We start from the raw sequence: 72089 nt of genomic DNA, 5'->3' as shown, positions 1-72089 counted from the left end.
TTAAACATAGTGTCCGATTTAACTCCAACATTGTTTCACCTACAGGAACAATGAGGAGTGTAGGGTGCAGGGTCAGAAATAAACACCGTCTGGTCAGGACACTGATGCGGAGACTGATGGCTGCCGAGGAGCTGGGAGATGCCCGTCTCAGCTTCCCACGACTAGATGAGGACAGGACAAGAAATTTGGTGACAAAAATAATTACCCTATAAAACTGACAGTGTTTACTGGGGTTAAAGCAGAGATGGAGGTCGTGGTTGCTGAACGCACAGAGACGGAAAGCTCTCGGCTTGCAGACCTGGCTCATCAGATCATGGATGCAGACCTGGACCAGACGAATGACTCAGTGGACACACCTGTAGGTTAGTAAATGAAAACAATATTCCTGTAAAAAAAAGACTGGTGTGAAAGCATAGAGTGAGATCATGGACACTGTGAGTGTGTTGTTCTCTACAATAAGAACAAGAGAATCAGGAGAAAGACAGTAACGTAGTGTCTCACTTCATGACGAAGCAGGTGACGAGCTGCAGGAGAGTTCCACTGACCCTGAGGACACAGAATTCTTACAGACTCTGGCCGGTGACCCTGAACCAGATGGTCAGTCGACTCTTGGTGAGTAGAGGAACTGAACACATTAGAACAAACACCCTGATTGGACAGCTGTTGATATTTACTTATGCTAATACAGAGGAGGAGACCCTAAACGCAGCGCCCTCTGGAGCAGAGGCTGATGCTGCACAAGAGTTCCTGGACTCTGTCCTCCATGAGGTTGCGCTGCTGTTTCAGAGTAAGTAATGAACTGATATCTAGCTCAGGTTTAATCAGGAATTTCTCCTCCTCCAAATGATAACAATAGTGACGATTGCAATAATAATCCTGTAAAACTGATGGTGTTTGTTTTTGTAAAAACAGTAAAGGGGTCAGTGACAGTGTTTCAAGCTGTCCCTCAACACACCAACGCTGACCTGGACCAGACGATTGAAGAGCTGGGTGATCCCACTGGTGAGTGAATGAATACTTTTGAGTCGCCAATCCACCTATCAACTTGTGTGTTTGGACTGTGGGAGGAAACCGGAGCACCCGGAAGAAACCCACGCGGAAGAGGGGAGAACACACCAACTCCTCACAGACTGTCACCCAGAGCGGGAATCGAACCCACAACCTCCAGGCCCCTGGCGCTGTGTGACTGCGACACACCCTGCTGTGCCACCGTGCCGCCCTGACCGCTTTAAATAATATCCTTGAATCCTTAAAAAATGGCCAATATAGTTTGAATGCCATATTTTAAAAAATTCCACCTTTATAAATTGCCATTTCAATTAGACTTCCACCTTAAATAAATGACCACTTCAAATAACCCTTTAAAAGACTGCTAAGATACATTGAACACAACTTAAAAATAATTCCACATTAAATAAATCAGCCATTTTATTTATGCTTCCACCTTAATTAAATGGCCATTTCATAGAAGAGGACATAAAATATACCACCTTAAAAAGTCTCCCATTATATTTTGCTGGCCACCTTTAAAAAAATCCACACTCAAAAAAGTCAGCCTTTTTATTTAGGCTTCCACCGTAAGTGACCACCTCATAGAAACGGTCACATTAAAATAAATACCACATTAAAAAGCCTCCCATTTATATTTAGACTACCTCGTTCAATAAACTGCTGCTGGAATTTCAAGTTCCACGTTAAAAATCTAGCTACATTTATCCAGGGATTCCTTAAATCAGTGCCTTATGTGGTTATTCCTATGCATTAGGCTCTTTAGGCCTATTTAGAAACACACCTGAGTTAAAGTGGATTATGAGAGAGAGAGAGGGAGAGAGAGAAAATGTAATAATTATATCTCCTGGTGTCTTTTATGATGTATCAGCAGGACAGGGCGTGAAGGTGGAGAGTGCTCCCATTGAGACCGACGTCACTGAGGAGCACCTTCACCTCCTTGACACTGATCCTGAGACAGACATAGCTCAACGTCTTGGTGAGTAGAGGAACTGAACACACAGACTAGAACAAACACCCTGCTGGACAGATGTTGATATTTACTTATGTTAATACAGAGGAGGAGACCCTAAACGCAGCGGCCTTTGGAGCAAGGGGTGAATGCTGCTGTAGGGTTTGATCCTTTGGTATTTTGACCAAAGTAGGGTCATGTGTGGAGTGGGGGGTGAGGGGATATGACCTTTTAATTATGAGAGATGAATGAGAGCAGTAGGAGACACAAGCACCTAAGAAGACCCCATGTTCCTTTTTGCGGCTGCACCCACACTCAGTGCTCATCACTTCATCAACAGAAGCAGACCCAGAGCTCCAGGTGGAATCCCTGGGCATTAGAGATGAGATTAGTGCAGCTGATTCCTCTCATTTTGTCTGACAGGTGAAAATGACACAGTGGCTGATGGTCCACCCCCTCATCCTCAGAAGAAGAAAATAACTCGTCGAGGAACAAGAGGAAAGGGGAGGAAAATTCATTATAAGAAACAGCCCCAGGAGCACAAGAGTGACCAAGAGAGAGGACATGGAGAAAGTCCTGCTCGGGTAAAGACAACATGCCCGTGTCATCTTTATTTTCTTGTGAAAATGTCCTCAGAGATGTTAATGTTTGGTTTCTGTCTGTACATTGTGCAGTCTCAGGTCTGCGCAAGCCAGAGTTCAGGATACACGTCCGTGGAGATGGGAACGAGGGAGAAGACCCTAGTGGATGCAGGACTGTGTGTGACACAGAGATGTAGTGTAAATTTATTAGTAAATAAATAACTTGCAGCAATAGTAGAATAGTAAATTGAATTGCAGTCAAAAGTAAGGAGTGATGTCTGACTCCGATGAGTGACCAGTTAACCAGCGCCGGAACGGCAGGAGCCAGCTTTAAAGGAGCAGTAGCTAGTGTTTGTACCTTCACTGAGCTGTAACAGGGAAAACAGAGTCTCTGTCATCGCTACTCCGGGCTCTGCACTGCAGAAACTGCACTATGTAAGCTTTGAGGTAGGGTAGGAATACTGGACAAAGTCTGATTTAAATAATACGGTGAACATCTGCAGGCTTTAAACACCTGGACTTACTGACAGATATCAGCTTTAATACTGGAGCATATTTACAGCACAAGCCTCATCACTGAACTATAAACTTATCACAGCTCATCTGTAACCGCTTATCCAATTTTAGGGTCGCGGGGGGTCCAGAGCCTACCTGGAATCATTGGGCGCAAGGCGGGAATACACCCTGGAGGGGACGCCAGTCCTTCACAGGGCAACACAGACACACACACATTCACACCTACGGACACTTTCGAGTCGCCAATCCACCTGCAACATGTGTTTTTGGACTGCGGGAGGAAACCGGAGCACCCGGAGGAAACCCACGCGGACAACACACCAACTCCTCACAGACAGTCACCCGGAGCGGGAATCGAACCCACAACCTCCAGGCCCCTGGAGCTGTGTGACTGCGACACTACCTGCTGCGCCACCGTGCCGCCCAATCGTGGTAATATGTACAATTAATCGTGATTTTGATTTGCGCTAATATCGCCCGGCACTACTTACATTGCACTCCCACAGACTAACCACTTTAGAAAAACCTACTTACTGGAAACTTCTACGTTGTTTATCCACACACTGACCATATTATTACAAACATGTAATTTTTACTTTAACTCACTGGTCATTATAAATGACTTACATAGTACTTCCTCCTACATGTCACTTTTCTGGAAACATCCATTATATACATCCCCATATATTAGAACCCACCTGCTTCACAATTGTGCTCACCTCAGATCATCTGTCTATAGGTGTTTAACTACAGACCATACACTATCAGCCCCCTCTACCTCATTACTCTTCACTGAGCCAAAAAAGTGGTTCTTCCCCAGCATTGCCCTAAAGAAACCTGTATGGCTGCACTTGGCAGCTTCATTCTGAAGAGTGTTGTTCTGGGTGGTTAGGACGTGCGCAACTTCAGAGCAAAGTGTTCAGAGCTGTTTTTCAAATTTTGGCAGGGCTCTTAAAAATGGTGCCAAAAGTTTTGACACATCTTATTAGTCACTGGTGGAGTAGAGCTAGTCACTGTATATAAGTGTGTACCAGCCCCTACCTCTGCACAACCCAAGTTATGGTCTCAAACACATTAAGAATGGAGCACTTCTACAGATTAATTCTCGATGAGGCCACAGCTGTTCACTGAAAACCGTTCAAGGTGACAACCTCATGAAGCTGACTGGGAGAACGACGAGACTGTGCAAAGCTGTCATCAAAGCAACAGGGGGCTACTGTGAAGAGTCTAAAGTATAAAACATATTCTGGTTTAACACTTTTGTGTTTACTACATAATTCCATATGTTCCTTCATAGTTTTAATGTCTTACACATTCATTTAAATTGTAGAAAAAAATAAAAAACAGGAAAAACATTGAATGAAATATGTCCAAACTTATGTCCAGACTGGTGCTGTACATTCACAATAGGTGGAAAAGGCCAATTGGAAAAGGAAAAGTGGGTGTATGCAGACACTTGACTGGTACTACCCTGGGTATTTTTGAGAAGATCCATTGTGTACCTTGTATGTATTGTGTTCAATGTACTCAGTATGTGATTAGAATCTCTGTGCTGCTGCTTTTAACTGAGCAATTATTTCAGTGCAGAAATTCACAGCTTTTATGTGACAACTCATGCTAAAAATGCACAAAATTCAGAATCACCTGTTCTTATTTCACAGGAAATAATAATATATACTAAATTCAAAAACCTGCAAAATAGCAGGGTCAAACACAAAACAGATTCACACAGAAACAAACAGCTCCTGCTTTTGACCCCCTATGTATCTGCACAGCAACCTCAGCAAATGGGATCAAGGCCATTGGCATCAGCATCACAGCCTCAAACACTCTCAGATAAATGCTACGTTCCATACTGGAGAATGAAGGAAAATAAAATACGTTACTGGGGCCCTACAACATAAAACAATCATAACCATACTATAAACATATCATGGAAGCAATCATATGCTGTCTTCAGCTGCCATGACAGATTTGGTTCAATGATAATAACATGCTACCATCATCACTAACCGCTGGGTAGAATCAGTAGTCTTGTCACTACCAAATGCTCTCATAAAGAGGAACATTTATCATGTTACCATGGAAGGCAGACAAAACGACAAGAACATTTCCCAAGGACTCATTTTTTGCATAATGTATTGCTCCTGTCCTAGTTAAGAGGAAAACCCTGGCCTGCTTTCTGGAGGACAGTCAGTGTACAAACCGGATTCCAAAAAAGTTGGGACACTAAACAAATTGTGAATAAAAACTAAATGCAATAATGTGGAGATGGCAAATGTCAATATTTTATTCGTAATAGTACATAGATGACAGATCAAAAGTTTAATCTGAGTAAATGTAACATTTTAAAAGGAAACATATGTTGATTTCATGGCATCAACAAATCCCAAAAAAGTAGCAATAAGTGGCTGGAAAAAGGAAATTGAGCATATAACGAACAGATGGAAGACCAATTAACACTAATTAGGTCAATTGACAACATGATTGGGTATAAAAAGAGCTTCTCAGAGTGTCAGTGTCTCTCTGAAGCCAAGATGGTAAGAGGATCACCAATTCCACCATTGTTGTGCAGAAAGATGGTACAGCAATACCAGAATGGTGTTACCCAGCGTAAAATAGCAAAGACTTTTAAGTTATCATTATCAACCGTGCATAACTTCATCAAAAGATTTAGAGAATTTGGAACAATTGCTGTGTGTAAGGGTCAAGGCCGTAAAACTCTACTGGATGCTCTTGATCTCCGGGCCCTTAAATGTCACTGCACCTCAAACAGGAATGCCTCTGTCAAGGAAATAAAAGAATGGGCTCAGGAATACTTCCGGAAAGCATTGTCAGTGAACACAATCCACTGTGCCATCCACCATTGCCACCTGAAACTCTACAGTGCAAAGAGGAAGCCATTTCTAAGCAAGTTCCACAAGCTCAGACGTTTGCACTGGGCCAGGGGTCTTTTAAAATGGAGTGTGGCAAAATGGAAGACTGTTCTGTGGTCAGATGAGTCACGATTTGAAGTTCTTTATGGAACACTGGGACGCCATGTCATCCGGACCAGAGAGGACAAGGATAACCCAAGTTGTTATCAACGCTCCGTTCAGAAGCCTGCATCACTGATGGTATGGGGTTGCATGAGTGCTTGTGGCATGGGCAGCTTGCATGTCTGGAAAGACACCATTAATGCAGAGAACTATGTTCAGGTTCTTAAACAACATATGCTCCCATCTAGACGTCATCTCTTTCAGGGAAGACCCTGCATTTTTCAACAAGATAATGCCAGACCACATTCTGCAGCAATCACAACATCATGGCTACGTAGGGGAAGGATCCGGGTACTGAAATGGCTAGCCTGCAGTCCAGATCTTTCACCTATAGAGAACATTTGGCGCATCATGAAGAGGAAGGTGCGACAAAGAAGGCCCAAGACGTTTGAACAGTTAGAGGCCTGTATTAGACATGAATGGGAGAGCATTCTGTGATGAGGTCAGTGAATTGGACCCATCACCAAGACTGGAATATACATTAAGGAATGTATATTGGTATTATTACTTACCTTGTGTTTCAGTTCCTGTTCCTAGGGGAATGGCAGCGAATATCCTGTCTCTCTTTGTGCTAGCCGAAGGGCCCACGGTGAGGTATAGAGAGGGGGAGGGAAGAGCTGGATTTGGGAACCTGTGAAAGGGAAAAAGCAAATAAGTAAAACTATTAACAAACTATGTACATAGATAAACACTTACCAGTGAAGCTGGAATGAGATGTGCTGGGGATATCTGTTATTGATTATATTGAAGGGAATAAATATCTTCCTGTGAGTAACTTTCTTACCCCTTTGCCAGAGTTGGGTTAGTCCAATTAAGAGAGGGGTGGGGCTAAGTTCCTAAAAGGAGGGGGATTTGGCTGCAGTAGCCAGGTGAAGGTAGAGGGAACTGCAGTACGGACAAACTATGTGTGTTTAGTTCTAACACGCTCTTTTTAATTTATTTTATTTTCATTTCTTTATGGGTAACTCTCTTATTGTGACGTCATCACGTGTGCTACGTTTGAATTAATTCTCACGGAAAGAGTTATTTTGAGTCCTGCCTGCTCCTTGCTGAGTGAACCCACATTTCTTCAGTTGTCTCCTCATGTCCCCAGATGTCTGTTGAGTGTTGTAAGAAGGGGGTAACACAGTGGTAAAAAATGGCCTTGTCCCAACTTTTTGGGGATTTGTTGACGCCATGAAATTTTGAAACAATATATTGCTTTCTATGCCTAAGACTAGGGTTGTTTTCCCTGCTCAGATAAACAAGACCCCTAACAAAACATTCACCAGAACCTATAGCATGATTAGAACATACTGCAACTGCAAAATGTTGAGTGTTTCTATGTCACAGTTATGTTTGACTCTACAATGAATTCATCTGGTTTAAAAAAAAAATTGTATTTGTTTTTTCAGAAAATTGATTGATTCAGATTCAGAAACTTGATCATATTAATATTATATAATAGCTGTAAAATAAAATGAATACTGATGAATTCATTGGTCAAAGGAAAATATTGCTGGGCTACACCCTCTGTGAAACACATCAAAACTGTATTTGAACTGAGTTTCAGACCAAAGCACGATACGTGCAGATGAGGCTAAAATGGGTTTATTACAAAACACATAGTCCAAAGCAGTGGCGGATGCTGGTCTTTCAAGGAGGGGAAGCTCAATTTCGGCCTACATCATAAAATGTGTCAGTTTATTTATAAGAAAATGATCTGTGACCCTGTCGTACCAACAAGGCGTTTTTTCCAGGGACTTGACTAGTGTCCTCTCAATGGCCAGCAGAGCTAGGCTGCTTAAACGGCCTTGGCCCGTGTGAAGTGTGTCCGCCTGTGCTGCCACGGATCTTTACACCAAAGGATCGCTGATTCGCTCACTTCGCTGTCAATTAAAAAGGGATTCAGCCTCAGAAAAATCATCATGCAGAAGCTGAGTGTCCGGGCCAGCCGAGGCCAGCCCACTGCCCCATAGACCCCAGAGACGCTGAGCGTCCGATGGGCGGGACAAAGCCCAGCATTTATCCAATGACTCGTCTCATTTCGCTGCACTTCGCTGCTTCGCTACTGAACTCTGTGGACGCTCAGCGTCCTCACTCTTTAAATCACTGTGAGAATGATTGAGAGGAAAGCCGCGTCTTTACCAGTGATAAGAAGCTGATTCTGAACAAAAGTTGAGCGCGTTGTAGTGTATATTTATTCAGTGACATGTACACACAACAGTATATATTTGATCACTTATTTTTTTACATTTTAGGGGAAGCTGAGCTTCCCTTGCAGTCTTAGAGGAATCGCCACTGGTCCAAAGGCATAGTCGGAAAACAAGCCGAAGGTCGAAAACTAGTCAAACATGCACAAAAAGGGGAATCCAAAGACAAAGCTGAAAAGAATGGCAAAAGTCAAAAACCTGAAAAGACAAGAAGAGATACTAATGAGTGGTATGCACTGAAATACAGAAGTGTCATTAAAAGAGAATGATTCAAATTGGACTTTGACATTTTCACATTCTTTTACTAAAATATATCATTTGTATGTATACCCCTCAGCATTAAGGATATTTTAACTATCAGAAAAACATATTTTACCATCTCAGGCATTAGCTCTCTATTATTATTAGTCAGCATTTCAAGATCTGGGCAATGTTATTCTTCAACCCCATTATGTACAAAATGGAAGCTCTCTGAATAAGATCATGGAACGTATTTCTAAAGAAATCAATATTTTCATATTAATCAGATGTCCCCAAAACTAATTCAATAATTGCAAATAAGAAAATGATATAAAAATCTCACCTTTTTGCTATACTAAAGCATGAAATGTCCCTTTTCTGGAAAGCGCTCGTTTAACTGAAGAATCTTCACCAAAATCAATAAGCTTATGACAGCTCTCAACATTTTAGACAGAAGTCAATAAACATTAAATTACTTTTTAATGAATTTTTAAATAATTATCTATGAAAATGTGGGTGTGTCAGGATCGAGACTAGGGTAACAGGGTAGAAGGGACAAATAGGAGCAGGTAGAAGAAGGGAAGCCTGGAGCAGGTAAAGGAGGGGAGGCAGGAGCAGGTAGAGAAGGAGAAGCTGGATGGAGATGAAGGAGAGGCTGGAAATTCACAGGTGAGGTTAAAGAATGATGGATATGTTAGTCATGAGATTCAGCATTGTGACAAATGTCAGTATGATGATGATCTGAATAACAACGCTTCACCCATGTGGCTTTGGAATCAATGCTTTATATCAAGAGTGGTGTTCTAAGAGGCCTCATGACGTACTACTTGCTTGTTTGTTTGATCAGTTCTACATGACCTGAAATTAGGACTGCAAATGCAAAAGATCATCAACATTCAGGAGAGCTGCCTCGGAGCACTAATGTCCCCACCAATGTCAAAATCAGACCTACTCACTTGAGAAGGACAACAGATATAAATTGCTGTTAAGCTGAGTTTTTTTAACCCAAATTAAAAACAATGGCAAATACATCAAAACATTGTAAACGGAATAGCTCAAATGTTAACATAATGTGGAGTCTGTGTGTGTGTGTCTGTCTGTCCGCCCGTGTGTGCATTTGTGCGAGTGTGCATGGCCTGTGTTTTCAGGCATAAGACCCAAGCCTCATCTGGTCAAATATACTTTTAAAGGACTCATGAAAGGTATACTAAAGGACATATTATGCCTGTTACTGTACATACAATTAAACTCGAGAACTGATCATTATTAATCAAACATTTAATAATTTCAGTGTATATCTGCGTGTGTATGCATGTGCCTCTTGCTTCATGGACTTTAGCCTGTAAGTCGGATCCACACCTCTTTCATTCAGAGATTGTTGGATTAAGAACCCAAAAAGGGTTTTCTGCTTAAAAATCTTCTGTAAATATTTTGCAGTGTGTCCACCAGGAAACTGCATTTTGACCTTGTTCCTTGTGTTTCTTCGGTTCCTGTGGTGATCCTACTGATATCGTCTCTTAGAATGTATTTACTCTTTTCTTTAAGTCATCAGTGAACCTGCTGGTCTTTGAAATGCTTATTTGAAAATCCAAGGGACTCACCAGCAAATGTTTGCAACCTGTATTTTTTTTTCTATAATCCTCCCTGTACTTTGGCAATCAGCTGTCTTTCACCATCATTGGTGGCTTGTTTGTATTTATTACTGATATCTTGAATTAGTGATTGGTGATAAAGCAATGTCCTTCTGATTTGAGGGGTAACAGGGCAATGTGCAGTTAGTTGCTTTACCTTTGACCATGGTGAATCAGAATGTTTCTTTAAATGTTGGCACTTTTTTGTATTTTTCATTCAATTTTCTTTAGTTTTCTTACTTTTCCTTAAGTTCTTCTTTTTGCCTCTTAAGCTTGTTTCTTTCTTTTCTGCCCCTCTTCTGTGCCAAAACAAAACCATGAAATTGATTTAAAAATGGAAAATTAGATTTTTTTTTTTTTTTAGAATTTAGAATACTCAATCATCCCTGTGCTTTTTACAAACAGAAGAATTTGTCCTTTGCATTTCCCCCAATCCGTGCAGTGAAACACACTTTTACACACACTAGTGAACACACATGCCCAGAGCAGTGGGCAGCCATGGCACCTAGAGAGCATTTAGGGGTTTGGTACCTTGCTCAAAGGCATTTCAGTCGTGACCTGTCGGCTCTAGTAATTAAACTGGCAACCTTCCCATCACAAGCCAAGTTCTCTAACCACCAGGCCAAGGCTGCCCCTAGTATTAGGACTATTCCCCCTCCTCCCCTCCCTGTTTCTAAATCAAATTGTGCAAAAATCACTTTCTAACACTGTTAACTGCCCATTGCCCTAACCTTGAAGATCCTGACCGCTCTGGGTGATCTCCCTGATCTGGACTGTGTGGAGGAGTGCTTAAGTTCTTGAACGCTATTCTATTTTCATTTTGTATGCTGCTCTCCACATTTTTCTTTCTGATGCTGTTCTCATTTACTTAGGTCTTTAATTGCTTTCTTTCTCCCTTCCTCTACTTTCCTTCTCCAACTGTCACCTTCACTCTGCAGATATTTCTCCCTTCTAGTGATGGGAATTTCGGCTCTTTTGGCTCGGCTCTTCATGAAGAGCCGGCTTTTTCGGCTCCTAAATGGCTCTTTGTTTTACCACTTAACTTCCACTGGTACAGAACAATATTACCTACATTTTACATGACTATATGGACAAAATATTATTGTTCAATATTAAAAATAATAAATAGTGTTGCAATGGCCAATTGTTTTTATGGCTGTCTTGTAATAACTCATTGATTGCACTCACACATTCAATTGTATAAATAACTGGATTTTTATTTAAACACCTTCATAAAAAAAAAAACACTTGTAAACTCTGAAATATAGCCAATGGAACCCAAAAGGTAGGTATTACAAAATAGCTTATTAAATTAAATAATCATCAATTTCTTTGCAAGACAAACAGACCTGAGGCTTGAAATATCTTATTCTTTCGGTTTTAATTCCCTAGTTCTACATTTTAGCGTATAATGGCTTATATCCTCTTAATCCTGAGAGTCTGCCCGTTCGATTGGTGTATGGCTTGTAAACATTGACTCAAATATGGCGCCGTGAAAAATATGAATGTGTCTAACGCAAAAATATTTTTTCATAACAACAATCCTGGCAAGGTGTATTTCGACCAAAAATACATATTTTTAAAATGGAAATATATATAAACAGGCAGAATCAATAAAAAGCAGAGACTTAAAGCTTTAATTTCATACCTTGAGTGTCTATATTGCTTCTGAGGCTCTGTAGTTATATTTAAGTTTATAAATAACCGTGTTTCCTGGCCCGCCGGCGGGCCATAGCGTTAGAACAGGTGCAGCCTAGCTCTGCTGGCCATTGAGAGGACACTAGTCAAGTCCCTGGAAAAGACGCCTTGTTGGTACGACAGGGTCACAGATCATTTTCTTATGAATAAACTGACACATTTTATGATGTAGGCCGAAATTGAGCTTCCCCTCCTTGAAAGACCAGCATCCGCCACTGCTTTGGACTGTGTGTTTTCTAATAAACCCTTTTTAGCCTCATCTGCACGTATCGTGCTTTGGTCTGAAACTCAGTTCAAATACAGTTTTGATGTGTTTCACAGAGGGTGTAGCCCAGCAATATTTTCATTTGACCAATGAATTCATCAGAATCTGAATCAATCAATTTTCTGAAAAAACAAATACTATTTTTTTTTAAACCAGATGAATTCATTGTAGAGTCATACATAACTGTGACATAGAAACACTCAACATCTTGCAGTTGCAGTATGTTCTAATCATGCTATAGGTTCTGGTGAATGTTTTGTTAGGGGTCTTGTTTATCTGAGCAGGGAAAACAACCCTAGTCTTGGGCATAGAAAGCAGCAGGTTTACCAACTGAAATACACTAAATACTCAAGTATTTCTATTATTTAGGCCATCCCTAATACAATATAAATGATATCTTACCTGTGTTCACTTTCAGGTTCAAATCAATATTCCACAATCTAGATGCTCCACACTTATATGATCCAGAGTCCTGTAAACTCAGTTCTTTGTGGACCACAGTAAGAATATTAGGGGTGCCGACTAAAGCAATTCTTGAGTCTTTGTGACTCACTATGTTGGGAGTTTGATTATGGTTTATAATCACACAGTCCTTTAGAGTGTTTGGATTAATGCCTTTCTTGCAAAAGTATTTCTCATTCTGTCCAAGTTGTTGGTAGTTGCAGAAGATTATGACAGTGCCTGCTGTGTAGCCAGTCACATCAAAGCAGCGCACTAGACCTGCCAATCAAATAGATAAAAAAAACAGTAGACTTTTTAATCTCCCTAAATTATGAAGTAATTTGACCACAAAATTACTGTTTCTACATATGTACAGTTTGAGCACAAATATTTAATTTTAATGTATATTGCACCCAAACTGCCATAAAACAACAACATCGTACTGTGTTTCATGTACAAAAACACACTCATCCCAGGGTCTACCACTAATTGTAAGTAATAGTTATTTAAATTTATTTAAAAAATGTAAAAATATGATTCTGACCTGAGATGAGGTAGGTGTAGATGAAAAGGGTCTTCATCCTGACTAGAATGATGGCTTCCTTTTTGTTCACCCAAACTCCAGCCGGCTGTTGTTTCAATCCTGTAAGCTTTCTCCCCTGAACATTTCAGAGAATGAATCGGTTGCTGTGTCTTCTTCAGTTGGTTCCTCTTTCTTTGTCAAGAGTCAGAGTTGCTCAATACCACAGCTTCTCAAAGCAGCATCAGTATACATCAGGTTGTCATTGACCAAGAGCAAGGGCGTGTGAAAAAAGGAAAACACTGGAGGTGGGAAATGGTACAGTTAAAAGGAACTCGCTCAAAGTGGTCTTTACAGAAGAAGAAGAAGAAATGAAAATAGCTAAAACAAAAGTAATGCAGATGCAACAAATTGCACCCTAACTGCCATAAAACAACATCGTACTGTGTTTCATGTACAAAAACACACTCATCCCAGGGTCTACCACTAATTGTAAGTAATAGTTATTTTAATTCCTCCAGACAACACTATATCATCACAGTCATATGGAAAATCAGTTGGTTCTCTCTATTCAGCTGTTATGTGTTAGAACCAAGTATTTATTAATCATAACATGTCATAACAGATCTAGACACTAGATAACTCTTACCTTAGATCTGTATAGGGCCCTCAAAATAATAAAAGAAAAGCAATTCAATAGGCAATAGTCTATTGTAAATTTTTCATTTTCTACTCAAAGTTTAAGCCAAAAACCTTAATAAATGGCTTGTTTTATCCCATGTATTTTAGCCCATAGTACAAACCGGATTCCAAAAAAGTTGGGACACTAAACAGATTGTGAATAAAAACTGAATGCAATGATGTGGAGGTGCCAACATCTAATATTTTATTCAGAATTGAACACACATCACAGATCAAAAGTTTAAACTGAGAGAATGTATCATTTTAAGGGAAAAATATATTGTTTCAGCCCTGTGAAGGACTGGCGCCCCCTCCAGGGTGTATTCCTGCCTTGTGCCCAATGATTCCAGGTAGGCTCTGGACCCCCGCGACCCTGAATTGGATAAGCGGTTACAGATAATGAATGAATGAATGAATATATTGTTTCAAAATTTCATGGCATCAACAAATCAACAAAAAGTTGGGACAAGGCCATTTTTTACCACTGTGTGGCATTCCCTCTTCTTACAACACTCAACAGACATCTGGGGACAGAGGAGACCAGTTTATCAAGTTTAGAAATAGGAATGCTCTCCCATTCATGTCTAATACAGGCCTCTAACTTCTTTGTCGCACCTTCCTCTTTATGATGCGCCAAATGTTCTCTATAGGTGAAAGATCTGGACTGCAGGCTGGCCATTTCAGTACCCGGATCCTTCCCCTACGTAGCCATGATGTTGTGATTGCTGCAGAATGTGATCTGGCATTATCTTGTTGAAAAATGCAGGGTCTTCCTTGAAAGAGATGACGTCTAGATGGGAGCATATGTTGTTCTAGAACCTAAACATAGTTCTCTGCATTAATGGTGTCTTTCCAGACATGCACGCTGCCCATGCCACAAGCACTCATGCAATCCCATACCATCAGTGATGCAGGCTTCTGAATGGAGCGTTGATAACAACTTGGGTTATCCTTGTCCTCTCTGGTCCGGATGACATGGCGTCCGGATGTAGGGCTCCAGTAACGTGTTTTATTTTCCTTCATTCTCCAGTATGGAACGTAGCATTTATCTGAGACCTTTGGGGGGACATGTGCACAGTCAGCTGAGTGTTTGAGGCTGTGATGCTGATGCCAATGGCCTTGATCCCATTTGCTGAGGTTGCTGTGCAGATACATAGGGGGTCAAAAGCAGGAGCTGTTTGTTTCTGTGTGAATCTGTTTTGTGTTTGACCCTGCTATTTTGCAGGTTTTTGAATTTAGTATATATTATTATTTCCTGTGAAATAAGAACAGGTGATTCTGAATTTTGTGCATTTTTAGCATGAGTTGTCACATAAAAGCTGTGAATTTCTGCACTGAAATAATTGCTCAGTTAAAAGCAGCAGCACAGAGATTCTAATCACATACTGAGTACATTGAACACAATACATACAAGGTACACAATGAATCTTCTCAAAGTACCCAGGGTAGTACCAGTCAAGTGTCTGCATACACCCACTCAGGGAGGATTTCCTTTGTTTTGGGCCTTTTCCACCTATTGTGAACAGCACCAGTCAAAAGTTTGGACATATTTCATTCAATGTTTTTCCTGTTTTTTATTATTTTCTACAATTTAAATGAATGTGTAAGACATTAAAACTATGAAGGAACATATGGAATTATGCAGTAAACACAAAAGTGTTAAACCAGAATATGTTTTATACTTTAGACTCTTCACAGTAGCCCCCTGTTGCTTTGATGACAGCTTTTGTCACGCCTTCGTCTCGTCAAGTCTGTTGTCTCCGGTCATGTGCTCTTTTTAGCACATGGCTATGTTTTGTTTATGTCCTTGTCTCCGCCCTCGTCCCGCCTCCTCGTCCGTGTTAACCCGTCCTCCTTGTTATCTGTATCAGGTGTGTCTCGTCAGTGTCTTGTATTTAAGTCCCCTTCCTGCACTTCCTGGTAGTTGGTCATTGTTCCGTGTACCATGTCAAGTTTGTCGTGTTATTTAGTCTCTTTGTTATTAGTCTCCACGTTGTCGCTGTATTTCCTCTGTCGTTTCGTTCTTTAGTCTGTCTGTCCCGTTAGTCCTGTTTAACTCCCCGTGTCCCGTTTATCCTGCCTGGATCCCCTTTTCTTGTCTTTTGTTAATAGTCTCTTTGTTTTGTTATTATTTGTTATTAAAGAGTATCTGTGCTTTAGCGAATGCGTCCGCTCCTGACAGCTTTGCACAGTCTCGTCGTTCTCTCAGTCAGCTTCATGAGGTTGTCACCTTGAACGGTTTTCAGTGAACAGCTGTGGCCTCATCGAGAATTAATCTGTAGAAGTGCTCCATTCTTAATGTGTTTGAGACCATAACTTGGATTGTGCAGAGGTAGGGGCTGGTACACACTTATATACAGTGACTAGCTCTACTCCACCAGTGACTAATAAGATGTGTCAAAACTTTTGGCACCATTTTTAAGAGCCCTGCCAGAATTTGAAAAACAGCTCTGAACACTTTGCTCTGAAGTTGCGCACGTCCTAACCACCCAGAACAACACTCTTCAGAATGAAGCTGCCAAGTGCAGCCATACAGGTTTCTTTAGGGCAATGCTGGGGAAGAACCACTTTTTTGGCTCAGTGAAGAGTAATGAGGTAGAGGGGGCTGATAGTGTATGGTCTGTAGTTAAACACCTATAGACAGATGATCTGAGGTGAGCCCAATTGTGAAGCAGGTGGGTTCTAATATATGGGGATGTATATCATGGATGTTTCCAGAAAAGTGACATGTAGGAGGAAGTACTATGTAAGTCATTTATAATGACCAGTGAGTTAAAGTACAAATTACATGTTTGTAATAATATGGTCAGTGTGTGGATAAACAACGTAGAAGTTTCCAGTAAGTAGGTTTTTCTAAAGTGGTTAGTCTGCGGGAGTGCAATGTAAGTAGTGCCGGGCGATATTAGCGCAAATCAAAATCACGATTAATTGTACATATTACCACGATTATGATTCATGAACCATTATTTTGTTTTTGTATTTTTTTAAGCTTATAGTTCAGTGATGAGGCTTGTGCTGTAAATATGCTCCAGTATTAAAGCTGATATCTGTCAGTAAGTCCAGGTGTTTAAAGGTGTTTACTAATAAAGGATCAGTGACCACTACATCTCTGTGTCACACACAGTCCTGCATCCACTAGGGTCTTCTCCCTCATTCCAATCTCCACGGACGTGTATCCTGAACTCTGGCTTGCGCAGACCTGAGACTGCTCAATGTACAGACAGAAACCAAACATTAACATCTCTGAGGACATTTTCACAAGAAAATAAAGATGACACGGGCATGTTGTCTTTACCCGAGCAGGACTTTCTCCATGTCCTCTCTCTTGGTCACTCTTGTGCTCCTGGGGCTGTTTCTTATAATGAATTTTCCTCCCCTTTCCTCTTGTTCCTCGACGAGTTATTTTCTTCTTCTGAGGATGAGGGGGTGGACCATCAGCCACTGTGTCATTTTCACCTGTCAGACAAAATGAGAGGAATCAGCTGCACTAATCTCATCTCTAATGCCCAGGGATTCCACCTGGAGCTCTGGGTCTGCTTCTGTTGATGAAGTGATGAGCACTGAGTGTGGGTGCAGCCGCAAAAAGGAACATGGGGTCTTCTTAGGTGCTTGTGTCTCCTACTGCTCTCATTCATCTCTCATAATTAAAAGGTCATATCCCCTCACCCCCCACTCCACACATGATCCTACTTTGGTCAAAATACCAAAGGACCAAACCCTACAGCAGTATTCACCCCTTGTCTAAAGAGCTCTGTTCTTTCAACGCCTGTTCCTTTAAATCATAATAGGTGTCCAGTTTGTTGTCCAGATTTAGAAATTTTAATCTATTACTCACCCAGACCTCGGGTGTTATTGAGGCCAGAGTCACTGAGGGGAGGGAGCTCCTCAGCGAGGCCCAGCTCAGCTGTGTCACTCCTCACCATCGTCACACGTCCTGCTGATACAGAGAGAATCCTCGCTGATACTGTCAAGGCCTTGTGTGTCTTAGAGCACAAGTTTTATACAGCAACAGTGCAAAACTGAGTGTTGCCACAGCATATGTCGTATTACATGTAACAAATCTGAATATCACTAATATCACAATATAGATTTGTTTTATAGTTTTAAAAATTATTTACAATATTATTACGATATTATTACAAATGATATGATATGGCACAGCCCTAACCAACATATAAACTTATTACATTATTATTTTGTCTCTCTGTGAAAGGATGATCTGTTCATTCATTCACTCACCAGTGTGATCACCCAGCTCCTGACTTGTCTGGAATAGGTCAGTGTCAGTAGGTGGAGGGGAGGCTTCAACAGCCGTCTCTGTCACTGACTTCTTCCCTATATTCACACCTATAAACATCATTGGTTTTACAGGATTATTATTTTAATCATCACTAGTATTATTGTTAATATTAGTAACAGTACTATTAGGAATAATCTGGGCTAGATGTCAAAGGTTCTGTAAACAATGTCTCATCGATTCTTGTCTCACCCAGAGACAGCAGGGTCTCTTCCCGTATGAGAGCGTCCAGGAACTCTCGGGTCGAGTCAGCCTCTGCTCCAAAGGCCGCTGCGTTTAGGGTCTCCTCCTCTGTATTAACATAAGTAAATATCAACAGCTGTCCAGCAGGGTGTTTGTTCTAGTCTGTGTGTTCAGTTCCTCTACTCACCAAGACGTTGAGCTATGTCTGTCTCAGGATCAGTGTCAAGGAGGTGAAGGTGCTCCTCAGTGACGTCGGTCTCAATGGGAGCACTCTCCACCTTCACGCCCTGTCCTGCTGATACATCATAAAAGACACCAAGAGATATAATTATTACATTTTCTCTCTCTCCCTCTCTCTCTCTCATAACTCCACTTTAACTCAGGTGTGTTTCTAAATAGGCCTAAAGAGCCTAATGCATAGGAATAACCACATAAGGCACTGATTTAAGGAATCCCTGGATAAATGTAGCTAGATTTTTAACGTGGAACTTGAAATTCCAGCAGCAGTTAATTGAACGAGGTAGTCTAAATATAAATAGGAGGCTTTTTAATGTGGTATTTATTTTAATGTGACCGTTTCTATGAGGTGGTCACTTACGGTGGAAGCCTAAATAAAAAGGCTGAATTTTTTGAGTGTGGATTTTTTTTAAAGGTGGCCTGCAAAATATAATGGGAGACTTTTTAAGGTGGTATATTTTATGTCCTCTTCTATGAAATGGCCATTTAATTAAGGTGGAAGCATAAATAAAATGGCTGATTTATTTAATGGGGAATTATTTTTAAGGTTGTGTTCAATGTATCTTAGCAGTCTTTTAAAGGGTTATTTGACGTGGTCATTTATTTAAGGTGGAAGTCTAATTTAAATGGCAATTTTTAAAGGTGGAATTGTGTCACACAGCGCCAGGGGCCTGGAGGTTGTGGGTTCGATTCCCGCTCTGGGTGACAGTCTGTGAGGAGTTGGTGTGTTCTCCCCTTGTCCGCGTGGGTTTCTTCCGGGTGCTCTGGTTTCCTCCCACAGTCCAAACACACAAGCTGATAGGTGGATTGGCGACTCAAAAGTATTCATTCACTCACCAGTGGGATCACCCAGCTCTTCAATCGTCTGGGCCAGGTCAGCGTTGGTGTGTTGAGGGACAGCTTGAAAAACTGTCACTGACCCCTTCACTGTTTTTACAAAAACAAACACCATCAGTTTTACAGGATTATTATTGTAATCGTCACTATTGTTATCATTTGGAGGAGAAATTCCTGATTAAACCTGAGCTAGATATCAGTTCGTTACTTACTCTGAAACAGCAGCGCAACCTCATGGAGGACAGAGTCCAGGAACTCTTGTGCAGCATCAGCCTCTGCTCCAGAGGGCGCTGCGTTTAGGGTCTCCTCCTCTGTATTAACATAAGTAAATATCAACAGCTGTCCAATCAGGGTGTTTGTTCTAATGTGTTCAGTTCCTCTACTCACCAAGAGTCGGCTGACCATCTGGTTCAGGGTCACCGGCCAGAGTCTGTAAGAATTCTGTGTCCTCAGGGTCAGTGGAACTCTCCTGCAGCTCGTCACCTGCTTCGTCATGAAGTGAGACACTACGTTACTGTCTTTCTCCTGATTCTCTTGTTCTTATTGTAGAGAACAACACACTCACAGTGTCCATGATCTCACTCTATGCTTTCACACCAGTCCTTTTTTTACAGGAATATTGTTTTCATTTACTAACCTACAGGTGTGTCCACTGAGTCATTCGTCTGGTCCAGGTCTGCATCCATGATCTGATGAGCCAGGTCTGCAAGCCGAGAGCTTTCCATCTCTGTGCGTTCAGCAACCACGACCTCCATCTCTGCTTTAACACCAGTAAACACTGTCAGTTTTATAGGGTAATTATTTTTGTCACCAAATTTCTTGTCCTGTCCTCACCTAGTCGTGGGAAGCTGAGACGGGCATCTCCCAGCTCCTCGGCAGCCATCAGTCTCTGCATCAGTGTCCTGACCAGACGGTGTTTATTTCTGACCCTGCACCCTACACTCCTCATTGTTCCTGTAGGTGAAACAATGTTGGAGTTAAATCGGACACTATGTTTAATCACTAACTCCTCCCACAGCTGTCAAGCTACATCCACGACATTTTGCAGAGCCCCCACCCAAATAGTGTGGTTGTAATTTTCTAAGTGATTTGATCAACTGTCCCAGCAGAGACAATTCAAAATTATTTTCTTTTCCATAGTAGCAGACTCTCTAATAAACATGCATTCACAATACATAAACAAGCCCTGTCAGAATTCATACGCTTACAGTTTATGTTCCAATACGTCAAACATTTTTTACCATCCTTCAGTTTGCCATAGGAAGCATCTAGTAACAACACAGAGGCCATTTAACCTGCCTGTGGGCCCAGGGGCTACGTCTGGTTATGCCAAACCCCGCCAAAAAAAAAGTCCCGTCCCCCATTCCTCCCACCCCACATATCATCTTCATAAAATCTGTACCCAACACAGTGCAACACAAGAAAACTGAGTTCCTTCCGAAATAATACAGTAAGGTTATCAATCCTTAAATACAGACCCAGTAAATTAATACATCAGGACGAGCACATAGGTCTAAAGTCTGTGTCATCGTCTCACAAAGCACACTGTAGTGGTCTGAACACTGCAGTTCTAACATGCAACATAAAGAAAAGTCTTTTCTTCTACTTTTCTGGAATGAGGAGTCTCTAATAACGTCCTTAAAATGCAGACTTCTCAAAATATCACTCTCAATAGACATCAAAGCCAAGTGGCTCACTCTTTCTCGGTGCATATAGATCGGTTTATTTTTAACTATTGAGAGACAACTCTCCACTTACATTAGTGACTAGCAGAATCGAGTACGGCGCAGCTTTTTTGGCTTCTTTGTGTTAGCTGCCATTTGACTTAGTGCTGCATCTTGGCTAGTGGGGCTCACACGCCTTTTTTTATTTTTTTTGGGCTTTCCTTTATTTGTGACCCACTCTCATAATTTCTAGCCTCAGACATTTTGATAGCGCCCTAACTCTAACAGTCACGTTGCATAGCATAAAGTCATCAGTCATATTACAGCAGCTCCTTAGAGTTAATCTGGCCAATAAACAGTCAGAAACATGAATGACGTAAAAATGATTTGCAAAATCATTGGTTGGTAAGCCTGAACTTTGCCGTAAAAAAATTAATAAATATATAAATAAATAAATAATAGCAACAACCTTGAAACCACACAGAGATCCATGTTAGCGATTGTGAATATAGTGTATTAATGCTTAATTTTTAAATAAACTGAAAATTGTCATTTTTATGAATACATACCAATTACCATAAAATCACAAAAGTTTGCAATTAAACATTACAATTAAACATTACCAAAAATGACTTAAAATGTATTGTACACCTCATATTACACAGACAATAAACTGTTGTCTTTTGTAACTGTTGTAAATACACAACAATCAAAAGCTGTTTACAGTGATTTTAAATGTTCAAGAATTATTAGATGTCCAGATGTCCAGTTCTTACCTGGAGCTTTGTAGTTGGTGTCCTCCAGCTCCAGGTCAATGTCCATGAGTGCTCTGATGACTGTATGCTCATGGTCAGGTAGAAGAAAGGTCACCTCCAGTGTTTTATGTTCTGTTTAAGACATGAACAAATACACTACATGGACAAATGTTTGTGGACAGAAGAACCAACATTTCCTCTGAAGAGAAGCACATAAATCAGGAGTGTGTTCCTCTCTTCACTGCACTACCAGGTCCTGCTTTTCTGACAGGACTTTACATCTGATATTGAATCTTGAGGCATTTTAAAATTGAGGATTTTAATGGCAGATCCACAGCAATCAACAGTCAAACAGCCATGAAATGCACTGATTCACTCACTCAGGTCCGCTGGGTCGGGCCTTTCTGTCTCCTTCAGGGGAGACACATCCTCAGAGACAACATTTTGATCTATGTTTTCTGGTGTCTCTGAGTGGAGAGACGCTGACCCTATCCCCAGTTCCTCATTCATGGTCTTTGGAGACACACTGGAAACCTTTCCTCCGTCTTTTTCTTCTCCACCACTTCTATTCTCCTTCTTCCACCACACTCTCCTCCTGTTCTTTTTCTTCAATTTTATGTTCAGTTTACTATCCTTGTCAGGACTTTCCGTATCAGAGTAGTCCACTCCACTGCAGCAGCGAAAGAGGAAAGCCATTGTGCTGTTGTTCTTCTCCACTCTGGACACGGAATGATTCAAACAGCAGAGCACCCCGTACTTCACCTGCACATTCACCATTATGACATCACACTGTGGAGTCTTTGATGTTGTGAGGTCATCAGAGATCCACCCATTGAAGACGGTAGCAACCAGAATTCTGCTGTGGTTACTGAGGCAATGCATGGGACAGTGGTGGTAGTAGTAGTCATATTCATGTACAAAAGTTTGTAGATGCCCCCTCCCTTATAATGAGTACACTGTGCCTTTATAAGGGTCATTCCTTTCTGACAAAAATACACACATGCTCAGGGGCACACACTGATTGTGTAATGTTCATAGAAAACCATGAAATGAAGCAGGAAGCTTTAGAGTGGCTGCACATGAGTCTGAGGTCACCATGCCCAAGGCTAGTTGTCGGCTAGAGTGCTCTAAAGCTCCACAGCACTGAAATATAGAGCAGTGTGACTATACCTTTCTACACTGCTGTCACTGTTCACATTTTGCACACAGCAAAATGACTACACTACAGTTTGAACCAGTATGTTGCATGATTAGAAGAAAAAGAAATCAAATTTTCCTTAGCAAATCTTGCTCTAAAACATTCATTTTTCATTCATTCATTATCTGTAACCACTTATCCAGTTCAGGGTTGCGGTGGGTCCAGAGCCTACCTGGAATCATTGGGCGCAAGGCAGGAATACACTCTGGAGGGGGCACCAGTCCTTCACAGGGCAACACAGACACACACACACACACACACACACATTCACTCACACCTACGGACACTTTTGAGTTGCCAATTCACCTACCAACGTGTGTTTTTGGACTGTGGGAGGAAACTGGAGCACCCAGAGGAAACCCACGTGGAGAACACACCAACTCCTCACAGACAGTCACCCGGAGCGGGAAACGAACCCACAACCTCCAGGCCCCTGGAGCTGTGTGACTGCGACACTACCTGCTGCACCACCGTGCCATTCATGTAATACAGTTTCATCAAAACCTTACTTAATCTGTTATCATGCAAACAGGTAAAAAATATAGAGAGCTAGCAATGTGAAATAAAGAACACATAGTATCATTTAAGTTTTGTGACTGAGAAAAGAGTGGTTGCTTGTGATAGAAAGGTCACAAAATATTGTTTGTTTATGTAATATCCAATAAATAACATTACTAAATGTAATGTAGATGTAGCTGGATTTTTACTGTGGATCTTGAAATTCCAGCAGCAGTTTATTGAACGAGGTAGTCTAAATATAAATGGGAGTCTTTTTAATGCGGTAGGGGTTTTTTTTAAGTGTTCATAGGGCCATTAGGAAAAAATTTCCACAGTTAAATTTCTTCATGTTCGGGATATCAGTAGTTTGTTATATTGTGTCTTCAGTGAGCCTTTCAGATTTTTGAGACACTTTGAAAATAAAGACAATATCTGAGGAAGCTAAACGTGTAGTTTTTCCACGGTATGGAAGTTATGTTCGTATTTCGCCATCTAGCGGCGACAGAATGCAACTAGTGCAGCATTTAAGGTGAAAGAGAAAATCCTAATGAATCGAATGCTCATCCTTAGTGTCCCGGATGTGTATCTGAATTTGTTTTTACTCTTATTTTGGCATCTGAATTTGGTCTATCGAATTTGAGCAACTTCGAAATATATTGTTTGAATTTTTTTGAGCTTGAATTTTTTTTTTTATCTGAATTATTAACCTTGAATAATAACAGTGAAAACGTGTTCTTAAAAAATCCATGAGTTCAATTAAAAAGCAATTATATTCAGATGCATAATTGCGAAGCAAAATATTCAGAGGTGGAAATCTGAAGACTTAAATTCAAAAGCAAAAAAAATTCAGATGCATAATTTCAGTGCAAATAAATTCAGTGCTACAAATTCAAAGGTGGTAATATTTCAAAGTCTGATGAGACAGATTTGCTTCCATAAAAAACACATACAAATACTGAAAGCTGTACACATTTATGTGTAGGCAACACACGTTTACAAAGTTCAAAGCTCAAAAGCAAGCTTCTGAAATGTTTATAATGTGTTTTTATCTTTGTATCTGTACCTTTGAAAACAGTCTTTTGGAAAGTGTGTTTAGAGCTGATTTAAAAAAAAAAATAGATGAATGACATTCTTACAGCTCTCACAGTATATTGCTGGGATTTGGTCTGAATATTAGCATATATAGCAAAGGTGGTAAGATTTCGAAGTCTGATGAGACAGATTTGCTTCCATACTTCTGGCCCCTTTCTCGCGTGGGAGGCAGGACATCAGCGGAAAGGATAATGGTCTAATGACTGACAGCATAGCAAAGAAGGCGGAGGAGCTTCCTCACTGTTGACTATGAGAACTATCACTGAACACTCACGTTATATGCAGTATTCAGTGTAAAACATTGACTTAAGTGGCAAAGTCCTTTATAATGAGTTCCTTTAGACAACATTCGGCACCTATCGCAGTAAAAGAGCTATAAACTCTGTCAGAGTGCGTAGTTCCACAGCCACACTTTAGTTTTCCAGCACTTTGTTGGCGATAGCGTCTGCTCCGTCAGGACAGCTGAAGTGATGAATATCCAGTGCTAGCCAGTGCTCTCCTGTTTCTGCTGTTGTTGTTGAATCTGTAGAGAGAAAAGAATATGCAGTGACCGTGCGGGCGTCTGTAGACAGCAACAATTAAATTCAACGGATCAACTCCAGACTGTCAGCAGTCTGTACGTGATCAGTGTTTCTCCACTACAGAAGCATGCAGTTTCCACAACAACACCAGCAGTTTATATAGGATCCTTGTTGCGTATACACCAACTGTCACGTTTACCATTCCGTTAGTATTACACCATGTCTCATCGCCCAAAGCCCAGACACCCCCAATACTGGCCTATTTAGCCATACATCTTTCTGTTATTAACTGCCCTCTTACTTCTTCTTCTTGTCGGTACAACATTTTGCAGGCAGTTAGGTCCAGTCACCCTTTTCTACTCGGCATGTTCATCAATATATGGACTTCTCTAAATCTAGAGACATTGTTTCTCCAATCTAACCACAGAAGTGCACTGCTAAGCACTTTTCATCAACAACAGGCACCCCAGGGTCATGCCCTGAGCAAAGCATATAATAAGCACTGTAAGGTCATAGGTTTCAGGGTTTTATGCTCATGGATACAAAATAATCATCCACCAGATGCTGTGTGACCAAGGCATTTCCCAAATGAAGTCTCACATAAATAAGATATCTAAAACATAAACCTGGTTATAAGCAGCTGAGGGATAAGTAATCCATTCCATCCATTATCTGTAACCGCCTATCCAATTTAGGGTCGCGGGGGGTCCAGAGCCTACCTGGAATCATCGGGCGCAAGGCGGGAATACACCCTGGAGGGGACGCCAGTCCTTCACAGGGCAACACAGACACACACACATTCACGCCTACGGAGACTTTCGAGTCGCCAATCCACCTGCAACGTGTGTTTTTGGACTGTGGGAGGAAACCGGAGCACCCGGAGGAAACCCACGCGGACACGGGGAGAACACACCAATTCCTCACAGACAGTCATCCGGAGCTGGAATCGAACCCACAACCTCCAGGCCCCTGGAGCTGTGTGACTGCGACACTACCTGCTGCGCCACCGTGCCGCCCGGGATAAGTAATGCCCGTGTTAAATAAGAAAACTCTTTGAGAGCAGTCTCCTCACTGGAAAGTTTCTTTCCCAGTATTGAGCGCTGCCTTCGTTAATGAGTTGGGCACCAATTGTATTTCTGCTGGTGAGGCTACATGCTCTAACAAATGACAAGTTGCTTTTGTAAGTCTCTCTGCAAAAGAGTAGGTGCTGAAATTAAAAAAAATGTAAATAATAGAGGGCGAGGTAAAGTAACAGTCTTCTGAATGGGACAAATTACGAAAACCTCACTTGTTCAATGCATTTGCACATTACCTTTAAGACTGGAGCCACTGAAGCGGTTTGTCTTCCTCTTTGCCAGAGAACTGAAAGCAGCTCAGTGCATCTCTAGCTTTGAAGCACTATCCACCACATTGTATGTACAGCATGGCAGAGAAGAGCAGAGTGGAAATGACAGCTTTTGTGCTTCTATGAATTTGGCCGGGGCACGATGGAGTAGCAGGTAGTGTCACAGTCACACAGCTCCGGGCTGACCCAGTGACCACAGGCTTTTAACAGACCCCCACCCCCTTTTCCTCACCCCTCCTCTTCACGCTGTTCTCACACTAGCGCCACCCGACGTCTTATTTTAGAGCATGTGTAGATTATTTTACACATAGATCACTGCGCAAAAGTCAGAGACCAAACAGCATTTATTTACGGTCCTCTAAATACCATTAAGGACAATGTCAACACAACAGTAACCACACATGATACTTGATTAACAATACCTGGAGAATGATTCTTGCTGACTGTAGAGCATAAACTGCAAAAACTCATATCTTTTGTCTATATCTAACATTTCTCTTCATGAATGTTTATGAAGTATTTTTTTTTTCCATTAAGAGAAAGATTAAAAACACACATGCCCAGAGCAGTGGGCAGCTATGGCACCTAGAGAGCATTTAGGGGTTTGGTGCCTTGCTCAAAGGCATTTCAGTCGTGACCTGTCGGCTCTAGTAATTAAACTGGCAACCTTCCCATCACAAGCCAAGTTCTCTAACCACCAGGCCAAGGCTGCCCCTAGTATTAAGACTTTTCCCCCTCCTCCCCTCCCTGTTTCTAAATCAAATTGTGCAAGAATCACTTTCTAACACTGTTAACTGCCCATTGCCCTAACCTTGAAGATCCTGACTGCTCTGGGTGATCTCCCTGATCTGGACTGTGTGGAGGAGTGCTTAAGTTCTTGAACGCTATTCTATTTTCATTTTGTATGCTGCTCTCCACATTTTTCTTTCTGATGCTGTTCTCATTTACTTAGGTCTTTAATTGCTTTCTTTCTCCCTTCCTCTACTTTCCTTCTCCAACTGTCACCTTCACTCTGCAGATATTTCTCCCTTCTAGTGATGGGAATTTCGGCTTTTTCGACTCCTAAATGGCTCTTTGTTTTACCACTTAACTTCCACTGGTACAGAACAATATTACCTACATTTTACATGACTATATGGACAAAATATTATTGTTCAATATTAAAAATAATAAATAGTGTTGCAATGGCCAATTGTTTTATGGCTGTCTTGTAATAACTCACTGATTGCACTCACACATTCAATTGTATAAATAACTGGATTTTTATTTAAACACCTTCATAAAAAATCACTTGTAAACTCTGAAATATAGCCAATGGAACCCAAAAGGTAGGTATTACAAAATAGCTTATTAAATTAAATAATCATCCATTTCTGTGTAATAAAATAAACAAATAGTCTGCAAAGTGCAAAACAGCAGCATTCAACGGTAGTGATTAAAACAACCACAACTGTCAACAAACACTTAACTGATTTAACATTTTCTTCAACTATTGTTTGAAAGGCAGATTGGCATTCGGGAAAACCAAGTGTCTCAGCTTGGAGGGTTGGAGGGCTGGAGCTTGCTTGTTGTTCTCTGATTGGTTGAATGACAAGCCTTTGAAAAAATGGCTCTGTCTTAGACGGGAACCGGCTCTCATCGTTCACTTACAAGAGCCGGCTCTTTGAACCGGTTCGTTCGCGACCAACACATCACTACTCCCTTCTTTCTGGATCATTTTTAAGGTGTGTCCGATACTTCCTCTGCCTTTCTGCTGCTGTTGTTGGTGCCATCTTACTCAGCTTAAACATGGAACATAGATTACATTCAGCATGTGTGTGGTAAAAGAATGTTGATCAAATATAATAATAATTAATTAAAATAATTGGATAACTTAACAACCGAAATCTTAACATCACAACCCTGTGACAATCTCATAGCCCCATTACAATCAAACACATAATGGGGTTGTGATTTTTGCACAAAATGGCCACTGCTCTACATAGTGAATAGAACTACACACTAAAACAACCTTTATTCATAAGTAATAGATTTTTATCTTTTTTTTTCCATGTGAAGGTATTGAGTTATTGTGTTTGATGACCACAATATCACAGGATAAATGACCAAAACTAAGTAAAAGAAGGAAGCCACTTGCCTGCCTTTGGTGTCCTGTTGTCCAAATTCTTGAGTGATGTCACTTCCTGATGTACATGCCCATATGGATCATAACATTGTTTTTATCAGGTGGGGGGGATCATTTGTGTTGAAGGGTTGCTCTGGTACAGAACTAAATAATGTGATTTTAATGAATAATTATCAAATAATTTTGGGGAAAAAAAACATCACCAACAAATAAGCACAGATAGATGTTCATGTTGATATCAAAATGTATGGACTTATTTTTATAGTTGAATTTGGTCTATTCTAAGTATACTTTCATTGAAGGCCATAACGGACATGACAAAATAGGTGGTGTCAACAAAAAAAACTATCATTTGTCATAAAAAAACAAAACAAATAAATAAAAAATACACAGTAATAACGGAGATATTTCAGTGCATGTGTAAAGTTGTTAAAATATCCATTTGTATGGCCCAGTAGATAAAATACACCTAAAGAGCATAGAGGGACTCAAAAGGCACCATTTTCATGAATGACTCAGAAACAATACTTCACTAAGAGCTAATTTAAGCAGAGTTTAAATAGACCATGAAACAGGTGAAAACGATAGTAGATCTGGTGAAGCTGACCTGTGACAGGCTGCTGTATGTATGCTGGAAGTCACATGATCACCCAAGGTATCCTGGGAAATTAAGAACCTGAAGGATGTGTGACAAGAACAAGCAGCATCCGTTCTTTCTACAGCAAAGTACAACGTTCAAGCATCTAGGCTTTAGCCTAAAATTGTTCCAAACTACAGAATATATTTAAGCTGCAATTTTATAATTATTTAATCTGTTAACTCTGAAATCTACATTTTGTTGTTCTTAACTGTGACTTTAAAATTCAAATATTTTTTTTATAATTCTGTAAATGCTGTATGAACCAGCCTCATATGTGTGATGTGCTTATTAGAGTATATTTTGTTTTAAACTCTAATGTGTTTTCAGGCTTGCATGATATATTTTGTATGGTTGACAGATCCATGTTGCACGAGTCCAAGGACTGTAACCGGCTTCCTGGGGGACACTGTAACTATCAGTTGCTCCTATCCAGAGGAGTTCTTGGAACATTTAAAGTATTTCTTCAAAAATAATGGTGAACATTTTACCCAACTCATCAGAACCACAGAGTCTCAGAGATACCGTTTCTCAATCTCGGATGACAGGAGTTCCCTCTATTTTTGTAACTCTAAAATTAAGATAAGTTGAGTCATCAGGACATAATTGATGTTTGCACTTTACATCTGTCCATTGATGAAGCCCAGAGAAGTCGGCAGCGTTTCTGGACTTTGATTTTTGATTTCCACTGTGCATAGTAAAGTCTTAAATTTATTTTGAATGAGCAAAAAGTGTTGTTATTGATGAGATTTGGTAATCCTAAGATTGTGTGGCTATATTCATCACCGAAGCATGTCAAACACATTTTATTGGACATTCCATATACATTTATAAACATAAATATAGTAAAAATCAAAGATTTGTTTAAAAAAAGTTATGGATTTCCACGATATGGATAACTAAACAAAATGTAGGTTCCTTATATTTATTGCTAATCATTCATTGCACACCTGCACACCTTGTTGAATTCAACACTTTTGCACATTGTAGTATGTAATTCTCCACTGTGTACGTGAGCTTAATTGTCTTTACTGCAAAATGTTCCTATATAACAACAATGTATTATGTCACTGCTTTAAATGTTCATCTATTTGCTTCTAGGTGGACAGTAGTGTTGAGGCCATCATTAGTGAAAAGGCAGTGTCAGAGGACATTAAACAAATGGATGAAATCAAAAACATAGTAGAAGGAAATGTTGAAAAGGTTCAGGACTCCACACAGCGGAGGATAAAGTCTGGCACGCCCAAGTCAGACTTTAAAGTGGATGCAGAACAGAAGAAAACAGCAGAGGAAGGGTGGCAAGCTGGAAGCCAACCTCATTGGACCATTTTTGATCACAGACATACAGGGCAAGAGTCCAGACCTGTTTGGGGGAAATGGTGCTGTTTTCCTGAAGGTAAACGTGGATCACCTACAGCTTGCCAAAGACCAGCTGCCACGTATTACACACAAGCTTGCAGCACCAGCCATATCCCCTTCAGTGTCAGCAGCACCACCAGCAGCATGGTCTTCTCCAGCACCACCAGAAGCAGTCTGTGTGTGTGAGATCAATTCTCAGCAATTAGGTGCGACATTTGACCAAGGCTTTTTCACCATATCATCACTATTCAATGAAAAATATTTATCTCCAAAATAGCAACTTTATAGGAAAAAAATCTTACATTAAAAGATGTCATTTTGGAGAATTTCTATTGGTCCATTCATGTGTTCAAATAATGTATTAAAATTAAATTTGCCAAAAATTCAGATACACTTTTCATTGGACAGTGCGGATGTGCTTGCCACAAAGCAGCATGTTAACTGGTGCTATTAGCTTAGCTGTATAATGCAATATGAAAGTGCCTGTATCTATTTTTCCTCCACACATTTATGCAGGTTTCTATTCATCTGTAACTCGTCTGTCTATATGTGTTCTTGTGGAGCCATCTGGTGGAGCTTCTAACAAGAATCTGCCCTGAAGGATGTCATTATTTTAGACTCTTTAAATAACAGACATACACAGATGATTAAGTCAGTTTTGTTTTATTGAGGCTTTTCATATCAAGCCCAGATTTTATAAAGAATTATTTATCATTCATTCAAACCTATATTCCTTATAGATAAGGTATTCCTTTTATAGATGATGTTTAATCCTTTTTTAAATCCCAAAACATTGATTTTTCAGCTCATTCTGCCTTCAATTCAAGCATATACCACAACAAACGGAAGGCTTTTTTGCTTCTGGTTTTATGAGGCAGATTGGCTCTTTTTTCTCCGTATACAGGCGCCATGTTAAGCCGCTCAAACTTTCTCATCCATTCTCCAAATGAAATCAGCCTCCTCTTCATTTATGTAGCTTTAATGTTACAATATATTGGTTTGAATGTTATGATATTTATACCGCATCTCTGTGTGCAAGGTGCAGACTGCTTCAATCTATCCATTTCCGAGAAATGAGGTTGAGTCACAAGGTGCTGCATGCACTTCTTCACTTCACACACACACACACAAACTGGGAAAGGATCTCAAGTCAGATTAATAATAACACTAACACAGCGCCTTACATCTCTCTATTGGAAAACGATGGCTGCACTTCCTTTTATTGCTCACTATGTAATTATACAGTCATTACAGTCAGCAACCCTTCCCCTTGCTCTAAAACCAAATAAGATTCAAGATCCAGTGGTGGTCTCCATGAAATCTATAGAACGTGGGAGTAATGACAGATGTCCTCATACAAAGTATGAGAACAAGTGTTTCTTCGTCTCAGCCGTGGACATGCTGGTGCCTGCTGCAGACCAGTCCCCACGCTGGACTCTCCCAGCTCTGAGTCAAAGGCAGACACTTCAAATCATCCCCTCCTTTACTGACTCTTCCTGAGGAAAACAACAAACAGTATGATTAATATTCTTCATATTCTGAATGTTATATATCTTCTTACATTTTGTATACAAATGAATATAGGTTTATCTTACCTTGTCTGTAATGTTGCCAGTTGTAGGCTACTCCTTCAGCTGGTCTTGGTATTCCAGAGCTTCTGAAGCTGAAGATAGAAAAGTAAATAATCTGAATAGTCAACTGTATCAAGATCCACATAGAGAAAATAAACATGGGGAACATGCAGGCAAAGAGTGTTAAAATACTGCAGGAGTTGTTACCATATCACACAGTGGCGCTCCCTGCTCTCTGTCTCGGTGTGGAGGCTCCTGTCAAACACACATAGAGAAAAATAGAAGGAAGACAATGGTTAACACAGGATCACACATACTTAAAATATCTTTCACATCCATACATATAACACTATATATAAAACAGCAGTCAACTACAGAAAAGTGATTAACTGGAATGTACGTACGGGGAGCTGTGGTGGGGGTGCTGTGGGGCCAGAAGACGGTGGATGACATCACGGGAAAGGTCTCCTCATTTGATCCCCATTTCAGCGACTGGAACCTAAACACAGTGAGCGACATTCCCTGCAGACAGAGAGGAAGAGTCAAAGGCCAGGCTACTCGTTAAGACGTGCTATATATTACTGCCAATATTTACATCACTAAAACACAATCACATATTCAACCCACCTTGCGTCTCACTTGGAACTTGGGTTAGAATTAGCATTAGCATATATATTCAAACTCATTACAAATACTAAAGCAGTGGGTGAAGAACGAGAATGAGATTATAAACAGTTTTACACAGTAAATTCTTAAGTTTCTATCAGTAAAACAACAGTGATGTAAACACAGATTGCAAATGCTTAATTATAGAGAGAGAGAGAGAGAGAGAGAGATGATCGTGGAATGTCTGTGACACCTGTAAGAATAAAACACACATTTTAATAAACATGTAAAATAACAGTTGTGTACAAGTAAAATGACTAAAGCAGAATAAGAACAACTGTCACAAAGTAAACTGTATGCTACACAATACACTAACTAAAAAGTAAGTATAAGGAAAGATGCATTAAAGGATATAGTAAAAATGTGGTTCAGTGGAACCCAGGTGGTGGTCCAAGAGGTCTGGAAGGTAGCTGTGGAACTACTGGAGTCTCAAGGATATGGGTGCTGCTGGACTCCGAAGAACGAAAGCACCCATCCTCGATAGCGACTCCTCTGTACGTCTTGGACACTTTTGTTTGCTGGAAAAACACACAGAAAAACAATGAATAAATACAGGAACTCAGAATATCAAGAGTAATTGCTTATTTAGTGAGAGTACATTATCAGGAAACTCTTACAAGAAACTGTGAGTGGGTCACAGAGGTGATGCTCGACTCTGTGCTGAGGTTGGCGGTCAGCACAGAAATCTGGTGTCCAACGCACTGAAAGAACAGAGGAAGTGTTTTATTACAATTACTCCACAATCATTTTGCCACTGATCACTGTTTGGTGAAAAGCTCCACTATTGAAACTGGTACTAGCTTTACCTTAATGTAGGTCACAGCCTTCACAGTGGCAAAGAACATGGGAGGGAGCTGTGAGTCCTGAAAAAGAGATAGACCTTCTATTTTCACACTGCACAAATAATAGACAGATTTTCCTCAGTGCCGCTGAGGTTGCAGACAGCTAATTTTCCATTCAGATGTTTGATTAGCACAAAGCTAGCACTAGCACACAGACCTGGAAAACAATGCTTTATTTATTATTCTTAAAGCAGATGTAAAGCCATTAAAGAAAGATTATCAAGTCGTGAGTTATTATCTTTAAACTATAAAAGCATTGATAGACTGATGAACACCGTAAAAATACTTTCCGTTCATTTCAATAACATTACCTCTGGAAACAGGTGGTAGAAGTCATTGGTGAGCACCCACCAATGTTCACTTTCCAGGCCTCTATACACAGACTTGTGCTGCATTGTCACCTCCACTTGCTGTGAACATTAAGAGGGAGCTAATGAACAGTAATGACCCATGGAGAAAGAATAATAACATAAAAATGGTATTATCACTCTGTTCTTAGACGTCCACTCTTAATACATAAATAAGTACAAACCTTTTCACCATTAGAAAAACTCTGAGTGATAGTTGTGGCCTGCATCCTGTGGACACGCTGAACATACCCACAGCTCTCCTGTTGGACCAGAACAAAGAAAAATGAAAACTTTATGGACAACCAGAACACTTCTGATTAAAAGCTTGAGAAACTAAAGAATAATAATTTTGTCTAAACAGCAGACAGGCTGTATTTCTCACCTTCAGTGTCAACCGTGGTATGATCCACAGCCGGCTGGAGGGCCCCTGGGCATCTGGTGCAGGGAGATCCTGAATAAGAAAATATATTTGCTGTTAAATATGAAATTCAGACCTAGTAGTATTATGTTGTCTGAAATCTATGGATGGTTTATGATGTGATTTTACCTCATAGCTTTTGTCAGCCACTGGCAAAGTAACATCCAGCTCCTGTAGTTCTGTGGTCAGATTAAAACAACAGAATGAACACATTCATCATTACAACAGATGAACTAGCAACATGTAAATAGTAGCATTTCAGGTTCTGTGTAATGTATATATATAGACAGACAGACAGAGAGAGAGAGAGAGAGAGAGAGAGAGAGAGAGAGAGAGAGAGAGAGAGAAATACTCTACACCATTGTTTTATGTGACGTCAGAGCATTTGAACTGATTCAAAGAATCGACACTGGATATCCGGGTATCGACACGTAACTAAAATGCTAAAACACATAATGTTTTGCCATTTTGAAGCAATAACACACTAAACAAAATATAATAAATCACTTTAGTCCACAGCCGCATCTACTTAAGAGTTTAGAAGTCCAACAAACCCTCAGAAAATTACATTCAAAAGGTTAGCATTGCCGCTAACTGGTCGATGCTCTCACACACTAACGAACACACTAACGCTATCAAAGGGTTAAACAAGTCACAAGCCCACAGGGAGCTGTCATTTTAAAGTATTTCGCTAAGTATAATTACCGAGTGAAGTTTTGGGAGAAAAGATACTTACCCTCCAGAACTACTTCAGCTGACCGCTTCGATTTGAGCCTCCTGTGAAGAAAAGCACAGGCAGTTACAGCTGCAGTGGTAAATCCAGTGAAGTATAGCACTGGACGCAGACTGAGCCCACGAGGAAATAATGGAGAATCCATCATAGAAAGCGCAGAGTCTCAAGAGTAGAGCAGTGTGCGTCTGTCTCTGAGAAAGTCGGTGAACGACTGAAATTTGAATAATAACATTACGTTTTATTACGTACATTCCGTGGTACACACCATGGTTCTACTGCAGCTTCCTTCAGCCTGAGAGATGAAGTCGTGTTTTAGGCCACTGCCTTGATCAAAATAGATTCAGAAATTGAAGCCTAAATACCTCCAAGAATACAGAATAATTCCAGTAGTATATAGTGATCAGTAGCATCCAATAGTGTGTAGCTAAATCCAGTAATGTCCAGTAAAATCCAGCAATGCCCCGTTATCTCAAGTAGTGTTCACTAGTGCCCACTAGTAGTCTGTATGTTCAGCAGGATCTTGTTGTGTCCAGTTATTTGAAGTGTCAAACATTGGATAATACGTGATTCTGTTCATTAGTAGACCACAGTGGCTACTTGTGTTGAGTAGCTCTCACAGACAGGGGGGAAAAGAAAACCCAGAGCAGAAGCACTCCCTACAAGGATGTTTTAGCTGATAAGAGACATATTCTACACCTTTTCTATAAGTTAAAGGAACAGTACGTAATACTTTTACTTTACAATTACAGCTTCAAATTCATTTTGATGCTCCACTGAGCTGTAAAATGGAGAACAGAGCCTCTGTTTTTGCTTTTTTTGTGTTCAGCACTGCAGAGATGTACTATGTACTTACTCCTTCCCCAGTACAGTGCTGGAAAAAAATGACACTAGGGGCAGACTAAGAAGCCAAAAACCCAGATCATACGTATTGTTTCTTTAACACAGTTCTGGGGTCTTAATGAAATGTGTTACATGCTCTTGTCAAAATGCCACAAAGATCTAACAACGCAGAACTTCTTGCAAACTTTATAGATTTTCGCTCTATTTATATCTTATTATAATGTATTTATTTATTTTTTGAGTGTGTTGCAGATATGAAATTTGTCAATGTTTATAAAATACAGTCCAGTTGATATTTGAAAACACAGGAAATCTGTCAGTTAAATAAAAGTTCAAGACAGTGAACAAATCACAGTTTCCTCTTTTGTCTGCACTTCTACATCTAATGTCTTCTACGTGGTCAAAGAAATAAACACAATTTCACCCAACATACAATCCTAAATGACATGTAGTTTGTCTCGCAAAAACTTATGTAATGAATGAAATAAACCTCATTTCCAGAAAAGGTGGTACTTCTTGTAAAATAAATATGTGATTTGTTCATTCTCTTGAGCTGTGTTTAACTAATATAACGTGATCATAACGCTAACAAGTAAAGAGCACACTGGTAAATGAAAGTCAGACAAGACACTGAGTTTATAAAGGTTTTATTTAATACTTTTACCAGGATATTTATTTTTGTTACTGCACATTGGATTATATAAAGAGGATTCATCTACTAACCTAATTAATGAAACTGTTGTTAGAGTTAAACATGTTTTTGAATAATTTATGCATAGTGATATAAAACCTAATAAGTGCTGTAAATTTGCTTGTGATTGTAATGGAATTTTTTATACGTCTCTGTTGAAAGACCCTGTCTGTTTGTTTTGTCTGTATATTCAATTCTAACCGTCAAAAAGTGTATGTCAGGTCAGTTTCGAGGTCAGTGCTTTATCAAAAACAAAACATTTTGTCCTACATCTTGTTTATCAAACTGGGATGTCTCTAAGGAAAATAAGCTTGCAGAAATTTAGAGTGATTATCTTATGCTTATGACGTATAAGCTACCTATATAAACTCTCTGTGAAAACATCTTCTTTGTCCACATTCACATAGTGCTCTGTGCTATTGTGTGTTGACCACCTTAAGGTTAATAAACTACTTTCTGATTGCAAATGCTCTGTTAGACTTGCTTATTTCCTCCAGCACAGTGATACCAAAAGTGCTTAATTAATATTGATTCATTATCTGTAAGTGCTTATCCAGTTCAGGGTCGTGGTGGGTCCAGAGCCTACCTGGAATCATTGGGCGCAAGGTGGGAATACACCCTGGAGGGGGCACCAGTCCTTCACAGGTCAACACACACACTCACACCTACGGACACTTTTGAGTCGCCAATTCACCTACCGACGTGTGTTTTTGGACTGTGGGAGCACCCTGAGGAAACCCACGCGGACACGGAGAGAAGGTCCCTGGAGCTGTGTGACTGCAACACTACCTGCTGCGCCACCGTGCCGCCCACAAAGTGAACATTCAAAGTTAAAATTAATTGAATTATTTACTATACATCATTGTTTAAATAACACACAGACCATCATTAGACACCCGCAAAAAGATTTTTTTCTTTATTCTTGACTGATATGCATTACATTAACTTTATTTTTGATCAACAAGAAAATCCAAAATCCAAAGAATATGCAGCGGGCAACTTCCGGTTTCAAAACAAATCACGTAGCCTGCGCGCTCCCGACAGGGGGATGCCTCTCGCGGCGGGAGCGCGCAGGCTACGTGATTTGTTTTGAAAGCGCGCGCGTATTTAGTCCTAAGGGAGGTTAATCGGCGTTTTATGACAAAGCGGGCAAAATGTCCTATTCATTTCCGTCAAAATAAAAATAAATTGCCTTTTCCCAGAGTAGACACACTCTAGATGTTGAGATGTAAGAAAAGGTCTCTTGTAAATAATAAAATGATATAATCTACGTGCACCGTGGCTTTTTCTGAAGTCAGCTTCGACTTATTCTACAACAACGTGTACGTCCATTTTCTGACCACAATGAAACTCCTACATATCCTGTCGCAATTTTTATAGAATATTTAGATTAAACACTGGAAATAAATAGGAATTTAGGACAAAAGCAGCGAATTGTAAATAAAAATACAACTTCATTATTGTATTTGCTAAAATGTTATTTCCATGAAAATGTACACATGCTGCCACTGCGTGAACATAACTGCAATAGTAATAGTTGAATTAGAAAGAAATGTTCCCAATTTTAGTTCTGGCTACATTACTATTTTAGCCATGAATCTTATACAGTTTTTTTTTATATTGATCCTACATATGTACTGACAGAAACAAACCATATTTGTGTGTACAGAAAGAGTGCTACAGGGGGATGCTCTTTAAGGCAGTCCACCTGCCTGAAAAGGCACCCCCTCTTAATTCTGGCTACATTACTGTTATAACCATGAAACTTATACTGGTATTTTATATAGATCCTACATGTGCTTGGTATGGACCTGATGTTTGGGTTACGTACCAAAAAAGAAATTACTACAAAATTCTCACCTTACTACCTTATGTTTGGAAGGGAGGCTCGCTACCCTTCAGAAGTCCCTGAGCACTACCAGGTTGGTGAATTTGTTTCAATTACATTTTGAGTAATTGAGGGGTATCTCAATTATATATAGCTATATAATATATATAATAATATTATATATATATAATATATAGGTATAGCTTATTTACCCAGGCAGAGAATTTAACCATAGTCTTAGATATTTCAAACATACAGGTTTCCTTACCTCTCAGTTTGTAGAAGATCAGAGCTGATCCTCCAATCAGCAGCAAAGTCATAGTCACAGACACAGGGATGATGACAGAGGAAGCTTGAGCTGAGTGACAAAAAGAACAGACGATAATCAATTATCATGTCTACCTTGAGTTTGAACACAAATAGCAATCCAGCATCCAGAAAAATCCACTGCGTTCTCCAGTATTTTATCTTACTAACAAGTCTTAAACAGATCTCACCTACAGTAACCTGTAGCTCAATCTCTGGAAAGAGGGAATAATAACTGGCAGTTGTTCCCACTATTCCAGCTCCACAGTAATAATAATAATTCCTGCATCTTCTTCTCTCACATCCCTGAGGTTCACAGTGACAGCTTTAGAGCTCCTGTCATCCGAGATTGAGAATCGGTCTCTCTGAGACTCTGTGGGTCTGATGAGTTGGGTAAAATGTTCACCATTCTTTTTGAAGAAATACTTTAAATGTTCCAAGAACTCCTCTGGATAGGAGCAACTGATAGTTACAGTGTCCCCCAGGAAGCCGGTTACAGTCCTTGGACTCATGCAACATGGATCTGTCAACCATACAAAATATATCATGCAAGCCTGAAAACACATTAGAGTTTAAAACAAAATATACTCTAATAAGCACATCACACATATGAGGCTGGTTCATACAGCATTTACAGAATTATAAAAGGCATTTGAATTTTAAAGTCACTGTTAAGAACAACAAAATGTAGATTTCAGAGTTAACAGATTAAATAATTATATATTTTTTTTATAATTGTCGTTTTCACCTGTTTCATGGTCTATTTAAACTCTGCTTAAATTAGCTATTAGTGAAGTATTGTTTCTGAGTCATTCATGAAAATGGTGCCTTTTGAGTCCCTCTATCCTCTTTAGGTGTATTTTATCTACTGAGCCACACAAATGGATATTTTAACAACTTTACACATACGCTGAAATATCTCTGTTATTACTGTGTATTTTTTATTTTTTGTTTATTTTTTCATGAGAAATGATAGTTTTTTTGTTGACACCACCTATTTTGTCATGTCCGTTATGGCCTTCAATGAAAGAATACTTAGAATAGACCAAATGCAACTATAAAAAAAAGTCCATACATTTTGATATCAACATGAACATCTATCTGTGCTTATTTGTTGGTGATGTTTTTTTTTCCAAAATTATTTGATAATTATTCATTAAAATCACATTATTTAGTTCTGTACCTGAGTAACCCTTCAACACAAATGATCCCCCCCCCCCCCCACCTGATAAAAACAATGTTATGATCCATATGGGCATGTACATCAGGAAGTGACATCACTCAAGAATTTGGACAACAGGACACCAAAGACAGGCAAGTGGCTTCCTTCTTTTACTTAGTTTTGGTCATTTATCCTGTGATATTGTGGTCATCAAACACAATAACTCAATACCTTCACATGGAAAAAAAATGATAAAAATCTATTACTTATGAATAAAGGTTGTTTTAGTGTGTAGTTCTATTCACTATGTAGAGCAGTGGCCATTTTGTGCAAAAATCACAACCCCATTATGTGTTTGATTGTAATGGGGTTATGAGATTGTCACAGGGTTGTGATGTTAAGATTTCGGTTGTTAAGTTATCCAATTATTTGAATTAATTATTATTATATTTGATCAACATTCTTTTACCACACACATGCTGAATGTAATCTATGTTCCATGTTTAAGCTGAGTAAGATGGCACCAACAACAGCAGCAGAAAGGCAGAGGAAGTATCGGACACACCTTAAAAATGATCCAGAAAGAAGGGAGTAGTGATGCGTTGGTCGCGGCTCTTGTAAGTGAACGATGAGAGCTGGTTCCCGTCTAAGACAGAGCCATTTTTTTCTAAGGCTTGTCATTCAACCAATCAGAGAACAACAAGCAAGCTCCAGCCCTCCAACCCTCCAAGCTGAGACACTTGGTTTTCCCGAATGCCAATCTGCCTTCCAAAAAATAGTTGAAGAAAATGTTAAATCAGTTAATGTTTGTCGACAGTTGTGGTTGTTTTAATCACTACCGTTGAATGCTGCTGTTTTGCACTTTGCAGACTATTTGTTTATTTTATTACCCAGAAATGGATGATTATTTAATTTAATAAGCTATTTTGTAATACCTACCTTTTGGGTTCCATTGGCTATATTTCAGAGTTTACAAGTGATTTTTTTATGAAGGTGTTTAAATAAAAATCCAGTTATTTATACAATTGAATGTGTGAGTGTAATCAGTGAGTTATTACAAGACAGCCATAAAACAATTGGCCATTGCAACACTATTATTTTTAATATTGAACAATAATATTTTGTCCATATAGTCATGTAAAATGTAGGTAATATTGTTCTGTACCAGTGGAAGCAAGGCACCAAACCCCTAAATGCTCTCTAGGTGCCATGGCTGCCCACTGCTCTGGGCATGTGTGTTCACTAGTGTGTGTAAATGTGTGTTTCACTGCACGGATTGTGGGAAATGCAAAGGACAAATTCTTCTGTTTGTAAAAAGCACAGGGATGATTGAGTATTCTAAATTCTAAAAAAAAAAAAAATAAAACATATAATTTTCCATTTTTAAATCAATTTCATGGTTTTGTTTTGGCACAGAAGAGGGGCAGAAAAGAAAGAAACAAGCTTAAGAGGCAAAAAGAAGAACTTAAGGAAAAGTAAGAAAACTAAAGAAAATTGAATGAAAAATACAAAAAAGTGCCAACATTTAAAGAAACATTCTGATTCACCATGGTCAGAGGTAAAGCAACTAACTGCACATTGCCCTGTTAACCCTCAAATCAGAAGGACATTGCTTTATCACCAATCACTAATTCAAGATATCAGTAATAAATACAAACAAGCCACCAATGATGGTGAAAGACAGCTGATTGCCAAAGTACAGGGAGGATTATAGAAAAAAAAATACAGGTTGCTAACATTTGCTGGTGAGTCCCTTGGATTTTCAAATAAGCATTTCAAAGACCAGCAGGTTCACTGATGACTTAAAGAAAAGAGTAAATACATTCTAAGAGACGATATCAGTAGGATCACCACAGGAACCGAAGAAACACAAGGAACAAGGTCAAAATGCAGTTTCCTGGTGGACACACTGCAAAATATTTACAGAAGATTTTTAAGGAGAAAACACTTTTTGGGTTCTTAATCCAACAATCTCTGAATGAGACACATGCATGTGTAAATTGCATGAAAATCTGAGCTTTGTGTCTGTGAAGCTCAGCCAGCTGAACCTTACTGAGACTGGTAGTCTGGAACAGTTGGTAGAGATAGTGTGCTGCAACTCGTCCAACAAAAGCTACATGTACGGAGAGTGTGTTCACTGCAGGGACAACAGTGTCCCCATCTCAAGCGCGTATAATAGTATTTCAAATTTATCTTTTACCCAGTGGGTAACAGAAGAGAAGGATAAAAAGAAAAAAGTAGAAAAGGCAACTGTCAATGTGACGTTTAAGAAATCTGTGGAGGGCACACAAGATGACCTCATGGAGCTCTTCCACAGCCACATAAACCGTATCACTTTAACATTAAGTGGCAGTATGCCATCTGCCGTGAACTGAACAAGAACATGTCAAGGGAAGCTGTTTTGATACATACTGACTTTTAAGAAAATTACAGCTGTAAATACAGCTCCCTAGTTGGGAAAGGAGCACCAGATGGTGTTGTGAGAGTCTTAAAAAGAGCAGCTGATATGATGGTGGCAAAGGGCTGTGACATCCCAGATACAGCAGAGTTGTCCAAGGCCTTGACTGAGACAAACGCAACAGTGAAAACGTTTTTTTGTGAAAAGTCAAGATGTTGAGGAAGCAACAGAGAAAAGACCAAAGCTGGTACCAGCTGTTCCTGGCACCATGAGAATTCACCAGGTCATTACTCTGGCTCCAGGAGAACTGATATCTCATGATGTAAGCTGCATGTGCACAAAATGAAAGCAGTTTAACTGCAGTGTTTCAGTTTTGGCCAGAAGATAACAATTGCTATGCCACAGACAGCCAGTGGAGGGAATTCAGAAAAGGAAATCCAGTGGGATAGTCCAGAGCTGATTGGGAAATGGTGTATTTCAAATCCATTCTTCTAGCCACATCAGGATGATACCCTCTGGTACCTGTTTGATGATGTCCTTGAAGTCATTCCAACACCGCAGCCTGTGACAAAGCACCATGTGAAGGTCTTGAAAGAGGTGTGGATCCGACTTACAGGCTGAAGTCCATGAAGCAAGAGGCACATGCATACACACGCAGATATACACTGAAATTATTAAATGTTTGATTAATAATGATCAGTTCTCGAGTTTAATTGTATGTACAGTAACAGGCATAATATGTCCTTTAGTATACCTTTCATGAGTCCTTTAAAAGTATATTTGACCAGATGAGGCTTGGGTCTTATGCCTGAAAACACAGGCCATGCACACTCACACAAATGCACACACGGGCGGACAGACAGACACACACACACAGACTCCACATTATGTTAACATTTGAGCTATTCCGTTTACAATGTTTTGATGTATTTGCCATTGTTTTTAATTTGGGTTAAAAAAACTCAGCTTAACAGCAATTTATATCTGTTGTCCTTCTCAAGTGAGTAGGTCTGATTTTGACATTGGTGGGGACATTCGTGTTCCGAGGCAGCTCTCCTGAATGTTGATGATCTTTTGCATTTGCAGTCCTAATTTCAGGTCATGTAGAACTGATCAAACAAACAAGCAAGTAGTACGTCATGAGGCCTCTTAGAACACCACTCTTGATATAAAGCATTGATTCCAAAGCCACATGGGTGAAGCGTTGTTATTCAGATCATCATCATACTGACATTTGTCACAATGCTGAATCTCATGACTAACATATCCATCATTCTTTAACCTCACCTGTGAATTTCCAGCCTCTCCTTCTCTACCTGCTCCTGCCTCCCCTCCTTTACCTGCTCCAGGCTTCCCTTCTTCTACCTGCTCCTATTTGTCCCTTCTACCCTGTTACCCTAGTCTCGATCCTGACACACCCACATTTTCATAGATAATTATTTAAAAATTCATTAAAAAGTAATTTAATGTTTATTGACTTCTGTCTAAAATGTTGAGAGCTGTCATAAGCTTATTGATTTTGGTGAAGATTCTTCAGTTAAACGAGCGCTTTCCAGAAAAGGGACATTTCATGCTTTAGTATAGCAAAAAGGTGAGATTTTTATATCATTTTCTTATTTGCAATTATTGAATTAGTTTTGGGGACATCTGATTAATATGAAAATATTGATTTCTTTAGAAATACGTTCCATGATCTTATTCAGAGAGCTTCCATTTTGTACATAATGGGGTTGAAGAATAACATTGCCCAGATCTTGAAATGCTGACTAATAATAATAGAGAGCTAATGCCTGAGATGGTAAAATATGTTTTTCTGATAGTTAAAATATCCTTAATGCTGAGGGGTATACATACAAATGATATATTTTAGTAAAAGAATGTGAAAATGTCAAAGTCCAATTTGAATCATTCTCTTTTAATGACACTTCTGTATTTCAGTGCATACCACTCATTAGTATCTCTTCTTGTCTTTTCAGGTTTTTGACTTTTGCCATTCTTTTCAGCTTTGTCTTTGGATTCCCCTTTTTGTGCATGTTTGACTAGTTTTCGACCTTCGGCTTGTTTTCCGACTATGCCTTTGGACCAGTGGCGATTCCTCTAAGACTGCAAGGGAAGCTCAGCTTCCCCTAAAATGTAAAAAAATAAGTGATCAAATATATACTGTTGTGTGTACATGTCACTGAATAAATATGCACTACAACGCGCTCAACTTTTGTTCAGAATCAGCTTCTTATCACTGGTAAAGACGCGGCTTTCCTCTCAATCATTCTCACAGTGATTTAAAGAGTGAGGATGCTGAGCGTCCACAGAGTTCAGTAGCGAAGCAGCGAAGTGCAGCGAAATGAGACGAGTCATTGGATAAATGCTGGGCTTTGTCCCGCCCATCGGACGCTCAGCGTCTCTGGGGGTCTATGGGGCAGTGGGCTGGCCTCGGCTGGCCCGGACACTCAGCTTCTGCATGATGATTTTTCTGAGGCTGAATCCCTTTTTGATTGACAGCGAAGTGAGCGAATCAGCGATCCTTTGGTGTAAAGATCCGTGGCAGCACAGGCGGACACACTTCACACGGGCCAAGGCCGTTTAAGCAGCCTAGCTCTGCTGGCCATTGAGAGGACACTAGTCAAGTCCCTGGAAAAAACGCCTTGTTGGTACGACAGGGTCACAGATCATTTTCTTATAAATAAACTGACACATTTTATGATGTAGGCCGAAATTGAGCTTCCCCTCCTTGAAAGACCAGCATCCGCCACTGCTTTGGACTGTGTGTTTTGTAATAAACCCTTTTTAGCCTCATCTGCACGTATCGTGCTTTGGTCTGAAACTCAGTTCAAATACAGTTTTGATGTGTTTCACAGAGGGTGAAGCCCAGCAATATTTTCCTTTGACCAATGAATTCATCAGTATTCATTTTATTTTACAGCTATTATATAATATTAATATGATCAAGTTTCTGAATCTGAATCAATCAATTTTCTGAAAAAACAAATACAATTTTTTTTAAACCAGATGAATTCATTGTAGAGTCAAACATAACTGTGACATAGAAACACTCAACATCTTGCAGTTGCAGTATGTTCTAATCATGCTATAGGTTCTGGTGAATGTTTTGTTAGGGGTCTTGTTTATCTGAGCAGGGAAAACAACCCTAGTCTTGGGCATAGAAAGCAGCAGGTTTACCAACTGAAATACACTAAATACTCAAGTATTTCTATTATTTAGGCCATCCCTAATACAATATAAATGATATCTTACCTGTGTTCACTTTCAGGTTCAAATCAATATTCCACAATCTAGATGCTCCACACTTATATGATCCAGAGTCCTGTAAACTCAGTTCTTTGTGGACCACAGTAAGAATATTAGGGGTGTCGACTAAAGCAATTCTTGAGTCTTTGTGACTCACTATGTTGGGAGTTTGATTATGGTTTATAATCACACAGTCCTTTAGAGTGTTTGGATTAATGCCTTTCTTGCAAAAGTATTTCTCATTCTGTCCAAGTTGTTGGTAGTTGCAGAAGATTATGACAGTGCCTCCTGTGTAGCCAGTCACATCAAAGCAGCGCACTAGACCTGCCAATCAAATAGATTAAAAAAACAGTAGACTTTTTAATCTCCCTAAATTATGAAGTAATTTGACCACAAAATTACTGTTTCTACATATGTACAGTTTGAGCACAAATATTTAATTTTAATGTATATTGCACCCAAACTGCCATAAAACAACAACATCGTACTGTGTTTCATGTACAAAAACACACTCATCCCAGGGTCTACCACTAATTGTAAGTAATAGTTATTTAAATTTATTTAAAAAATTTAAAAATATGATTCTGACCTGAGATGAGGTAGGTGTAGATGAAAAGGGTCTTCATCCTGACTAGAATGATGGCTTCCTTTTTGTTCACCCAAACTCCAGCCGGCTGTTGTTCCAATCCTGTAAGCTTTCTCCCCTGAACATTTCAGAGAATGAATCGGTTGCTGTGTCTTCTTCAGTTGGTTCCTCTTTCTTTGTCAAGAGTCAGAGTTGCTCAATACCACAGCTTCTCAAAGCAGCATCAGTATACATCAGGTTGTCATTGACCAAGAGCAAGGGCGTGTGAAAAAAGGAAAACACTGGAGGTGGGAAATGGTACAGTTAAAAGGAACTCGCTCAAAGTGGTCTTTACAGAAGAAGAAGAAGAAATGAAAATAGCTAAAACAAAAGTAATGCAGATGCAACAAATTGCACCCAAACTGCCATAAAACAACAACATCGTACTGTGTTTCATGTACAAAAACACACTCATCCCAGGGTCTACCACTAATTGTAAGTAATAGTTATTTTAATTCCTCCAGACAACACTATATCATCACAGTCATATGGAAAATCAGTTGGTTCTCTCTATTCAGCTGTTATGTGTTAGAACCAAGTATTTATTAATCATAACATGTCATAACAGATCTAGACACTAGATAACTCTTACCTTAGATCTGTATAGGGCCCTCAAAATAATAAAAGAAAAGCAATTCAATAGACTATAGTCTATTGTAAATTTTTCATTTTCTACTCAAAGTTTAAGCCAAAAACCTTAATAAATGGCTTGTTTTATCCCATGTATTTTAGCCCATAGTACAAACCGGATTCCAAAAAAGTTGGGACACTAAACAGATTGTGAATAAAAACTGAATGCAATGATGTGGAGTTGCCAACATCTAATATTTTATTCAGAATTGAACACAAATCACAGATCAAAAGTTTAAACTGAGAGAATGTATCATTTTAAGGGAAAAATATATTGTTTCAGCCCTGTAAAGGACTGGCGCCCCCTCCAGGGTGTATTCCTGCCTTGTGCCCAATGATTCCAGGTAGGCTCTGGACCCCCGCGACCCTGAATTGGATAAGCGCTTACAGATAATGAATGAATGAATGAATATATTGTTTCAAAATTTCATGGCATCAACAAATCAACAAAAAGTTGGGACAAGGCCATTTTTTACCACTGTGTGGCATTCCCTCTTCTTACAACACTCAACAGACATCTGGGGACAGAGGAGACCAGTTTATCAAGTTTAGAAATAGGAATGCTCTCCCATTCATGTCTAATACAGGCCTCTAACTTCTTTGTCGCACCTTCCTCTTTATGATGCGCCAAATGTTCTCTATAGGTGAAAGATCTGGACTGCAGGCTGGCCATTTCAGTACCCGGATCCTTCCCCTACGTAGCCATGATGTTGTGATTGCTGCATAATGTGATCTGGCATTATCTTGTTGAAAAATGCAGGGTCTTCCTTGAAAGAGATGATGTTTAGATGGGATCATATGTCCTATATGGGGTCATATAGCTATGTTCTAGAACCTGAATATAGTTCTCTGCATTAATGGTGTCTTTCCAGACATGCACGCTGCCCATGCCACAAGCACTCATGCAATCCCATACCATCAGTGATGCAGGCTTCTGAACGGAGCGTTGATAACAACTTGGGTTATCCTTGTCCTCTCTGGTCCGGATGACATGGCGTCCGGATGTAGGGCTCCAGTAACGTGTTTTATTTTCCTTCATTCTCCAGTATGGAACGTAGCATTTATCTGAGACCTTTGGGGGGACATGTGCACAGTCAGCTGAGTGTTTGAGGCTGTGATGCTGATGCCAATGGCCTTGATCCCATTTGCTGAGGTTGCTGTGCAGATACATAGGGGGTCAAAAGCAGGAGCTGTTTGTTTCTGTGTGAATCTGTTTTGTGTTTGACCCTGCTATTTTGCAGGTTTTTGAATTTAGTATATATTATTATTTCCTGTGAAATAAGAACAGGTGATTCTGAATTTTGTGCATTTTTAGCATGAGTTGTCACATAAAAGCTGTGAATTTCTGCACTGAAATAATTGCTCAGTTAAAAGCAGCAGCACAGAGATTCTAATCATATGCTGAGTACATTGAACACAATACATACAAGGTACACAATGGATCTTCTCAAAGTACCCAGGGTAGTACCAGTCAAGTGTCTGCGTACACCCACTCAGGGATTTCCTTTGTTTTGGGCCTTTTCCACCTATTGTGAATGTACAGCACCAGTCAAAAGTTTGGACACATTTCATTCAATGTTTTTCCTGTTTTTTATTATTTTCTACAATTTAAATGAATGTGTAAGACATTAAAACTATGAAGGAACATATGAAATTATGTAGTAAACACAAAAGTGTTAAACCAGAATATGTTTTATACTTTAGACTCTTCACAGTAGCCCCTTGTTGCTTTGATGACAGCTTTGCACAGTCTCGTCGTTCTCCCAGTCAGCTTCATGAGGTCGTCACCTTGAACGGTTTTCAGTGAACAGCTGTGGCCTCATCGAGAATTAATCTGTAGAAGTGCTCCATTCTTAATGTGTTTGAGACCATAACTTGGATTGTGCAGAGGTAGGGGCTGGTACACACTTATATACAGTGACTAGCTCTACTCCACCAGTGACTAATAAGATGTGTCAAAACTTTTGGCACCATTTTTAAGAGCCCTGCCAAAATTTGAAAAACAGCTCTGAACACTTTGCTCTGAAGTTGCGCACGTCCTAACCACCCAGAACAACACTCTTCAGAATGAAGCTGCCAAGTGCAGCCATACAGGTTTCTTTAGGGCAATGCTGGGGAAGAACCACTTTTTTGGCTCAGTGAAGAGTAATGAGGTAGAGGGGGCTGATAGTGTATGGTCTGTAGTTAAACACCTATAGACAGATGATCTGAGGTGAGCACAATTGTGAAGCAGGTGGGTTCTAATATATGGGGATGTATATAATGGATGTTTCCAGAAAAATGACGTGTAGGAGGAAGTACTATGTAAGTCATTTATAATGACCAGTGAGTTAAAGTACAAATTACATGTTTGTAATAATATGGTCAGTGTGTGGATAAACAACGTAGAAGTTTCCAGTAAGTAGGTTTTTCTAAAGTGGTTAGTCTGCGGGAGTGCAATGTAAGTAGTGCCGGGCGATATTAGCGCAAATCAAAATCACGATTAATTGTACATATTACCACGATTATGATTCATGAACCATTATTTTGTTTTTGTATTTTTTTAAGCTTATAGTTCAGTGATGAGGCTTGTGCTGTAAATATGCTCCAGTATTAAAGCTGATATCTGTCAGTAAGTCCAGGTGTTTAAAGGTGTTTACTAATAAAGGATCAGTGACCACTACATCTCTGTGTCACACACAGTCATGCATCCACTAGGGTCTTCTCCCTCATTCCAATCTCCACGGACATGTATCCTGAACTCTGGCTTGCGCAGACCTGAGACTGCACAATGTACAGACAGAAACCAAACATTAACATCTCTGAGGACATTTTCACAAGAAAATAAAGATGACACGGGCATATTGTCTTTACCCGAGCAGGACTTTCTCCATGTCCTCTCTCTTGGTCACTCTTGTGCTCCTGGGGCTGTTTCTTATAATGAATTTTCCTCCCCTTTCCTCTTGTTCCTCGACGAGTTCTTTTCTTCTTCTGAGGATGAGGGGGTGGACCATCAGCCACTGTTTCATTTTCACCTGTCAGACAAAATGAGAGGAATCAGCTGCACTAATCTCATCTCTAATGCCCAGGGATTCCACCTGGAGCTCTGGGTCTGCTTCTGTTGATGAAGTGATGAGCACTGAGTGTGGGTGCAGCCGCAAAAAGGAACATGGGGTCTTCTTAGGTGCTTGTGTCTCCTACTGCTCTCATTCATCTCTCATAATTAAAAGGTCATATCCCCTCACCCCCCACTCCACACATGACCCTACTTTGGTCAAAATACCAAAGGATCAAACCCCACAGCAGTATTCACCCCTTGTCTAAAGAGCTCTGTTCTTTCAACGCCTGTTCCTTTAAATCATAATAGGTGTCCAGTTTGTTGTCCAGATTTAGAAATTTTAATCTATTACTCACCCAGACCTCGGATGTTATTGAGGCCAGAGTCACTGAGGGGAGGGAGCTCCTCAGCGAGGCCCAGCTCAGCTGTGTCACTCCTCACCATCGTCACACGTCCTGCTGATACAGAGAGAATCCTCGCTGATACTGTCAAGGCCTTGTGTGTCTTAGAGCACAAGTTTTATACAGCAACAGTGCAAAACTGAGTGTTGCCACAGCATATGTCGTATTACATGTAACAAATCTGAATATCACTAATATCACAATATAGATTTGTTTTATAGTTTTAAAAATTATTTACAATATTATTACGATATTATTACTAATGATATGATATGGCACTGCCCTAACCAACATATAAACTTATTACATTATTATTTTGTCTCTCTGTGAAAGGATGATCTGTTCATTCATTCACTCACCAGTGTGATCACCCAGCTCCTGACTTGTCTGGAATAGGTCAGTGTCAGTAGGTGGAGAGGAGGCTTCAGCCTCGGCTTCAACAGCCGTCTCTGTCACTGACTTCTTCCCTATATTCACACCTATAAACATCATTGGTTTTACAGGATTATTATTTTAATCATCACTAGTATTATTGTTAATATTAGTAACAGTACTATTAGGAATAATATGGGCTAGATGTCAAAGGTTCTGTAAACAATGTCTCATCGATTCTTGTCTCACCCAGAGACAGCAGGGTCTCTTCCCGTATGAGAGCGTCCAGGAACTCTCGGGTCGAGTCAGCCTCTGCTCCAAAGGCCGCTGCGTTTAGGGTCTCCTCCTCTGTATTAACATAAGTAAATATCAACAGCTGTCCAGCAGGGTGTTTGTTCTAGTCTGTGTGTTCAGTTCCTCTACTCACCAAGACGTTGAGCTATGTCTGTCTCAGGATCAGTGTCAAGGAGGTGAAGGTGCTCCTCAGTGACGTCGGTCTCAATGGGAGCACTCTCCACCTTCACGCCCTGTCCTGCTGATACATCATAAAAGACACCAGGAGATATAATTATTACATTTTCTCTCTCTCCCTCTCTCTCTATCATAACTCCACTTTAACTCAGGTGTGTTTCTAAATAGGCCTAAAGAGCCTAATGCATAGGAATAACCACATAAGGCACTGATTTAAGGAATCCCTGGATAAATGTAGCTAGATTTTTAACGTGGAACTTGAAATTCCAGCAGCAGTTTATTGAACGAGGTAGTCTAAATATAAATAGGAGTCTTTTTAATGTGGTATTTATTTTAATGTGACCGTTTCTATGAGGTGGTCACTTACGATGGAAGCCTAAATAAAAAGGCTGAATTTTTTGAGTGTTGATTTTTTTTAAAGGTGGCCTGCAATATATAATGGGAGACTTTTTAAGGTGGTATATTTTATGTCCTCTTCTATGAAATGGCCATTTAATTAAGGTGGAAGCATAAATAAAATGGCTGATTTATTTAATGGGGAATTATTTTTAAGGTTGTGTTCAATGTATCTTAGCAGTCTTTTAAAGGGTTATTTGACGTGGTCATTTATTTAAGGTGGAAGTCTAATTTAAATGGCCATTTTTAAAGGTGGAATTTTTTTTAAAGGTGGAATTGTGTCACACAGCGCCAGGGGCCTGGAGGTTGTGGGTTCGATTCCCGCTCTGGGTGACAGTCTGTGAGGAGTTGGTGTGTTCTCCCCTTGTCCGCGTGGGTTTCTTCCGGGTGCTCCGGTTTCCTCCCACAGTCCAAACACACAAGCTGATAGGTGGATTGGCGACTCAAAAGTATTCATTAACTCACCAGTGGGATCACCCAGCTCTTCAATCGTCTGGGCCAGGTCAGCGTTGGTGTGTTGAGAGACAGCTTGAAAAACTGTCACTGACCCCTTCACTGTTTTTACAAAAACAAACACCATCAGTTTTACAGGATTATTATTGTAATCGTCACTATTGTTATCATTTGGAGGAGGAGAAATTCCTGATTAAACCTGAGCTAGATATCAGTTCGTTACTTACTCTGAAAAAGCAGCGCAACCTCATGGAGGACAGAGTCCAGGAACTCTTGTGCAGCATCAGCCTCTGCTCCAGAGGGCGCTGCGTTTAGGGTCTCCTCCTCTGTATTAGCATAAGTAAATATCAACAGCTGTCCAATCAGGGTGTTTGTTCTAATGTGTTCAGTTCCTCTACTCACCAAGAGTCGGCTGACCATCTGGTTCAGGGTTACCGGCCAGAGTCTGTAAGAATTCTGTGTCCTCAGGGTCAGTGGAACTCTCCTGCAGCTCGTCACCTGCTTCGTCATGAAGTGAGACACTACGTTACTGTCTTTCTCCTGATTCTCTTGTTCTTATTGTAGAGAACAACACACTCACAGTGTCCATGATCTCATTCTATGCTTTCACACCAGTCCTTTTTTTACAGGAATATTGTTTTCATTTACTAACCTACAGGTGTGTCCACTGAGTCATTCGTCTGGTCCAGGTCTGCATCCATGATCTGATGAGCCAGGTCTGCAAGCCGAGAGCTTTCCGTCTCTGTGCGTTCAGCAACCACGACCTCCATCTCTGCTTTAACACCAGTAAACACTGTCAGTTTTATAGGGTAATTATTTTTGTCACCAAATTTCTTGTCCTGTCCTCACCTAGTCGTGGGAAGCTGAGACGGGCATCTCCCAGCTCCTCGGCAGCCATCAGTCTCTGCATCAGTGTCCTGACCAGACGGTGTTTATTTCTGACCCTGCACCCTACACTCCTCATTGTTCCTGTAGGTGAAACAATGTTGGAGTTAAATCGGACACTATGTTTAATCACTAACTCCGCCCACAGCTGTCAAGCTACATCCACGACATTTTGCAGAGCCCCCACCCAAATAGTGTGGTTGTAATTTTCTAAGTGATTTGATCAACTGTCCCAGCAGAGACAATTCAAAATTATTTTCTTTTCCATAGTAGCAGACTCTCTAATAAACATGCATTCACAATACATAAACAAGCCCTGTCAGAATTCATACGCTTACAGTTTATGTTCCCATACGTCAAACATTTTTTACCATCCTTCAGTTTGCCATAGGAAGCATCTAGTAACAACACAGAGGCCATTTAACCTGCCTGTGGGCCCAGGGGCTACGTCTGGTTATGCCAAACCCCGCCAAAAAAAAAGTCCCGTCCCCCATTCCTCCCGCCCCACATATCATCTTCATAAAATCTGTACCCAACACAGTGCAACACAAGAAAACTGAGTTCCTTCCGAAATAATACAGTAAGGTTATCAATCCTTAAATACAGACCCAGTAAATTAATACATCAGGACGAGCACATAGGTCTAAAGTCTGTGTCATCGTTTCACAAAGCACACGGTAGCGGTCTGAACACTGCAGTTCTAACATGCAACATAAAGAAAAGTCTTTTCTTCTACTTTTCTGGAATGAGGAGTCTCTAATAATGTCCTTAAAATGCAGACTTCTCAAAATATCACTCTCAATAGACATCAAAGCCAAGTGGCTCACTCTTTCTCGGTGCATATAGATCGGTTTATTTTTAACTATTGAGAGACAACTCTCCACTTACATTAGTGACTAGCAGAATCGAGTACGGCGCAGCTTTTTTGGCTTCTTTGTGTTAGCTGCCATTTGACTTAGTGCTGCATCTTGGCTAGTGGGGCTCACACGCTTTTTTTTTTTTTTTTTTTTTGGGCTTTCCTTTTTTTGTGACCCACTCTCATAATTTCTAGCCTCAGACATTTTGATAGCGCCCTAACTCTAACAGTCACATTGCATAGCATAAAGTCATCAGTCATATTACAGCAGCTCCTTAGAGTTAATCTGGCCAATAAACAGTCAGAAACATGAATGACGTAAAAATGATTTGCAAAATCATTGGTGGGTAAGCCTGAACTTTGCCGTAAAAAAATTAATAAATATATAAATAAATAAATAATAGCAACAACCTTGAAACCACACAGAGATCCATGTTAGCGATTGTGAATATAGTGTATTAATGCTTAATTTTTAAATAAACTGACAATTGTCATTTTTATGAATACATACCAATTACCATAAAATCACAAAAGTTTGCAATTAAACATTACAATTAAACATTACCAAAAATGACTTAAAATGTATTGTACACCTCATATTACACAGACAATAAACTGTTGTGTTTTGTAACTGTTGTAAATACACAACAATCAAAAGCTGTTTACAGTGATTTTAAATGTTCAAGAATTATTAGATGTCCAGATATCCAGTTCTTACCTGGAGCTTTGTAGTTGGTGTCCTCCAGCTCCAGGTCAATGTCCATGAGTGCTCTGATGACTGTATGCTCATGGTCAGGTAGAAGAAAGGTCACCTCCAGTGTCTTATGTTCTGTTTAAGACATGAACAAATACACTACATGGACAAATGTTTGTGGACAGAAGAACCAACATTTCCTCTGAAGAGAAGCACATTAATCAGGAGTGTGTTCCTCTCTTCACTGCACTACCAGGTCCTGCTTTTCTGACAGGACTTTACATCTGATATTGAATCTTGAGGCTTTTTAAAATTGAGGATTTTAATGGCAGATCCACAGCAATCAACAGTCAAACAGCCATGAAATGCACTGATTCACTCACTCAGGTCCACTGGGTCGGGCCTTTCTGTCTCCTTCAGGGGAGACACATCCTCAGAGACAACATTTTGATCTATGTTTTCTGGTGTCTCTGAGTGGAGAGACGCTGACCCTGTCCCCAGTTCCTCATTCATGGTCTTTGGAGACACACTGGAAACCTTTCCTCCGTCTTTTTCTTCTCCACCACTTTTATTCTCCTTCTTCCACCATGCTCTCCTCCTGTTCTTTTTCTTCAATTTTATGTTCAGTTTACTATCCTTGTCAGGACTTTCCGTATCGGAGTAGTCCACTCCACTGCAGCAGCGAAAGAAGAAAGCCATTGTGCTGTTGCTCTTCTCCACTCTGGACACGGAATGATTCAAACAGCAGAGCACCCCGTACTTCACCTGCACATTCACCATTATGACATCACACTGTGGAGTCTTTGATGTTGTGAGGTCATCAGAGATCCACCCATTGAAAACGGTAGCAACCAGAATTCTGCTGTGGTTACTGAGGCAATGCATGGGACAGTGGTGGTAGTAGTAGTCATATTCATGTACAAAAGTTTGTAGACGCCCCCTCCCTTATAATGAGTACACTGTGCTTTTATAAGGGTCATTCCTTTCTGACAAAAACACACACATGCTCAGGGGCACACACTGTTTGTGTAATGTTCATAGAAAACCATGAAATGAAGCAGGAAGCTTTAGAGTGGCTGCACATGAGTCTGAGGTCACCATGACCAAGGCTAGTTGTTGGCTAGAGTGCTCTAAAGCTCCACAGCACTGAAATATAGAGCAGTGTGACTATACCTTTCTACACTGCTGTCACAGTTCACATTTTGCACACAGCAAAATGACTACACTACAGTTTGAACCAGTATGTTGCATGATTAGAAGAAAAAGAAACCAATTTTCCTTAGCAAATCTTGCTCTAAAACATTCATTTTTCATTCATTCATTCTCTGTAACCGCTTATCCAGTTCAGGGTCGCGGTGGGTCCAGAGCCTACCTGGAATCATTGGGCGCAAGGCAGGAATACACTCTGGAGGGGGCACCAGTCCTTCACAGGGCAACACAGACACACACACACACACACACACACAAACACACACACACACACACACACACACACTTTTGAGTTGCCAATTCACCTACCAACGTGTGTTTTTGGACTGTGGTAGGAAACCGGAGCACCCGGAGGAAACCCACGTGGAGAACACACCAACTCCTCACAGACAGTCACCCGGAGCGGGAAACGAACCCACAACCTCCAGGCCCCTGGCGCTGTGTGACTGCGACACTACCTGCTGCACCACCGTGCCACTCATGTAATACAGTTTCATCAAAACCTTACTTACTCTGTCATCATGCAAACAGGTAAAAAATATAGAGAGCTAGCAATGTGAAATAAAGAACACATAGTATAATTTAAGTTTTGTGACTGAGAAAAGAGTGGTTGCTTGTGGTAGAAAGGTCACAAAATATTGTTTGTTTACGTAATAACCAATAAATAACATTACTAAATTATTTTTTGTCATATTAGTCTTCATCCCCCTTGGTTTGCATTTTTGTCAATACTGGTAGCTATCTAATAAACAAATGATCATAGTACAACAGGCATCACTTTTCATGGGATATGGACGACTTTTAAATTCTGAGGTAACTTTACTGACTAGCTAACACTAATCTATCCAGCATGTTACTGAAAGAGCAACTAAGGCTTAACCATGATTATAACTCACATTTAATAACCAAAGTATTAATCAAATACATTAAATTAATTGTATTCAATGTCAGATGTTTTTGAAAGAAATTATTTTTGTACTTACAGAGTTTGTGAGGGTCCGTGTATCGATCTACGGCTCCGCTGAAGAACCTGTTAGAAAACCGCTTCAAACCACAACAATCAGCGGCTCACGCTGCCAGCTCCCTGACAGGCACGGGTTTAATCAAACCATGCGCAAAAGGGCACCCAGCAATTCTAAATTGTATTTCAACCCAAGTAGAAAGTAGACAACGTTGTGACAATCCCTGGATAGATGTAGCTGGATTTTTACTGTGGATCTTGAAATTCCAGCAGCAGTTTATTGAACGAGGTAGTCTAAATATAAATGGGAGTCTTTTTAATGCGGTAGGGTTTTTTTAAGTGTTCATAGGGCCATTAGGAAAAAATTTCCACAGTTAAATTTCTTCATGTTCGGGATATCAGTAGTTTGTTATATTGTGTCTTCAGTGAGCCTTTCAGATTTTTGAGACACTTTGAAAATAAAGACAATATCTGAGGAAGCTAAACATTAGTAGTTTTTTTTAGTAGTAGTTTTTTCCTTAGTAGTTTTTCCACGGTATGGAAGTTATGTTCGTATTTCGCCATCTAGCGGCGTCAGAATGCAACTAGTGCAGCATTTAAGGTGAAAGAGAAAATCCTAATGAATCGAATGCTCATCCTTAGTGTCCCGGATGTGTATCTGAATTTGTTTTTACTCGTATTTTGGCATCTGAATTTGGTCTATCGAATTTGAGCAACTTCGAAATATATTGTTTGAATTTATTTGAGCTTGAATTTTTTTTTTAATCTGAATTATTAACCTTGAATAATAACAGTGAAAACGTGTTCTTAAAAAATCAATGAGTTCAATTAAAAAGCAAATATATTCAGATGCATAATTGCAAAGCAAAATATTCAGAGGTGGAAATCTGAAGACTTAAATTCAAAAGCAAAAAAAATTCAGATGCATAATTTCAGTGCAAATAAATTCAGTGCTACAAATTCAAAGGTGGTAATATTTCAAAGTCTGATGAGACAGATTTTCTTCCATAAAAACCACATACAAATACTGAAAGCTGTACACATTTATGTGTAGGCAACACACATTTACAAAGTTCAAAGCTCAAAAGCAAGCTTCTGGAATGTTTATAATGTGTTTTTTTCTTTGTATCTGTACCTTTGAAAACAGTCTTTTGGAAAGTGTGTTTAGAGCTGATTTAAAAAAAAAATAGATGAATGACATTCTTACAGCTCTCACAGTATATTGCTGGGATTTGGTCTGAATATTAGCATATATAGCAAAGGTGGTAAGATTTCGAAGTCTGATGAGACAGATTTGCTTCCATACTTCTGGCCCCTTTCTCGCGTGGGAGGCAGGACATCAGCGGAAAGAATAATGGTCTAATGACTGACAGCTTAGCAAAGAAGGCGGAGGAGCTTCCTCACTGTTGACTATGAGAACTATCACTGAACACTCACGTTATATGCAGTATTCAGTGTAAAACATTGACTTAAGTGGCAAAGTCCTTTATAATGAGTTCCTTTAGACAACATTCGGCACCTATCGCAGTAAAAGAGCTATAAACTCTGTCAGAGTGCGTAGTTCCACAGCCACACTTTAGTTTTCCAGCACTTTGTTGGCGATAGCGTCCGCTCCGTCAGGACAGCTGAAGTGCTGAATATCCAGTGCTAGCCAGTGCTCTCCTGTTTCTGCTGTTGTTGTTGAATCTGTAGAGAGAAAAGAATATGCAGTGACCGTGCGGGCTGGAGCTTGCTTGTTGTTCTCTGATTGGTTGAATGACAAGCCTTTGAAAAAAATGGCTCTATCTTAGACGGGAACCAGCTCTCATCGTTCACTTACAAAACCCGCGACCAACGCATCACTACTCCCTTCTTTCTGGATCTTACTCAGCTTAAACATGGAACATAGATTACATTCAGCATGTGTGTGGTAAAAGAATGTTGATCAAATATAATAATAATTAATTAAAATAATTGGATAACTTAACAACCGAAATCTTAACATCACAACCCTGTGACAATCTCATAACCCCATTACAATCAAACACATAATGGGGTTGTGATTTTTGCACAAAATGGCCACTGCTCTACATAGTGAATAGAACTACACACTAAAACAACCTTTATTCATAAGTAATAGATTTTTATCTTTTTTTTCCATGTGAAGGTATTGAGTTATTGTGTTTGATGACCACAATATCACAGGATAAATAACCAAAACTAAGTAAAAGAAGGAAGCCACTTGCCTGCCTTTGGTGTCCTGTTGTCCAAAATTCTTGAGTGATGTCACTTCCTGATGTACATGCCCATATGGATCATAACATTGTTTTTATCAGGTGTGGGGGGGGGGGTCATTTGTGTTGAAGGGTTGCTCTGGTACAGAACTAAATAATGTGATTTTAATGAATAATTATCAAATAATTTTGGGGAAAAAAAACATCACCAACAAATAAGCACAGATAGATGTTCATGTTGATATCAAAATGTATGGACTTATTTTTACAGTTGAATTTGGTCTATTCTAAGTATACTTTCATTGAAGGCCATAACGGACATGACAAAATAGGTGGTGTCAACAAAAAAACTATCATTTGTCATAAAAAAAAAAAAACAAATAAATAAAAAATACACAGTAATAACGGAGATATTTCAGTGCATGTGTAAAGTTGTTAAAATATCCATTTGTGTGGCCCAGTAGATAAAATACACCTAAAGAGCATAGAGGGACTCAAAAGGCACCATTTTCATGAATGACTCAGAAACAATACTTCACTAAGAGCTAATTTAAGCAGAGTTTAAATAGACCATGAAACAGGTGAAAACGATAGTAGATCTGGTGAAGCTGACCTGTGACAGGCTGCTGTATGTATGCTGGAAGTCACATGATCACCCAAGGTATCCTGGGAAATTAAGAACCTGAAGGATGTGTGACAAGAACAAGCAGCATCCGTTCTTTCTACAGCAAAGTACAACGTGCAAGCATCTAGGCTTTAGCCTAAAATTGTTCCAAACTACAGAATATATTTAAGCTGCAATTTTATAATTATTTAATCTGTTAACTCTGAAATCTATGTTGTTCTTAACTGTGACTTTAAAATTCAAATATTTTTTTATAATTCTGTAAATGCTGTATGAACCAGCCTCATATGTGTGATGTGCTTATTAGAGTATATTTTGTTTTAAACTCTAATGTGTTTTCAGGCTTGCATGATATATTTTGTATGGTTGACAGATCCATGTTGCATGAATCCAAGGACTGTAACCGGCTTCCTGGGGGACACTGTAACTATCAGTTGCTCCTATCCAGAGGAGTTCTTGGAACATTTAAAGTATTTCTTCAAAAAGAATGGTGAACATTTTACCCAACTCATCAGAACCACAGAGTCTCAGAGATACCGTTTCTCAATCTCGGATGACAGGAGTTCCCTCTATTTTTGTAACTCTAAAATTAAGATAAGTTGAGTCATCAGGACATAATTGATGTTTGCACTTTACATCTGTCCATTGATGAAGCCCAGAGAAGTCGGCAGCGTTTCTGGACTTCGATTTTTGATTTCCACTGTGCATAGTAAAGTCTTAAATTTATTTTGAATGAGCAAAAAGTGTTGTTATTGATGAGATTTGGTAATCCTAAGATTGTGTGGCTATATTCATCACTGAAGCATGTCAAACACATTTTATTGGACATTCCATATACATTTATAAACATAAATATAGTAAAAATCAAAGATTTGTTTTAAAAAAGTTATGGATTTCCACGATATGGATAACTAAACAAAATGTAGGTTCCTTATATTTATTGCTAATCATTCATTGCACACCTTGTTGAATTCAACACTTTTGCACATTGTAGTATGTAATTCTCCACTGTGTACGTGAGCTTAATTGTCTTTACTGCAAAATGTTCCTATATAACAACAATGTATTATGTCACTGCTTTAAATGTTCATCTATTTGCTTCTAGGTGGACAGTAGTGTTGAGGCCAGCATTAGTGAAAAGGCAGTGTCAGAGGACATTAAACAAATGGATGAAATCAAAAACATAGTAGAAGGAAATGTTGAAAAGGTTCAGGACTCCACACAGCGGAGGATAAAGTCTGGCACGCCCAAGTCAGACTTTAAAGTGGATGCAGAACAGAAGAAAACAGCAGAGGAAGGGTGGCAAGCTGGAAGCCAACCTCATTGGACCTTTTTTGATCACAGACATACAGGGCAAGAGTCCAGACCTGTTTGGGGAAAATGGTGCTGTTTTACTGAAGGTAAACGTGGATCACCTACAGCTGGCCAAAGACCAGCTGCCACGTATTACACACAAGCTTGCAGCACCAGCCATATCCCCTTCAGTGTCAGCAGCACCACCAGCAGCATGGTCTTCTCCAGCACCACCAGAAGCAGTGTGTGTGTGTGAGATCAATTCTCAGCAATTAGGTGCGACATTTGACCAAGGCTTTTTCACCATATCATCACTATTCAATGAAAAATATTTATCTCCAAAATAGCAACTTTATAGGAAAAAGATCTTACATTAAAAGATGTCATTTTGGAGAATTTCTATTGGTCCATTCATGTGTTCAAATAATGTATTAAAATTAAATTTGCCAAAAATTCAGATACACTTTTCATTGGACAGTGCGGATGTGCTTGCCACAAAGCAGCATGTTAACTGGTGCTATTAGCTTAGCTGTATAATGCAATATGAAAGTGCCTGTATCTATTTTTCCTCCACACATTTATGCAGGTTTCTATTCATCTGTAACTCGTCTGTCTATATGTGTTCTTGTGGAGCCATCTGGTGGAACTTCTAACAAGAATCTGCCCTGAAGGATGTCATTATTTTAGACTCTTTAAATAACAGACATACACAGATGATTAAGTCAGTTTTGTTTTATTGAGGCTTTTCATATCAAGCCCAGATTTTATAAAGAATTATTTATCATTCATTCAAACCTATATTCCTTATAGATAAGGTATTCCTTTTATAGATGATGTTTAATCCTTTTTTAAATCCCAAAACATTGATTTTTCAGCTCATTCTGCCTTCAATTCAAGCATATACCACAACAAATGGAAGGCTTTTTTGCTTCTGGTTTTATGAGGCAGATTGGCTCTTTTTTCTCCGTATACAGGCGCCATGTTAAGCCGCTCAAACTTTCTCATCCATTCTCCAAATGAAATCAGCCTCCTCTTCATTTATGTAGCTTTAATGTTACAATATATTGGTTTGAATGTTATGATATTTATACCGCATCTCTGTGTGCAAGGTGCAGACTGCTTCAATCTATCCATTTCCGAGAAATGAGGTTGAGTCACAAGGTGCTGCATGCACTTCTTCACTTCACACACACACACACAAACTGGGAAAGGATCTCAAGTCAGATTAATAATAACACTAACACAGCGCCTTACATCTCTCTATTGGAAAACGATGGCTGCACTTCCTTTTATTGCTCACTATGTAATTATACAGTCATTACAGTCAGCAACCCTTCCCCTTGCTCTAAAACCAAATAAGATTCAAGATCCAGTGGTGGTCTCCATGAAATCTATAGAACGTGGGAGTAATGACAGATGTCCTCATACAAAGTATGAGAACAAGTGTTTCTTCGTCTCAGCCGTGGACATGCTGGTGCCTGCTGCAGACCAGTCCCCACGCTGGACTCTCCCAGCTCTGAGTCAAAGGCAGACACTTCAAATCATCCCCTCCTTTACTGGCTCTTCCTGAGGAAAACAACAAACAGTATGATCAATATTCTTCATATTCTGAATATTATATATCTTCTTACATTTTGTATACAAATGAATATAGGTTTATCTTACCTTGTCTGTAATGTTGCCAGTTGTAGGCTACTCCTTCAGCTGGTCTTGGTATTCCAGAGCTTCTGAAGCTGAAGATAGAAAAGTAAAGAATCTGAATAGTCAACTGTATCAAGATCCACATAGAGAAAATAAACATGGGGAACATGCAGGCAAAGAGTGTTAAAATACTGCAGGAGTTGTTACCATATCACACAGTGGCGCTCCCTGCTCTCTGTCTCGGTGTGGAGGCTCCTGTCAAACACACATAGAGAAAAATAGAAGGAAGACAATGGTTAACACAGGATCACACATACTTAAAATATCTTTCACATCCATACATATAACACTATATATAAAACAGCAGTCAACTACAGAAAAGTGATTAACTGGAATGTACGTACGGGGAGCTGTGGTGGGGGTGCTGTGGGGCCAGAAGACGGTGGATGACATCACGGGAAAGGTCTCCTCATTTGATCCCCATTTCAGCGACTGGAACCTAAACACAGTGAGCGACATTCCCTGCAGACAGAGAGGAAGAGTCAAAGGCCAGGCTACTCGTTAAGACGTGCTATATATTACTGCCAATATTTACATCACTAAAACACAATCACATATTCAACCCACCTTGCGTCTCACTTGGAACTTGGGTTAGAATTAGCATTAGCATATATATTCAAACTCATTACAAATACTAAAGCAGTGGGTGAAGAACGAGAATGAGATTAAAAACAGTTTTACACAGTAAATTCTTAAGTTTCTATCAGTAAAACAACAGTGATGTAAACACAGATTGCAAATGCTTAATTATAGAGAGAGAGAGAGAGAGAGAGAGAGAGAGAGAGAGAGAGAGAGAGAGAGAGAGAGAGATGATCGTGGAATGTCTGTGACACCTGTAAGAATAAAACACACATTTTAATAAACATGTAAAATAACAGTTGTGTACAAGTAAAATGACTAAAGCAGAATAAGAACAACTGTCACAAAGTAAACTGTATGCTACACAATACAATAACTAAAAAGTAAGTATAAGGAAAGATGCATTAAAGGATATAGTAAAAATGTGGTTCAGTGGAACCCAGGTGGTGGTCCAAGAGGTCTGGAAGGTAGCTGTGGAACTACTGGAGTCTCAAGGATATGGGTGCTGCTGGACTCCGAAGAACGAAAGCACCCATCCTCGATAGCGACTCCTCTGTACGTCTTGGACACTTTTGTTTGCTGGAAAAACACACAGAAAAACAATGAATAAATACAGGAACTCAGAATATCAAGAGTAATTGCTTATTTAGTGAGAGTACATTATCAGGAAACTCTTACAAGAAACTGTGAGTGGGTCACAGAGGTGATGCTCGACTCTGTGCTGAGGTTGGCGGTCAGCACAGAAATCTGGTGTCCAACGCACTGAAAGAACAGAGGAAGTGTTTTATTACAATTACTCCACAATCATTTTGCCACTGATCACTGTTTGGTGAAAAGCTCCACTATTGAAACTGGTACTAGCTTTACCTTAATGTAGGTCACAGCCTTCACAGTGGCAAAGAACATGGGAGGGAGCTGTGAGTCCTGAAAAAGAGATAGACCTTCTATTTTCACACTGCACAAATAATAGACAGATTTTCCTCAGTGCCGCTGAGGTTGCAGACAGCTAATTTTCCATTCAGCTGTTTGATTAGCACAAAGCTAGCACTAGCACACAGACCTGGAAAACAATGCTTTATTTATTATTCTTAAAGCAGATGTAAAGCCATTAAAGAAAGATTATCAAGTCGTGAGTTATTATCTTTAAACTATAAAAGCATTGATAGACTGATGAACACCGTAAAAATACTTTCCGTTCATTTCAATAACATTACCTCTGGAAACAGGTGGTAGAAGTCATTGGTGAGCACCCACCAATGTTCACTTTCCAGGCCTCTATACACAGACTTGTGCTGCATTGTCACCTCCACTTGCTGTGAACATTAAGAGGGAGGTAATGAACAGTAATGACCCATGGAGAAAGAATAATAACATAAAAATGGTATTATCACTCTGTTCTTAGACGTCCACTCTTAATACATAAATAAGTACAAACCTTTTCACCATTAGAAAAACTCTGAGTGATAGTTGTGGCCTGCATCCTGTGGACACGCTGAACATACCCACAGCTCTCCTGTTGGACCAGAACAAAGAAAAATGAAAACTTTATGGACAACCAGAACACTTCTGATTAAAAGCTTGAGAAACTAAAGAATAATAATTTTGTCTAAACAGCAGACAGGCTGTATTTCTCACCTTCAGTGTCAACCGTGGTATGATCCACAGCCGGCTGGAGGGCCCCTGGGCATCTGGTGCAGGGAGATCCTGAATAAGAAAATATATTTGCTGTTAAATATGAAATTCAGACCTAGTAGTATTATGTTGTCTGAAATCTATGGATGGTTTATGATGTGATTTTACCTCATAGCTTTTGTCAGCCACTGGCAAAGTAACATCCAGCTCCTGTAGTTCTGTGGTCAGATTAAAACAACAGAATGAACACATTCATCATTACAACAGATGAACTAGCAACATGTAAATAGTAGCATTTCAGGTTCTGTGTAATGTATATATATAGACAGACAGAGAGAGAGAGAGAGAGAGAGAGAGAGAAATACTCTACACCATTGTTTTATGTGACGTCAGAGCATTTGAACTGATTCAAAGAATCGACACTGGATATCCGGGTATCGACACGTAACTAAAATGCTAAAACACATAATGTTTTGCCATTTTGAAGCAATAACACACTAAACAAAATATAATAAATCACTTTAGTCCACAGCCGCATCTACTTAAGAGTTTAGAAGTCCAACAAACCCTCAGAAAATTACATTCAAAAGGTTAGCATTGCCGCTAACTGGTCGATGCTCTCACACACTAACGAACACACTAACGCTATCAAAGGGTTAACCAAGTCACAAGCCCACAGGGAGCTGTCATTTTAAAGTATTTCGCTAAGTATAATTACTGAGTGAAGTTTTGGGAGAAAAGATACTTACCCTCCAGAACTACTTCAGCTGACCGCTTCGATTTGAGCCTCCTGTGAAGAAAAGCACAGGCAGTTACAGCTGCAGTGGTAAATCCAGTGAAGTATAGCACTGGACGCAGACTGAGCCCACGAGGAAATAATGGAGAATCCATCATAGAAAGCGCAGAGTCTCAAGAGTAGAGCAGTGTGCGTCTGTCTCTGAGAAAGTCGGTGAACGACTGAAATTTGAATAATAACATTACGTTTTATTACGTACATTCCGTGGTACACACCATGGTTCTACTGCAGCTTCCTTCAGCCTGAGAGATGAAGTCGTGTTTTAGGCCACTGCCTTGATCAAAATAGATTCAGAAATTGAAGCCTAAATACCTCCAAGAATACAGAATAATTCCAGTAGTATATAGTGATCAGTAGCATCCAATAGTGTGTAGCTAAATCCAGTAATGTCCAGTAAAATCCAGCAATGCCCCGTTATCTCAAGTAGTGTTCACTAGTGCCCACTAGTAGTCTGTATGTTCAGCAGGATCTTGTTGTGTCCAGTTATTTGAAGTGTCAAACATTGGATAATACGTGATTCTGTTCATTAGTAGACCACAGTGGCTACTTGTGTTGAGTAGCTCTCACAGACAGGGGGGAAAAGAAAACCCAGAGCAGAAGCACTCCCTACAAGGATGTTTTAGCTGATAAGAGACATATTCTACACCTTTTCTATAAGTTAAAGGAACAGTACGTAATACTTTTACTTTACAATTACAGCTTCAAATTCATTTTGATGCTCCACTGAGCTGTAAAATGGAGAACAGAGCCTCTGTTTTTGCTTTTTTTGTGTTCAGCACTGCAGAGATGTACTATGTACTTACTCCTTCCCCAGTACAGTGCTGGAAAAAAAATGACACTAGGGGCAGACTAAGAAGCCAAAAACCCAGATCATACGTATTGTTTCTTTAACACAGTTCTGGGGTCTTAATGAAATGTGTTACATGCTCTTGTCAAAATGCCACAAAGATCTAACAACGCAGAACTTCTTGCAAACTTTATAGATTTTCGCTCTATTTATATCTTATTATAATGTATTTATTTATTTTTTGAGTGTGTTGCAGATATGAAATTTGTCAATGTTTATAAAATACAGTCCAGTTGATATTTGAAAACACAGGAAATCTGTCAGTTAAATAAAAGTTCAAGACAGTGAACAAATCACAGTTTCCTCTTTTGTCTGCACTTCTACATCTAATGACTTCTACGTGGTCAAAGAAATAAACACAATTTCACCCAACATACAATCCTAAATGACATGTAGTTTGTCTCGCAAAAACTTATGTAATGAATGAAATAAACCTCATTTCCAGAAAAGGTGGTACTTCTTGTAAAATAAATATGTGATTTGTTCATTCTCTTGAGCTGTGTTTAACTAATATAACGTGATCATAACGCTAACAAGTAAAAAGCACACTGGTAAATGAAAGTCAGACAAGACACTGAGTTTATAAAGGTTTTATTTAATACTTTTACCAGGATATTTATTTTTGTTACTGCACATTGGATTATATAAAGAGGATTCATCTACTAACCTAATTAATGAAACTGTTGTTAGAGTTAAACATGTTTTTGAATAATTTATGCATAGTGATATAAAACCTAATAAGTGCTGTAAATTTGCTTGTGATTGTAATGGAATTTTTTATACGTCTCTGTTGAAAGACCCTGTCTGTTTGTTTTGTCTGTATATTCAATTCTAACCGTCAAAAAGTGTATGTCAGGTCAGTTTCGAGGTCAGTGCTTTATCAAAAACAAAACATTTTGTCCTACATCTTGTTTATCAAACTGGGATGTCTCTAAGGAAAATAAGCTTGCAGAAATTTAGAGTGATTATCTTATGCTTATGACGTATAAGCTACCTATATAAACTCTCTGTGAAAACATCTTCTTTGTCCACATTCACATAGTGCTCTGTGCTATTGTGTGTTGACCACCTTAAGGTTAATAAACTACTTTCTGATTGCAAATGCTCTGTTAGACTTGCTTATTTCCTCCAGCACAGTGATACCAAAAGTGCTTAATTAATATTGATTCATTATCTGTAAGTGCTTATCCAGTTCAGGGTCGTGGTGGGTCCAGAGCCTACCTGGAATCATTGGGCGCAAGGTGGGAATACACCCTGGAGGGGGCACCAGTCCTTCACAGGTCAACACACACACTCACACCTACGAACACTTTTGAGTCGCCAATTCACCTACCGACGTGTGTTTTTGGACTGTGGGAGCACCCTGAGGAAACCCACGCGGACACGGAGAGAAGGTCCCTGGAGCTGTGTGACTGCAACACTACCTGCTGCGCCACCGTGCCGCCCACAAAGTGAACATTCAAAGTTAAAATTAATTGAATTATTTACTATACATCATTGTTTAAATAACACACAGACCATCATTAGACACCCGCAAAAAGATTTTTTTCTTTATTCTTGACTGATATGCATTACATTAACTTTATTTTTGATCAACAAGAAAATCCAAAATCCAAAGAATATGCAGCGGGCAACTTCCGGTTTCAAAACAAATCACGTAGCCTGCGCGCTCCCGACAGGGGATGCTTCTGGCCGCGAGAGGCATCCCCCTGTCGGGAGCGCGCGCGTATTTAGTCCTAAGGGAGGTTAATCGGCGTTTTATGACAAAGCGGGCAAAATGTCCTATTCATTTCCGTCAAAATAAAAATAAATTGCCTTTTCCCAGAGTAGACACACTCTAGATGTTGAGATGTAAGAAAAGGTCTCTTGTAAATAATAAAATGATATAATCTACGTGCACCGTGGCTTTTTCTGAAGTCAGCTTCGACTTATTCTACAACAACGTGTACGTCCATTTTCTGACCACAATGAAACTCCTACATATCCTGTCGCAATTTTTATAGAATATTTAGATTAAACACTGGAAATAAATAGGAATTTAGGACAAAAGCAGCGAATTGTAAATAAAAATACCACTTCATTATTGTATTTGCTAAAATGTTATTTCCATGAAAATGTACACATGCTGCCACTGCGTGAACATAACTGCAATAGTAATAGTTGAATTAGAAAGAAATGTTCCCAATTTTAGTTCTGGCTACATTACTATTTTAGGAATGAATCTTATACAGTTTTTTTTTATATTGATCCTACATATGTACTGACAGAAACAAACCATATTTGTGTGTACAGAAAGAGTGCTACAGGGGGATGCTCTTTAAGGCAGTCCACCTGCCTGAAAAGGCACCCCCTCTTAATTCTGGCTACATTACTGTTATAACCATGAAACTTATACTGGTATTTTATATAGATCCTACATGTGCTTGGTATGGACCTGATGTTTGGGTTACGTACCAAAAAAGAAATTACTACAAAATTCTCACCTTACTACCTTATGTTTGGAAGGGAGGCTCGCTACCCTTCAGAAGTCCCTGAGCACTACAAGGTTGGTGAATTTGTTTCAATTACATTTTGAGTAATTGAGGGGTATCTGGGTATTGTGTACTGTACGCAGAACTGGCATTTATTAGCTACACACCACACCTTAACACAATTTCTGGATTCCAGTATGTCATGTGACTGATATCAGCCAGGTATACCAGAATGTCTTGCATCAGCAGTTGTTCAGTTGTTTTAGAGGAATGTTATGTCGTATGTGCTGATTCTAGCACTTTTCAATCTGACCTCATTGCCCTGGTCTTTTTACACACATCGCTTTAGTGTTTTTCAAGAACATTGCGAAAAATAAAGAAATGCAAGCCGCAACCAGAGAGCTTGTCCCAGAGAAAATTATATTTGTAACTCTAAAATTAAGATAAGTTGAGTCATCAGGACATAATTGATGTTTGCACTTTACATCTGTCCATTGATGAAGCCCAGAGAAGTCGGCAGCGTTTCTGGACTTTGATTTTTGATTTCCACTGTGCATAGTAAAGTCTTAAATTTATTTTGAATGAGCAAAAAGTGTTGTTATTGATGAGATTTGGTAATCCTAAGATTGTGTGGCTATATTCATCACCGAAGCATGTCAAACACTGTCAGGATCGCGGGACGGACTGACTGAGGGCGGACGCATTCGCTAAAGCACAGATACTTTTAATGACAAAGAATAACAAAACAAAGAGACTGTAAACAAAAGACAAGAAACGGGGATCCAGGCAGGATAAACGGGACACGGGGAGTAGAACAGGATTAACGGGACAGACAGACGAAAGAACGAAACGACAGAGGAAATACAGCGACAACGTGAAAACTAACAACGGAGAGACTAACGAACACGACAGACTTGACTGGATACACGGAACAATAGAACAAACTAGACACACCTGACACGGATAACGAGAGACAATGACAAAGAGGCGGAACGAAGGCGGAGCTAGGAATGAACATAAACAAAGCCATGTGCAGAGACAGGAAAACAGCGAAGAGAGAGCCACATAGAAAGGAGGAAAACAACCAGAAAGTGTCAAGGTGTGACAGACGCCCCCCCCAAGACGCGCAACTCCCGGAGCGCGAAAAACGAGACTCTCCAGAAGCTGGCGCAGGAGGGGGCCAGAAAAACCAAAAACAGGAAACCAAAAGATTCAAGATGGAACAGGAAATAGAAATGGTGATACGGGACGGGACTTAAACGGACACTTGACTGAACTAGAGAGAAGAGACGGAGAACGAGAGAAGACAGGGTGCTGGAACTTAGGTTTGAAACTGAACGGGGACTGAGACAGAACAGGAGCAGATAAACGTGACTGGACTTGGGACAAGACGGGAGCAGAAACAGGGTACTGACATTTAGACTGGACAGAGGACTGAAGAGGACTAACAGGGAACTGGACTGGGCTTGGTAGGGGTACAGGAACTAAGACCTTAACAGGGACTGACACGAATACAGTGACAGGAACTGGGACAGAAACAAAAACAGACAAAGACACAGGGACAAGGACAGAGACAGGAACCAGAACAGGAACAGATACAGGAACTAATACAACTGGTGGGTGCCCAGGACTGGCAAAAGTCTGAGGGACTGTCCAAGGTGCCAGCCTGGGCACAGTTCTGGGGATTGGCCTCGAAGTCCTTGGGGCCGGAGCCACAGTCACAGGTTCAGTAACGGCCGTAGCCACAGTGTCAGGGACAGAAACGGCCGTAGCCACAGTGTCAGGGACAGAAACGGCCGTAGCCAAAGTCACTGGTTCAAAAGTGGCCGAAGCCAAAGTCACAGGAGTAGAAACGGCCGAAGTCACAGTCATGGAGATAGGAGTGGCTGAGGGAGCCGTACTCACGGAGACTGGAGACCCTGCGACGACGTCCACGGAGGCAGACGGAACTACGACGACGTCATCCACGGAGGCAGACGGAACTGCGACGACGTCATCCACGGAGGCAGACGGAACTACGACGACGTCATCCACGGAGGCAGACGGAACTGCGACGACGTCATCCACGGAGGCAGACGGAACTACGACGACGTCATCCACGGAGGCAGACGGAACTGCGACGACGTCATCCACGGAGGCAGACGGAACTGCGACGACGTCATCCACGGAGGCAGACGGAACTGCGACGACGTCATCCACGGAGGCAGACGGAACTGCGACGACGTCATCCACGGAGGCAGACGGAACTGCGACGACGTCATCCACGGAGGCAGACGGAACTGCGACGACGTCATCCACGGAGACTGGAGAACAAGCGACGACGTCCACGGAGGCAGAGGAATCTGCGCCGTCGTCCACGGAGACTGGAGAACGTGCGACGACGTCCACGGAGGCAGAGGAATCTGCGACGTCGTCCACGGAAACAGAAGACGCGGGCGTCGCTCTTTCGAAGACAGGAGAAGCGGACGCCGCCTTCAAGGAGAGCTCCAGGCGTGTCATGAGGCCTGTAAGGTCAGGAGGTCAGGAGTGAGCGCAGAGCGGTGCTTAGGAACTGGGGTCCTAGCGACGACGTCCATGGAAACAGAGGAATCTGCAACGTCGTCCATGGAGACAGACGCGGCCGGAGGCGCCGCGCTGAGGAAGACAGACGTGGCCGTAGGCGCTGCGCTCAGGGAAACAGGCGCGGCCATAGGCGTTGCGCTCAGGGAAACAGGCGCGGCCGGAGGCGCTGCGCTCAAAGAGACAGGCGCGGCCGTAGGCACTGCGCTCAAGGAGACAGGCGCGGCCGTAGGAGCTGCTCTCAAGGAGACAGGCGCGGCCGTAGGCACCGCGCTCAGGGAGACAGGCGTGGCCGTAGGCGCTGCTCTCAAGGAGCCAGGCGCGGCCGGAGGTGTTGCGCTCAGGGAGACAGGCGCGGCCGGAGGTGCCGCGCTCAGGAGATCAGAAGGGACTGCAGTGCCGTTTCTGGAAGCAGGAGAGACGGGCGCTGCACTCACGAAGACAGGAACGGCTGGAGGAGCTGCTCTTATGAAGACTGGAGCAGCCGTTGGCGCCGTGCTCTCGGAGACAGGAGCTGAGGCGTCCAACGAGGCAGGTGCTCGTGCTGCTCGCCGAGCACGAGTTGAGGTTTTAGCGGGTTTGGGCGCACTCTCGAGGGACTTCTTTGAATGTAGTTCCCCCGGAGATGCGCCCCTGTTAGCCTCATCTCCCATGTCCTGTGATCTGAGGCTAACAGCCCTTGTCCATAACGCCCCCCTAAAAATCTCCCCGGACCTGAGGGGGTAATTCTCTGGAGCTGGGGTTTCAGCCTGCTTTCTCCTCCGGCTCCGTCGATTCCCGCTGGAGGAATCACTCGATTCCTGAATCGAATCTTCTGTTCG

General features: G+C 40.3%; 1 protein-coding gene across 3 annotated transcripts; it reads right to left on the bottom strand.

Annotated features, from left to right (window-relative positions):
* Positions 1–31167: 31167 nt before the first annotated feature.
* Positions 31168–45612, bottom strand: LOC136672117 (uncharacterized). Of its 3 annotated transcripts, XM_066648068.1 has the most exons (14): positions 45569–45612; positions 40484–40683; positions 35095–35135; positions 34488–34537; positions 34323–34391; positions 34123–34200; positions 33902–34000; positions 33555–33611; positions 33366–33449; positions 32710–33266; positions 32487–32604; positions 32290–32337; positions 32107–32174; positions 31168–32007 (listed from the first exon to the last, which is right to left on the bottom strand). In XM_066648068.1, exons 2-10 carry the CDS (start codon positions 40597–40599, stop codon positions 33117–33119), a joined length of 744 nt encoding a protein of 247 aa, XP_066504165.1. In that variant the 5' UTR covers positions 40600–40683; positions 45569–45612; the 3' UTR covers positions 31168–32007; positions 32107–32174; positions 32290–32337; positions 32487–32604; positions 32710–33116. The 3 variants fall into 3 exon arrangements, with proteins under 3 accessions (XP_066504165.1, XP_066504167.1, XP_066504166.1); XM_066648070.1 differs by lacking the exons at positions 40484–40683; positions 45569–45612 and adding an exon at positions 35341–35758; XM_066648069.1 differs by lacking the exons at positions 40484–40683; positions 45569–45612 and adding an exon at positions 35454–35758 and having other exon boundaries at positions 35095–35302.
* Positions 45613–72089: the final 26477 nt, after the last annotated feature.

Source organism: Hoplias malabaricus, chromosome 16 (genome assembly GCF_029633855.1).
Source record: "Hoplias malabaricus isolate fHopMal1 chromosome 16, fHopMal1.hap1, whole genome shotgun sequence".
Lineage (NCBI taxonomy): Eukaryota > Metazoa > Chordata > Actinopteri > Characiformes > Erythrinidae > Hoplias > Hoplias malabaricus.
The sequence above is the reverse complement of the archived record's forward strand: the minus strand, read 5'-3'. Positions and strand labels throughout refer to the sequence as shown.

Excerpts from the sequence above, each read along its gene's own strand:
- LOC136672117 (XM_066648068.1), bottom strand. The coding sequence starts at position 40,599 with ATGACAAGCCTTAGAAAAAAATGGCTCTGTCTTAGACGGGAACCAGCT. Across the intron at positions 34,001-34,122 it reads GTTTTTCTAATGGTGAAAAG|CAAGTGGAGGTGACAATGCA; the intron begins GTTTGTACTTAT and ends TAATGTTCACAG. Across the intron at positions 33,267-33,365 it reads TGACCCACTCACAGTTTCTT|CAAACAAAAGTGTCCAAGAC; the intron begins GTAAGAGTTTCC and ends GTGTTTTTCCAG.